A 72,089-nucleotide genomic window follows, 5' to 3' on the forward strand; every position below is an offset into this window, starting at 1 on the left:
TTGCTCTACAATCAACACACATCCTCCAAGATCCATCTTTTTTTGGCACCAAGATAACAGGGACAACACAAGGGCTAAGGCTCTCACGCACAAAGCCTTTCATCATCAATTCCTCTACTTGGCGCTGGATCTCCTTAGTCTCTTCAGGGTTAACCCTATAAGCAGGCTTGTTTGGAATAGCAGCTCCAGGCAAGAAATCTATCCTATGCTCAATTCCTCTTAAGGGAGGAAGTCCATCAGGAATTTCATCAGGGAATAGATCTCTATAATCCTGCAATAAAGAGACAACACTAGAAGGCAAAGTGGGGTCAAAAGTGTTAGTAGAAAAATAAATATTCTTGGGAATTACAATAAGGGCTTGCTCACTCATCAAAGCCTCTTGAATCTTACTTTTCCCGCACAATAATATTTTCTTTTCACTATTTTCCTTCACTCCCACCATTCTATTTTTTTCTTTTCTCACCTTCTCACCACTCTTTTTCTTCTCTTTTGATTGATTTTCAAGTAAAGTAATACTCTCTTTCTTTTCTCTCTCACTCATGCCACAATCAAGAAGATCTCTCCTTTGCTTGTAACCTTGAGTAATCTTTAGTGGATCTTCATAGGCTTGGATGGGCCTAAGAGGATTTAATACAACAGTCTTGCCTTTAAAAGGCACCTTGTAACAATTTCTAAAACCATCATGAGTAGCCTTACTATCAAACTGCCAAGGCCTACCTAATAACAAGTGTCTAGCAAGCATAGGGGCTACATCACATAGTACATCACAAGTATAAACTCTAACAGAGAAAGTAATCAACACTTGCTTAGAAACCCTAATTTCAGCAGAATCATTCAACCATTGTAATTTGTAGGGCTCAGGGTGTGGAATTAAAGGTAAAGATAATTTATCTACAAGTAAAGTGCTAGCGACGTTAGTGCAACTACCACCATCAATTACCATGGTACACACTTTCTCTTTGATGAAGCATCTAGTGTGAAAAATATGCTCGCGTTGCTCATGTTCATCATCCTCCTTTGGTTGAATATTGAGAGCTCTTCTTGCCACCAAGATAGAGTCAACTACACCATTGCATTCAAGCTCATCATTTGATTCATGGGAGGTGGAATCATCATCAACATTATCAGCATAATCTTTATCACTTTCATGCACACTATCATAGCCACCATCATCTCTCAAGATCATAACCCTTTTATTGCTACAATATCTCGCCATGTGGCCCACACCATGACATTTGAAACACTTAATAGGAGAAGTGTTAGATGAATAAGAAGAAGGTTTATGGTTAGAAGTTTTACCCTCATACTTGGTCTTTCTTTCTTCCTTAGCCTGGGATGTATCTTTGACTTTGGAATCCTTCCATTTGGAAGTTGTCTTGGAGTCTTTCCAAGAGGACTTGGAACGTTTGTTCTTATTTCTCTACTCTAACTTTATAGCCTTGTGTATGAGCTCTTCCTTGTCCACAAAAGTGTACAAGTCAAGCTTATCTCTCAACTCTAGCCTCAAGCCATCCATAATTATTAACATTGCTTCACGTTCATTTTCTTGAATGTTTGCACGAAACTTCAAGATATTCAACTCGTGCACATACTCCTCCACTGTCATAGATCCTTAAGAAAACATTCTCAATTTTCTATTCAGCTCTGTATAGTAGTAGCTGGGGACATAAGCCTTTCTCAAGTACCTTTTAAGCTTCTCCCACGTTTTAATGGGCTTTTTCCCAAGTTGGCTTCTTTTGTATTGTAAATCTTGCCACCAATAAATAGCATAGTCAGTGAAATTCAAAGAAGCAGTTTTTACCTTCCTTGACTCAGACAAATCAAGAGTCATGAAGATTTGGTCCATCTTCATTTCCCAATCAAGGTATTTTTCTGGATTGTTGCTAACCTTGAATGAAGGATACTTTACTTTTTGGTCCGATAAGTCAACACCATGCTTTGAGGATTTCTTTCCCTTAGGAGAAGGGGGTTCTTCATACTCCTTATCATTGCTGGGGATCTTATGCTTCTTTCCTTTAGAAGAGGAAGTCTCCGGCTCATCTTTATCTTCTTTATGGAACCTATGATTAAGTTCCAAGCGAAACTGCTGCAATTGTGTTTTGATAAGTTCTAAAACAGAGTTCATATCGATACTAGGGGATTCATCCTTATTACTCATGTTCACAGAAGCACTAGAAACCATATAAGATAAAAATAGGTCCTCACACACACAAACTCACGTGTTTACCCTCAAGATAAAGTCACTCGTGTTTCACAAAAAAAAATTAATGGCTTTTTTTTTTAATGATGAAAAACACACTTGCCTTTTACCACTCACTAAACTTGTGGATAGAATCCAATGGTAAAACCAACACAAATCAAGAAATTAAGGAACAATCAAGTGAATATCTTTTAAATTAAGGAAACTAGAAAACAAGCACAAGGTGAAAAGAGGATTTTTTTTTTTTTTGCAATTTTGAAACAAATAGGAAAGTAAAATTTTTAAATAAAATTAAGCTTGTTAAAGGAAAAACCACACGTGACAACAAAAATAAGAAAGAAAGAAATAAAAGTCAAAGAGTCAAATAAAAACTAAATAAAATAAGAGAGTAGCACAAATAGCAAATAAGAGAGTAGAGAATTTGAAAAGTGCTACCAAAAATTAAAAATATGAAAGTGATCAACGTATAAGACTTTCTTATCACCCAAGTTGAGTTTTCTCTTTAGGCAATCTCTTGGTGACTTGGAGTTCAAGAATAGCCTTTTTCTACAGTCATAACTCACAGCAATATATTTTTTTGTAAATTTTTTTGAATTTTCGGATTTTTTTTCTCTTTTTTTTTCCTCAACACACTAATACTTTTTTTTGCCTTTTTTTGCATGAATTTCTAGGTATTTTTTTCTCTTTTTTTTTTGAGAAGGCTAATAAAATGAAAACTCACGTAAGATAAAAAGTCACAAAGATGAAGAAGAGAAAAACCAAAAGATAGAAGTAGATAGGGTAGATAAGAGATGATCACAAAAAGAAATAACTCAAGATGAAAAAGAAGAAGGAAGGACAAGAATTTAAATCGAAACTAGCAACCAAAGCTCTGATGCCAATCTGATAGGGGACGCGGAAGCAAAATCGTGCTAGTTTAGGGACAGAACCCTGAAACAACAAAAACACAAGAACAAAAAGAAATGGACGAAATTTATAACGGAAATAAAGAAAGGTGTGAAGTAAACAGTAGGATAATGATTAAGGAGAAGATCCTCTAGAGCACCTGCCTCTAGGAACCTCAACTTTTGAAGACATCACAAGAGTTGATCACGTTCTTGATCACGTCTGTTTCTCACACGGGATGCCACCACAAAGCACTAAGGCTCACAAGAGTTATAAACTCTAAAATGAATAATTTCATTCAACTTCTGTGTTGTTTACAATAGGGAGCATGTCTAATTTATATAGGCTCATAGAAAAAAATATTTCCTAAAATTAAAACCCTAATTTCCTAATACTAAAAGGAGAAATAATATAAAATAATGATAAAATATTTTGCCACATAATTTAGGAGATGTGATCCTAAAATTATGGGATTACAAAATTTATAAATTAATACTATAATTAATTCTAACCTTTGACTAGACTCAAAATAGAAAATCAAATCAAAGGACCATTAAAATAGGAAATAATTTAGAAGACAATCAAGGGATCATAAAGGATTTAAAATCACGCCACCCTTGCCTTCTTTACTAGAGTTTCATGCCTCCTTGCTTGCAAGAGGCTCAACTTGTAGTCTTCGTTGCATTGGGCTAAGGTCTGCATCTCTTGGGCTTGACTCTTCATGAGTTTGGATCTTAAATACATTATACACATATAGATGCTCTCCTTTGGGCTTGAGAGGAGTGCCTTAATGCTCTCCAAGCTCTTGAACTTCTTGCACAAGACTGAACAAGGCTTGCTTCATGGCTTTAGTTTGGGCTCTTATCATTGGACCTCCAATATATTGTAATGGGTCTTTAGGTACGTTGGATTAGAAGTATTGGGCTCCTTCTATGTCACCATGCTTATGATTACCATCCTCAAGCTTCATTGCCATTAATGCTATGTCACCTGTGCCATGGGTCCATCAGGAGGGAAAGATACACACAGTGCAACGGTAGTAAGATCGAGGGCAACAATGATAACAGGTCAACACTAGGAATAGCAGTGACTAAAAGACAATGTCAATCATGGAGATCGAGCAATGAATAGGACATCATCAACGAGCGTGAAAGAAGGCAACTATCATCAAAGGTGTTGGCACTGTGAAGAGCGGCGACGACAACAACCCTAGATTTGGCAAGCTAAAATGTAATCATGGGGGAGAAAACCAACGTCAGAACATCAACGGCGAGAGAGGTGATGAGGTTTTAACATGAGAGAATAAGAGAAGAGAGAGACCTCTCTAGCTCACTGAAATAGTTTGATGGATATAAGGGAAAACAGAAATTCTGTTTAATATTAAAATTATCGATTCAAATCTTCTAAATTAAGCATCCCTCATTTAACATTGAGTGCACTAAAATTTGTGATTCATGAAAATTCATAAGAAAGTTTTGTATAATTTACACTGAAATTGTCAATTCAAATCCTCTAAATTAAGCATCCCTCATAAAATATTGAAAATTTACAACTTTTAATCTTAAATTATTATTTCAAAATTGTCGTTGAAAAAATGTTTTCTTTAATTAAAACCAAATCATTCAAAATAATGAGAAAGAAAGATCTAAAATATTAATGTAAACGAGGCAAATTATTCAATTCACCAATTTTAAAGGATCCCAAACCTGGAAAACAATAGTTCATGAAATCTAATAAAATAGATATATAATATATAGACCCAAATACATGAACAATAATTAATATTGGCTGGTAAAGACTAGTGCCCGAAATAGGGAGTCCATATAGTCCAGTCCACGATGGGTGTTGAATTCCCGTTGTTTCCAGATGTTAAGAGACCTGTAGTTTGCCAAATTTAAGTTGATTATGATGCTATGATTAAAAGGAATAACAGGCTGCAAATTCTATGTTGCTTTCAATGCCATAAATAATAATCACGAACCCTTGTCATTTTGCGTTGGAATTTACCATTTTTATCGATTTTCCATTGTTCCCACCTTTTTGTTCTTCTCCTCACAGTCAAACGGGTTTCAAAAACTGAGCTGTAAGCCAGTAGTAACCTCCCATGGAATTCGACCTTAAAACTCGTCTCCATTTCTATCTCAAACAGGCTTCTAATCATTCTTCTTCCTCTTCTCTTTCCTTCCTTCCCACAAAGATACGTACATGGTCAACCACGATGAGGACGAGCATTAGCAATCCATATAATCTGCCACCTCCCTCGCTCATCAATGATTGTATCTAACTTGGCATTATACAATAAATAAATATAAATAGAAACGTGGACGAGCAAGCAGTTCAGAAAGCGTGCGTACGCACGTACATGTTGATGGCGACCAATACAGAGGACGTAAAGCATGAAAGCGAGGCACTTGGGATGACCGGAGAAAATGGAGGCGATGGCGCGGTGTCATCGTCGTCGTCAGAAGTTGTTCTGAAGAAAGGGCCGTGGACGGCGGCGGAGGACACAGTGTTGATAGAGTATGTGACAAAGCATGGAGAAGGGAATTGGAATGCGGTGCAGAGAAACACAGGACTAGCTCGCTGTGGCAAGAGCTGTAGGCTGAGATGGGCGAACCATTTGCGACCCAATTTGAAAAAAGGAGCTTTCTCTCCCGAGGAAGAGAAGCTCATCCTCGAGCTTCATGCACAGTTTGGTAACAAATGGGCTCGCATGGCTGCGTTGGTACGCACTCTTTTTTACTAGTCTCTTCCATTATTCATCATTGCATTGTCAGGTGATATACGCCAAAGCTATGATGCGCGGAGCGGCTACATGGGTCAGATACAATAAATATCCCGTCTGTAGACTTTTTAATATTTTAAAATTATACGATGGTAGGATACATGCACATAGGTAGATTTGGATCCGGAAAGTAAGTCACCTTCACTGATATCTCACAATAATAATCATTTTAAATGATTATAAGAGATTTTATTATATAATATTTTAAAAATATCAAATTTTAAATTTTTATAGAAAATAATACATTTGAGGAGTGCTTTGGTAATAAGGATTATTTTAAAATTTAAAAAAAAATTTCTTAATAATTTAAGCATTGATGAAATTAAAAGACTACTCACGAATCCAAATCCATATTACTACAATAAAAATTTATAAAAAATTTATAAAACTATATATATCCATATATATATTTGAATCTAATCATTTTATTTTAAATATCAGTTTTTCATATCATATGAAATTTTTAAATAAAATAAAAAATCTACAAATTAATTTACAATTAAAATACTTAAAAGTAGACAGAAAAATGTATTAGAAAATAAAACAATATTTTTTCGGAACACAAGAAATTTATTTTCCGTGAAATTTTAAGTTTAAAAGAAAATTATAAAAATACATCAGGAAGAAAAATTAATATAAACATTTTAAATAAAATTAAATTTCTTAAAATCAACTTACAATTTAAAAATATTATATATTTATCCAAAATTAAAATTATACTTTAATCAAAAAATATTCAAAGAAATTTGAAGTGTCTTCATCACGATGCGACTGACATTTATTCCCCTTGTTTGTGGTGCAGTTACCTGGGCGTACAGACAATGAAATCAAAAATTATTGGAACACGAGAGTGAAGCGCCGTCAACGACAAGGTCTGCCTCTTTATTCCAATGAACCTGATCATCGTCCCACCAACTCACCCAAAGCCACCATTAATGCTTCTCCAGCTCTTCCTAATAACGCTACACAATTCGAGTCCATTTATCAACGCTACCATTATCCTCCTTTGTCTCTTCAACTCCACTACCTCCCCAATATTCTCCTCTTTCATCGCCATTACAGCCTAAACCCACCATTTCTGACCCAATGATTCCTCTTTCTTCTCCTTCTACTTCTTCCACGTCCCCTCATTCATTCATCTTCACCCGACCTGCCCCAATTCTCTGTAACCCACTGGGATTCAAGCGTTTCCGTACTTCCTCGGGTTGTCCTCTCCCCCACCAGTCTGTCGGGTATTCTTCTGGACTCGGGTTTACGGGTCAAGTTAATTCTGGTTTGTCTAATATTTATCAGCAGCAGCAGGCTCTTCCATTTTTAGGGTACGATAATCGTGGAGGATTAGTTCTGAACCAATTTGCAAATTCGTCCCCTGTAAAACTTGAGCTTCCTTCAAACCAATTTTCCCATCAGGTTAATGTTATTCAACAAGAGAGGAATAATGTTAACAACATGCAAATGAACAATACTTCTGATCCTCTCTTTGGAGCTGATCATCAGGCTTTAACATCTGGCCAGACGACACTGAAGAAACGAAGTTACTGCTGTAGTCCAGATGAAAGAAACGTTCTTGACGGACATCGAGGTTTTGATGATTTGCCTCTTAACTCTTCTTTCTGGTCTTCAAATAATGCAGGTTAATAGTTACTCTAAATTTATTTTCTTTGTATGTCTCAAACCCTATAATTTTGATCTCCTTTTGGTTTATCAAGAGTTTGTTTATTTGCTAGAGGCAAAACCAATTTTACTCTGTGCGTTGAATATTACAAGGCATTTTTAGTTAAATTATACTATTCAATAAGTTAGTTAATTGCTTTTTAAATTACATACTCTTTTCATATTTACTCTTATTTAATAAATCTCAATTAAAAAACTTTATTAATTATATCTCCTAATTAAGGGTATTTCTTACAAAAATTATTGATTACACTTTAAAATACCCAAAATATCTTATATATTTTAACATAGCCTTAGCAAAAAAAAAAAAATGTTTGTCTTATATCTTTTTAACAGAAGAAGTATCAGTTACCAGCAATTAATTGAAAAAAAAAAAAAACCCATCAATATCAGCTATAAAAGGATAGTTACAGTGTTCACAAGGGAGAAAATTATGGCAACTTATTCTCATAATGCTCCTCAGAAACTAAATCAGATAGCATCTTGTTTCTTCACTGTTCACACATTAGCATGAATATAATATTCTATATGAAATGCTTAGAATCGGGGGATTCTCTAAGGTTCTTAGAAATGCTTAATATTGTTTGCACTAATTAAGTTGATGTTCATATTTTCTCCAGTGACCGTGTGTTTCTACGGTTCATGTGCTGTATGATTCCATTACTTATATCATCAAATCTGCTTTCTATGGTGGCAGAACTGAAACCGAAGGATGAAGCACAACACCTGATCAGTAAATCCATGAATGAGGACCTATCTTCGATGCTTTCAGATTGGCCTACCGGCAACAACGATGCAGAAGTCTCTAATAATAATAATAATAATGTTCAGTCTTGTAGTGTCATTAATCCAGACGATAATTTTGGACTTGACACTAATAAACCCATTGCTTCTTTGTTTCCCATGTCAACCACAACAACAAATTATAATGACAATTCTGGATGTTACTCTTGGGATGACTTACCAGGATTTTGCTGATGAGGTTGGTTGGGATACAAATTGTTAACAACTGTGAAAATTATATTTTCTAATGCTATGAGTTTTACTATAACTGAAATTCTGTTTTTTATGCTATGTAATAATATCATTAACTATACTGAGCAAAAAAAAAAAATCATTAGATATATGTTTGGTATACCAAAAAAATACTTTATAAAAAGAAAATGAAAAATGTACCTCAAAGAATGGGATAGATGCATTCCTAATTTTTCTTCTAGAGAACAATTTTTTATCTGCCGAACATTACATGAGGATTTTTCAAAACCCCCCCTTTCATGGAGATGTGTTATACATACACACACTTATTGGAATATTTGTTTTTCGCGAAATGTCTCTTGCACCATCTTTAATTTATTTAGGGCTTATTTGACAGCTTGTTTTAGGATAATTTTCTATTCTCTATAACAAAAAAAAAATGTTTTCAGAAAGTGTTTTAGAAAATAAAAAATAAAATATTATTCTAAAAAATAAAAGAATGGAAACAGTTTTTTGGTGTTCTAGCATTATTGTTCTTGAAAATAAGAGAGAATACAAATTTTTTTTATTTTTTTAGTTCTCAGACCATGTTTTATAAAGCAGCAATTTAAAAAAAATTAAAACCAAAATAGTTTCAAATAAGCCCTTAATTTGCCTATTTTATAAATGGTGGTTAGTGAGCCATGTCCATATATTATTTGGTACATGCCTCCTATGAACTCTCCAAATAATAAGATATTTTAGGCCGGTCATTAGTTAGTAATAAATTTTTTTATTTTTAATTTAAATATTGTTTCTTTAATAAGTTGACACTTCTATATATAATTGAAATTATATATATTTTATTATTCTTCATTTTAAATTAGCAAAACAATAAAATTAAATGAATTCACATCTTGGTGAATTGGATGCAAACTGCACATCTTGCTAATTAAATCAACATATGATCCATTTTGCTCAAGTAATTTCACTTAGTAGCTTCGTTTGTCAGCATATTAATTGTTGTTGTTTTTCTCCAGGTGGGTGTTTCAATTTCACAATGGAACAAACCTAACCGATATGATTGTTTCAGTAACATGCATCATATTCAGAGATTGGCAGACACTGATACAATGGTTGAAATCTATGTTTTGGAAGCCGTCTTGTAGCCAAAGGGGCATGTGTTGAAGGCGAATGACACTTACGGGATCATAATTCTTGATCCTCTTGTCAACAGTTAAATGCGGGCATTAATTGTATAAATTAATCTGTGTTTATTTTGTGTTCTTAGAAGTGATTGAAGGAATTAACATTCCGATAAAAAAAAAAAAACTTATAAAAATTAGAATTACAACATCTGATGTAATTATTCAAGGATTTAAGTTTCAATATCCATGTTAAACTGCATTTACATTATAGTACAGCTATGTCCATATTAATTTCATAATGCGTAGTTCATATATAATTTTGGTTTTTCCCTGATCAAGTTTGATTTTCAATCCATTAGAATATTTAGAAACTATTGTAACAAAAATTATAGTAAGGTTTAACATTGAAACTTTATTTTTTAAAATAAAATCATCAGCTTTAACTTTAAAATTAAATGAAATAAAACTTTCTTTCTTTTTTAGATCGTTAATTTTGCATAAAGAAAAACCTCTAAGTGGTGTTTGGATACATGGATTTAAATTTGAATTTTAGATTTAAACTCCAACATTTAAAAACTTATATGTATAGTCCATTTAATTAAAATCCTTTGTTTACTATATAAAAAAATTAAAGGAATAAAATATTGAATCAAACCTAAATAATGACTAAAAGATTTGGAAAACAGAAATGAGGACCAAATATCCTTTAGTGCGTTGGTCTAAACACTCACTATACTCTTATGTAAATGTTTACTACTCTCATTCCATGATTTGCTGATTTGTAAAAGAAAAAGCTCGTCAAACATAAAATTAATATCTTCAATTATGAGAATGGTTACACGTGATATATTGGACAAGTTAAATGTGTTGTTTGTAACATCTTGAGTTTTGGGATAACCTAGAGAGCGTTTAAGAGCGTTAGAATGTGTTTTGATCATTAGAAATGAATTATAAAAGGTTTGGAAACCCTAGAAGTAAATTAGGGTTGCAGAGGAATGAAAATCAAGGTAAGCTCTTAGATCGTATATTTACTTGTTACATTAGGATTTCTTCACTTACTACCGATTGAAATTGGAGATCTTCTAATTGTTGGACCTAGGTTGGATTATATTCTAATCTAAATTGAGTTCAGGCTTAATTCTATATCATTTGTTCACTCCATTAATCTTGTTTTAAAATTTAATTGGTGGAATTGATGATACTTAGGTTGAATTAGGATGAATTTAAGAATAGATTGTGTTTAATCTAAACTAGATTAAAGTTTTAATCAGCTCAGAATTGTTGTTTGATTGATGTATCATTGGTTTTCCTCTTTGGATAGGTTGACCAGTTGAGATTGCTCTCTGTAAGAGGTCTCAAAAGTTCTTGTGTTGAATTTGAGTTGAGATAACCACTTTCTAATTTACTATATATGAATGTGGTATTGGTTTATGATGTGTATTTTGGTAGTATTTGAGAAGGCAAATGAGACTTTTATGCATTGAGAACTATGTTTTGACATGTATATTATGTTAAGATTTTGGGTTTAACCCTAGTATTATTAAGTTTATATTCATTAAAATTATTAACATTTGGTTTTGGAAAATCCGGTTAAGTGTAGTAGTGTTTTGAAAAGAGAATATTGTATGGTTTTCGAATGAGAATCCCATGTTGAGGCTTTATGAGTTATGTTTTGGAAATGGTTCTTATAATTGCAACTTATATGTCTATTGGAGAAAAATGTTTTATATCAAGAACCATATGTGGTTGTAGAAGGCAACTTTTATATATGATATTTGTATGGGAAAAAAAATTGGTTTATGGAAATTGTATGTAAGAAGAATGTTTTGAGGCTTTAATTTGTGTATGGGAAATGTATAGAGATTTGCGAATGAGAAATGTAATTGAGATTGTACAGAAGTGTTTGGGCTAAAATATGAAACATCACTCGATAGGTTATAAAGCTACTTAGGCTGAATTACTAAAGAGTCAGGCCCAATCTAAACAAAAGGGCCAGCCCTGAGTTCAATAAAAGGCCACAATATGATAAACATACAAAAATCCCACCAGTTGCAAACATTAGACTATTGGCATATAAAGACATGATCTTAAGTGATTCCAAAATCCATGAGAGCAATATCATCGTGCCTAAGAATCTCAATGAGATGGGCTGATTGCCAAAAATGGAGAATATTGAGTAAAGACCATGCCATGAGTCTTGCCAAATCCCTGATTCTTCAACAAAACATTCTAGGTCTTAAGGAAAAGGCTACCATCACTTTGACATTATAAATAGCATAAAAAAATTAAAAAGAAGGACAGTCAATACTCAACAAAAACTCACACTTTGCAATCATAACTTTCTAGATTTAGCAGTTAGTTTTTACTTTTAATTTAGAATTGTAATTTTTTTACATTTCAATAAAAATCAAAAACACTTATTCTAACAAGTCTTGTGTATCTTTTACATTCGAGTGAAATGTAGTAAGGGAGCCCGGGACCATTTTGTTATCAATTAAAACTCAGTGTCTCTAGCAAGCTTGGTATTTATTGTTCACAAATGAATAATTTTTGGCATGCCTGGTGGGACCTCTGTAACAAAGATGGCAAGGATGAGAAAGGACAAAAGGACTGATAAAATAGGTGCTGGTTCTCATAAATCAAAACAGACCTCTACACTTGCAAGGTCAGAGCAATCGATACCTAATGTTGAAGTGATTGAACATCGTGAGCACATAGTGCCAATGTTGACAGGAAGCAGTAATACAAGCCTTAGCTTAAAGCCAGGAAGTGGACAAGCAAACCTACTAATCAAATTCAACTGTCAAAATGAATGGATAAATAGCTAGAAGAAAACCAAAAGTTCTTTTCCCTATCCCTGGAAATGTTAGAACATAAGGAGAAAGAACAACAACAAATCATGATGCAAAATTTGCATGATGGCATGAAAAATTTAGCCACATCATTGAGAAGCACTCCTCTGGAAGCAATTTTAAATCTAGGGCCGCATAAAGGATAGCAGGTAGGAATTAATGCTGGTGCTTGCCATTGGGACCGCTTAGTTGTAAGGGACTACCCTAATCCTCAGATTTTGCTAACACTAATCCTTTAAATAATCCTTTATATTATTTATAAGAGCTTGACACAAGCAGCTCGAGGGGCATAGTAATAGTCCTAGACCATCAAAACAAGCCTCTTAACTGATTAATGAACATGAAGGCCCTAAGGGATGCTATCTGGGATATATACGAACCGAGGCTGAGGCCAATCAATCACCCCACTTTCTCAAAGCCATATCCAGAGTACATAGACAAGGACAAACCATACCCTCGAGAATATAGGATCCCAGAATTCACTTTATTCCCAGGAGATAAAACGTAATCCACCCTAGAGCACACTGAGAGGTTCACAATCTAATGTAGGGATATTGCTAACTATGAGAACTTAACCAACTTAAAGCTAAGATTGTTCTCGAATTCTCTCACAGGCTTGGTGTTCACATGGTATACTTCACTACCCCATAACTTAATCATTAGTTAGATAAAGATGGAGTAAAAGTTTCATGTATAGTTCTATAAGGTAGAATCAGGGGTCAGCATAGCAATACTCTGTAAGCTCACCTAACAAACTGGGGAGACGGCAAACCAATACTTGGTGAGGTTCAAACGACTGAGGAGCAGGTGCCACCTGTCGCCTCCAGAAACTAAATTCATTAAGTTGGATCAAGCAGGACTGGATGTAGAACTCCAAAAGAAGTTACTGGGGATGAATTTTTAGGATTTTTATGAGCTTGCAGCCAAGGTATGGCGATACGAGGAGTTATTAAAAGAAGAGGACCATCACTGGCAAACTATGTTAAAAACCTACTTTAGGGACCTTGATGTAGCAGTGGCAAAACTAAAAAATATAGGCAACTACATGTGCCTGGCCCTAATAAAGGTGGCCGGGGAGACTCCTAAAATGTTGAATGCAGTACAATACCCCTTTAGCACCACTAAAATAGAGGAGATCTTCAATTTATTTCTTAAATAGAACTTTATCTTACTTCCTGCTGATCACAAATTCCCTGAAAAGAGGAGAAGAGAGGGAAAAAGTACTGTAAGTACCATCATTCATGAAGTCACAACACCAAGTCCTGTTAGAGCTTTAAGAACATTATCTAGGACTGAATCAATAAGGGAGTTCTCAAGTTCTGAAAGGAGGAATCCATAATCATGGATGAAGATTCATTTCCACTATTTGCCATATGTTGGTGAAAATAAAGTTCAACAAATAATGGACTAGGAGAAATGATAGTAGGTAGAGTGATAGAAGGCCTTGAAATGTCTGGAACAAGGAAGATGTAGCTTAAGAGAGCTCAAGAATAGTATGGGACCGCTTAAAAGGACTTACAGGCCAATCCAACAAGAACAAATATTTAAGGTTGGACATTGGCCCGAAAGGGCAAAACATAAAAAGCTTGGATAGCTCTAAGGTAGTTTGGTACCACCTAGGAGAAACCACGTGCAGCTCAGAGATTGATAGCCAGTAGATTGTGAAAAAGGACAACAAACAACCCTCAAAATGAGACATTAGTCTGGGGGATTAATCATGATAGAATCAGATGGGTTTAAAGTGGTCTAGGATAGCCTGAGTGAGCTATTTGGAAAATTTGACTACTTTATTAAGTACTCAGTACTGTTAGGAGCAGGTGAATGCTTCACAGGGACACCGATAGGTTAGGACATAGGCCTTGATGGATTGCCATTTATACTATTAACACCATTAAAGAGCACAACAAAGCTTCCTTTAAAATTAAAGGTTGCTAAGAGCTCGGGCAAGTTCGTTACACTACCTATTAACGTGCCGCCTCTAAAATGAAGAGTTGTAAGGCACAAAAGAATTCCTAGCTACCTTAACCAAAACTAGAAAAATGACATCTTCAGTTAAAGCAAGCTTCACAAAGATACCTTGAGCAGCATAATACTGAGACATAGGAAGGCCTTGATGTGTAGGAAGCTAACAAATTTAAAAGGAAGTCTACTAAAGATCAAAACGAGGGGAGCTCAATGATAAATATACTGCCAGCTCATTTGATGCTCAAGATGGGGTGAAAGGAGCAAGACTTGATGCCAACAGAGGTGTCCAAAGTAGGATTTATTGGGATTTCTTCCAAGGTCCTTGGTGTATTACCATTATAGGTTGATGTTGGGACTAAATCCTCTCTCACAGCCTTCTTCGCGATCAGCACAACAGCACAATGTTAGGCCCTTTTAGGCTAAGACTGGATCCATGCCAATGAGTGTGTTCCTTCCTTGCTGTACTAAATACTTCTCATATGGAAAGGAGAAGAGGTAGATGTGGTCTAGGCTAAAGATAAACCCTTCATGATGGTCACTGACTTTATGGATGTGAGGTATCACAATGTTGATGTAGGCCTATTAACATTTTAAAGGGTATAAGAGAATCCAAATAGAGCCTTTTTGTGCAAAACAATAACGCATACTATAGTGTCTCTAGCATCACAGAGGTGCGAACCCATCATAGAATTGATAGATGATTGAGTCAGATAATTAAAGGGTTGTAGCAGCCATAGCCATCTAAAAATTATGGTTGTACAACATACAAGAAAGTTGGAAGGCTAAAGACCTGAATCTTGTGGGACCGAGGTTGTGTATGAAGACGAAACCTAAAGAGTAATGCAACTGCACGAGCTAGACCCTATACCTCTAAAATTCAAAGACATAGCCCTAAAGGTTTAGGATCCACTGGAAGAAGTAAACCTCAGATCTCTAGAGGAGCCAAGGATCACCTTTGTTAACTTGCTACTAGATGAAGAACAAAAGAATGCCTTTAAGCAAGTATTGCAAGAGTTTAAGGATTGCTTCACGTGGAACTATGATGAAATGCTAGGGCTAGTAAGACAGTTGGTTAGACACAGGCTTCTTATAAAGCCAAACTATAAACCACTTCAACAGCCTGTTAGGAGAATGTCAATTAAATGCCTCCTATGGGCCAAATTTATATAGCCTTACGGGTATGCTCAGTAACTCTCAAATATAGTCCTAATAATTAAGATAAATGGAAAGCTACGAGTGTGTGTAGATTTTCAGAACATAAATTCGACCATGCCTAAAGACATATATGTAATGCCTATTGCGAATAGGTTAATAGACGTTGGGGTTAGAAATACATTATTATCATTTATGGACTATTTTTCAAGATATAATCAAATATTTATCATGAAAGAAGACATTCACAAAACTGCTTTTTGGTACCCGAGCTCCATCAGAATAATCAAATGGGTAGTCATGCCATTCGGGCTGAAAAATGTCAGGGCTACTTATTAATGGGCTATGAATGCCATCATTCACAATATGATAGAAAAACATCTGAAGATGTAAATAGATGATATAATGATTAAATTAAAAAAGCACATGATCATATCGAGCATTTGAGGACGAGTTTTCTCTGAATGATGGAAGTGGGCCTTAAATTAAATCCACTTAAGTGTGTATTTGGTGTAATTACAAGTAATTTCCTTGGATTCTTAGTTTATAGTAGGGGAATTGAAAGAGACCAAAATAAAGCATGGGCTATTCTGAAAGTAAAGGTGCCAAGTAATAAGAAAGAGCTTCAAAGGTTTGTGGGCTAAGTCAATTATCTCGGGCATTTCATTCCGAACCTAGCAAGGAAGACAAAAAAGTTTTTTGAGGTTTTAAAACTTAAAGACACCGAGAGATTCACATGGACCAGACAACATTAGGCGACCTTTGACAAAATCAAGGAACACTTAATAAGGCCGCCAATCTTAGCAGCCTTGAGGGAGAACACCCCATTTTTGTTGTATTTAACTTCCATCATTATGTCCATAGGATATATGTTAGCCCAAAATATTGATAAGGAATGTAAGTAGGTGGTCTATTATTTAAATTAGTGTTTGACTCCCACAAAGATCAGATACTCAACTATGGAGATAGTGTGTTTAGCATTATATTATACTTGTACCAAATTAAGACATTATATAATAAATGTAGTTGTATATGTGGTTTTGTATATGTGGTTTTGCATTCTGATTAAATATATGCTTAATCGGCCAATCATGTTGGGCTATATAGGAAAATGGAGCTTGGCCTTAGCATAATTCTCATTAATATTCTTGCCCTAAAAATCAGTAAAGAGCTAAGCATTAGCAGATTTCCTAGTTGATCACCTCTCAGCTAGGCTCCCTGAAAGCAAAAGAGAACTACTCGTGTTCTCAATAGATCTAGGGCCTTAGGTGCTTAAGTTCGATGTGTCTAGCACTAAACAAGCATCTGGGACTGGAATAGTAATAACTTCTCTTATAGGAGTAAAAACCATCTCATCTCTACAGTTAGATTTTGAATGCACTAGTAACTAGGTTGAATATGAAGCACTACTCACAAGGCTCGAAATGCTTCAAGAAACAAAGGCACGTAATGTAGTCATAGAAGTGGATTCTTAGTTACTCATCAAATAATTAACTGGTGAGTATAAATGTATGAGCCTAGCTCTAGTAATGTATTATGCTAGAGCTTCTCAGATCTTGGAAGAGTTCAACATTGTAATGTTAACACACGTTCCTTAAGCTCAAAATTAGGAGGCTAATGAACTGGCTCAAATAGCATCAAGGATAAGGTTGTCACTCGAACTCACTAGAAAGATAATTATGGTGGAATGAAAAGAAGATCCTTTAGTTTCTCAACATGGTTTGACAGTACAGTGTGATGTAGTCTCACAAGAGTTAACTCAGGATTGAAGGAATGATTTGTCATCTACAAAGTCCTAGCTAACAATATCCTTACAGAATAAGGATATGTGCCTAACACTTCATTTTAATTGGAGACGAGTTGTATAAAAAGGGCCCCAATTGGTTATTACTTAGGTGCTTAATCTTCGATAAGTACATGGAGGTCTTAAGACAAGTGCATAAAGAAGTATGTAGGGCCCATCAGTTAGAGCAAAAAATGCAATGGCTAGTGCAAAGGCACAGATACTATTGACCATCAATGGCAAAAGACTATATCAAATATGCTAAAATATGCAAGAAATGGCAAACTCACAGGCTAACAAAATAGTTACTAGTATCAGACATGCATCCGATCATCAAGCCATGGCCCTTTCAAGGATGGACTATGGACATAATAGGGAAAATTTACTTAGCCTTATCCAAGGGTCACTCATTCATCTTAGTAGCCACAGACTATTTCACAAAATAGGTAGAGACGATCCCTATAAAAAAAAAGTGAAACAGGATGACATCATTAACTTTGTACATGAGCAAATTGTGTTTCAATTTAGAATTCCTCAAACGATTACAACAGACCAAAGGACTATGTTCACTAGAAGTGAATTCAAAGCCTTTGTTGAGGAAAGTAGGATCAAATTGTTAATATCCTCACCATATTACCCTCAAGCGAATGGGCAGGTTAAAGCTTCTAATAAAATAATCCTTAAAATTCTAAAAAAGACAATTGAGGAAAAACCTAGGGAATGGCACGTATGACTCCATGAGAAATTATGGGCATATCGGATATCAAAAATAGAGGCCACAGGCACAAGCCTATAGGTGTTGACATACGGGCACGAGGCCATATTACTTATGAAAATAGCATTCCCTTCTTTATGTGTTGTGAATAGTTTAGAAAGGTCTTCTTAAGAATATAATGAAGTTATGGTGAACGAGTTAATTCAGTTGGATGAAATATATTTACAAGTGTTGGATCATATGATCACTCAGAAGAAAAAGGTTTCAAGAGTATTTAACAAAAGAATAAAAAAGAAACAATTTCAGATAAGCGAGCTTGTATGGAAACTTGTGTTGCCACGTAGTTTTAAGGACCAAACACTTGGTGAGTTTTTGCCTAATTAGGAAGGATTGTTTAAAGTTAATGAAGTACTTAAAGGGAACACGTATTAGTTATCTAGCCTTAATAGGACTCCATATAGACAAGCTATAAATGGAAAATACTTAAAGAAATATTGGTCATCACAATAACAAACTATCAAGGTCCGAAGTGCAAAGAAGTAAAAGACCCAAAGCCTAGAATGGCCTTAGGATGAAATAAAATAGACAGTAAGAAAAAAATGTTTTCTTTTTATTCACAAAGAATTATAATACAAGGGATAAATGATACAAATCAAATAATAAAGAATAAAATAATATGTTTGTTATTTATAATAGGCCTGAAGGACCTCCCACATTGCTAAAGCTGCGTCCAGGTCAACAAATAAGGACTGATGTTGTCTAAGGACCATCTCAAATTCTAGCATCAAATAAAGCTTCTCATCTGAGATGGCCCGTGCATCATCCAAGGTCTTATTGGCTACCTCTAACTTAAACTCTGTAATACCCTCTTCAGCTCGTGCTAGCTCTTTATTGGTAGCTACTAATTGACACCTTAAGTTAGCTAACTTAGCCTGCAGGGCATGGAAATGATCTACACCTGGAGCGATCTCCTAGACCTAATCGTTGGTAGCAATCATTTAGGTCTTAACATTAAGGTACTTATCCTTAATAGACTAGTTATTTATCTAATAGTCTGAAAGGAGTGAGAGCTTCATGCGACAGTGATTGATGATGCCATAACATGTTGGGACTTAGGCATAAAGGAACGATAGCTCAGGCATAGGAATCACTTTCTCCATAGCTTTAATGGCTTAAATCATTTCCTTGTAGTTTTGCTCGGTAATCAAGAGTAGATCCCGACTGAGTTAAAACTGAATGACCCTCTAGGCATCAAACACCACATCTATTTTAGCAACATGGATGCAAGCTAGAAGGGTATTAGTAGGGACTGCTTCCATCAAAGCAAGCTAAAGAGAGGAAAAATTAAGTTAGTGATAGTAATGAAAGGAAAATGGACAGGAGAAAAGAGCATAATAGATTGATACCTAACTCGGGTCCACAAGTACTTTGTCCTTGCCTGTAGATTAAAGGGTATGGGCAGACCACACAGTTGATTGCAAGGCCTTCTTCAAATGCTTGTAGGAGTAGTATGCTCAGGTTGGCCTCGCTCTAAGGTGCCCTGAGTGGAGGCTAAGGCAACTATCGCATTCTCTAGAATTAAAGTACGAGTAGTCTCAGGATTAGTGACAGTCACTGCTTGAGGTTCCTCCAAGGGCCTTTTAGATCCTCAAGTCTTGATGGTTCTTGCTGAGCTGATAAGGGGAATTACCTCTGAGACCTTAGTAAAGGTAGTCTCTCAAACTTCATTAGCCCCTAGCCTCGAGTAACTATCTGAGGCTGCAATGAAAACACCCTCTTGGTTAATAGTAGCCCCGAGACCTTTTAGGTCACTAGCACCATCTATGGCAGTGGCAGGCATGGCTTCAACAACAACTACAAGATCTCCTATATTCCCCACCACCTCATGGGCTACCTCGCAAGCAATCTCTATAAGGTCCTTGAGGGTTGCCTCAGGAATTGCAACAGAGGCAACTCCTTGAGAATCCAGAGTTGCCACAAGAGTAGCAACATATTTTACCACTTGAGGATTCGATATTGGCTCAGGTGTGGTAGTAGTAGCAACCATCTGAGGGTCTAGAGTCTGAGCTTTAACCCATAGTGAAGGGAACTCATCCTACCATCATCAAAGTCAACCGACAGGATCATGGTCCGTTGGTGCTTATACGTTTGCTTTCCCTTTTAGGGAGTGGGTCCGGCAGGAGAAGGTATGGAGGAAGGTTGATCAATAAAAGGAGGTGTTATCTTCTTTCTCCTCTTGAAATCCGGTGAACGATACAGAAGCTGCTTTCTCTTATCAGGTCTATCTCTTTTGTCCGAGCAGCTTGAGGGGTGACTCTTCTTAGCTCTGGGCTTCTTTGAGACTAAGACATGAGAAGATGTGTTATCCCTCTCAATCTCTTAAACTATAGTCCTCAATAAAGGGGCTGTCTGGGTCTCTAAAGCAGCAGGAACATTAATGTTCCCCCTCAAGAAATTCAGTAGTATATGCGATTGCATCCAATTATAGCCTATTAAAAAAAATCAAAATAGGTTAGATTATGTAAAAAAGAAAAAAAAACAAACAATAAAAAAACAACACTAGTTGGTATGACTCTTTATTACATGCCTAAAGCATTGAGGCCATTATTTGTTGGAATGGAGGTAAGCATTATGGTCTACCAATTCCACCTTGCACTTTTATTGGGTAGTGTGTGGAATGGCTATTTGGTTAATGGCCTCTTGATCCAGCAACTCTACACTAACTTGAGGGAATAGCTCCCGATACACCGACTTAACCCAAACTAGCCTGCCACCAATTAAGGGTGATATGACTCTAAATAGAACTCAAGGATTTGGAGGAAGAGCCAGTCTATGGCAGCCATATTTTTCTGGGAGTGGTGGCTGAGAGGAAAACCTCATCCCTTAGCAATAAGGCAGGCTTGTTCTTTCGGTCTACTAAATGTTTATACCAAGTAGAAAGGTGACAATCTAAAATATTAAAGGGCTTTAGGATCCTTCGTAAGGACCAGCATTGTTAACAAAAGAACTCAAAGAAGTTCTTCGACTACACCAAAGGATGACTACCTAAGAAGCATGTGAAGGGGTGGTTAGCATGGGAATTCTTTGAGAAAGGTTCTTGACAAAGCTTAGGGAAGTACGTGATCGTCCATTACATCAAGAACTAGATAGGCCTGTGGTAGTTGCTAAAAGGCTTCTTCATTAGGGACTCCCTCATACCATCATATAGATGATATAAAGACATGGTCCCTAAGGCTACTTGATTGCCATAGAGAAGGGATAGAGCGATCTGCAAGTGGGGTTGCACGGGCTTCCTTCCCTTAAGGGCCAGGATCTATTGGCTCAGCAAGATCTAGATGAAGACTAGATGCTCTGTAAGGGTGACAGGCTTGTTAGCTGATTTCTTAGATAATAGTTCTATGATCTTCGTATAAGAGCTAGCACCCCTAATTTTGCTCTTTAGGTTGGTGGAAAGGGTGATGTAGGAATCGTGCCTCTTAGGGATAGCGTTGAAGTTCTCTTCCTCGATGATCAATAGCCCTAAAAATATAAAGATGTACTATAATATGATAGACATGGGACTCAACTTGAGAATGAAGGCATTGTAGCCTAGCGTATAGAAACTTAAAAGGGCTATTAACAAGTTGACCAGAATGTCGATGTTAGCAAAAGAAAGTTGGATGAGGTCATATAGACCCATCTCTTTCCACTGTTGCTCATGGGTCTCTTTCACCTAGTTGGTCCAAGTGCAAGGAGAATGAGGCCAATTATAAAGCTTTTGACAAGATGACTTAGGGAAGGGTAAAGTTGTTCAGGCTAGAATTAGGTTGCGGACTGAGGTCAGTAGCCATAGATTTGAATGGGTAAGAGCAATCACCTTAGATAGGTTAGGAGAAATGGTCAAATACCTGATATCACTTTTATTGGAGATTTGGAAACTCCAAGAGGAAGTACTAAAAAGATAATGAATAGTCAGTATTTTTATCCCGGATAAAACAAAAGGACTAAAGACCAAACAAAAGTGAGAAGTTTACCAAAAAGTGACAGAATCATAGAATGAGGGATCCTCTTGTAATGAAAATAGAGAGATATCAGAATGAGAACCTAATCCAGTGGAGATATAAGTCTTAGCAATCAGACATGTATCATCATCAATCCTCCCAGTGAGGCTACAAGATTCTGATAGTGGCTAGGGAATTAGGCAAACTTTCAATAGAAGTAGTAGATGGAGCAATAGTAGAGATGGTGGCAGCAATAGAGGAAGCCTTTTTTGAGCAAAGGGAAGATTGGAGCAAGGGATGCAAAAGCTTAAACGATAAGAAACAAAAAAAGGGCAAGAAAAGTGATAAAAAAAGCTTATATTAATAAGGGTGCTCAAAGATGAAGTGACATTTTAGTTTTTTTCAAACGTGCCACGTGGCTTATATTATCAGCTACTGGCATGCTGGGGGCATTATTTGTGCTAAAATATAAAACGTCACTCAATAGGTTATAAAGCTATTTGGGCTGAGTTAATGAAGAGTCAAGCCTAATTTGAACAAAGGGGCTAGCCCCGAGCTTAATAGAAGGCCACGATAGGATGAACATGCCGAAATCTTGTTAGTTGCAAACATTAGACCGTTGGCACATAAAGACATGATCCCAAATGATTCCAAAATCAATGAGAGTAGTATCATCGTGCCTAAGAATATTGGTAAGATGGGCTAGTGAGATAGGCTGGTTGTCAAAAATGAAGAACACTGAGTAAAGACCATGCCATAAGTCTCACGGGATTCTTAATTCTTCACAAAATGTTCTAGGTCTTAAGGGAGAGGCTACCATCACTCTGACACTATAAATAAGATATGAAAATACAGAAGAAGTATAGTCAACACTTAATAAAGACTTGCATTTTGCACTCATAGCTTTTTAGATTTAAAAGTTAGTTTTTACCTTCCATTTAAAATTGTAATCTTTTCACAATCCAATAAAAATAAAAAACACTTGTTCTACCAAATCTTACATATCTTTTATATCTGAGTGAACTGTGGTATGGGAGTTCGGTACCCTTTTGTTATTAATTAAGACTCAACGTTTCTGGCATGCCTGGTATTTGTTGTTCACACACAAACAAGAAGATTGTACAAGTAAGGGCTTTGCTGAGAGCCTAAAACAAAAGTATATATAACAAGGAAAATGACAATAAAATTTCACTAAAATTCTTACAAATCTCTGTATCAATAAATTTTAAAATGAAAAAATTATTTTATCCTTATTGACAAGTTGTGCTTTTTTGTTCAATTATTGCGATTCTTTAAATAAAAATTGTTATTTTCAAACAAAAGTTATGAATGTGGTTTATTATTTTAAGAATTTGTTTTTCAATAATAGAAATTACACTTCATAAGTTGTGATTTCTTATTCAACTCTTACTATTTATAGAACAAAAGTTATTATTCCTTAAGCAAAAGTTATGATTAGGGCTTATTTTTTAATAACAAAAATTACATTTGACAGGTTATAATTTATTATTCAACTATTACGATTCATAGAACAAAAGTTGTTATTTCCTAAATACAAGTTATAATTGAAGCTTATTATTTTCAATAAGGGTAAGATGATCTTTTTACTTTAAAACTTATTGACACATAAGTTTTTAGGGACTTCAGTGAAATTATGATATGTTAAAAAAATTAAATTATCATTTATATAATTTAAATAAATTTTATTATCATTTTTCCTATATAATACCTATTTTGTTCAAACCAACAGTGGGCCACGTGTTCACAGTTGGTTTCAACATTATTTTAATTTCTTTTTTTCCTTATTTTATTAAATATTTTTATTACTTTTTTCTTTTGATTTATTTATTTTCTTATTTTTCTTATCTTATTTTTTTCCTTCTTATTTTTCACACAACTTATATACATATATATATATATATATTACTTTCTCTCCATGTTTTTTAGATATTTTAAATTTTCTAGTAAAATGCATTTACTATTTTTTTAAACCCAAACTGTCCTACCTTATCCAAAACTAATTCTAAGAACTTTTTAGAGATCTATGACACTTCTTGAAGATGCTTGCCGAATCATGCAATTTTTTTATCCCTACCATATTGTGATCACTGCTTGGAGGATTTGGAGGAGATCGGTTGTTATGATCTTCATCTAGCTAACAAAAAAGATACAAATTGGGAACAAGTGGAAGGACTGAGAAAAAACCAATAGAAGAAGCTAGTTCAAAGGAAACTTTGTTTAACAGCCAAGTTTGAATTTAAAGATTTGAAAATAATTGATATGGAAATTGATCTACCTTTCGCTGTGGCTTCCTTGAAACGATGTCAGTTGGAGGATGATGTTGAGGTAAAACAAAGTCTTGTCTTCAAAAAATTTAAAGGCAGAGGGTGTTGGGGATGGAGTATGGGAACGCCATTTGCTTTTCTTACATAGTCCAATGTTGAAGAACGACTATATTAAGAGACTAATGCTGAAGCAAAATTTTAGCCTTGGTACTTTACCCTTATGGCATGCATATAGAGAGGAAACCACTTTTGAAACCAATGTTGGAAATGAGGGCCTTCCATTAAATTGTTGAACTCTGACCAGAAAACATAATTTGTGTTTTTAGCCAATCTTGATAAGGTGTTTCAATTGTTTGAACATTTAGCACACCAAAAAAATTTTGTGCTTTTAAAGTCTCGTGGGGTGTTGTGTGCTTGCTATTACCTAATAAGGGTGGCTTCATATGGATTGGGCATTAGAGGGATATTGCATGTAGCTTTTGATTAGGCATGTGTTATCTTTGGAGTGCTTTAGCAACAGTTGCAGTGCTCTATTTCAATATAGTCGTTGTTCAGTAGATGTTGATTATTGCCCTCTTTAGAGTCAGCCCTTGCAGTATATCTCTTTGCCTTTGTTTTCATCCATGGTTTTATTCAGGCCATTAGAAGTTGGATGTTGTATCCTTCCATTCCTCAATCTAGTGTTAGCTTTGGTTTGGTATTTTGTTTAGGTAGTTGTAATAGTTATGTTTGATATTTTTGTGTATTTTTGGGTGAACTTTTCTATAGAAGAATGACAATTTGGCCCTAAAACACTTAATTAGTACCAGTTCTCTACAATATTTTTTACAAAATGAATTACAAATATCAATCTAAATAATTACAAACAAACTTTTTACTACAATTTAAAAATTATAGTTGATATTTAAATATTTATTTATAATTCAAACTCTTGAATTTTTAATAATTTCAATTGATATTTTCAATTCATTTTTCAAAAAATTTGTCAAAAACTTAATTGGTATTAATTCAATATATTAAAATCTAATTGTCATTCTCTCCTTTTCTATCAGCCGGTGTCACGTGCATGATAATGTCGTGTATAACACCTCTTCCCAAAATAAGGCAAATTATCAAAGATTTTTGGTAATACATACATTAACTAGGAACCTACCCAGAGTAGTCCAGCAGAAGCACACTAAAGAAGCCCAATTGAGGGGGGTTTCCCTCAACAGCCCAACAATCATCAATGAATATAGCCCAATTGAGTTAAGGAAATAAAAATGAAGGCAAACTAGGCATTCAAAACAGCTATATAGCATCCACTACAATGGTCCACACCTCATAAGCTTTTTTTTTTTAAAAAAAAGGGATATTACAAGTTTATAAATCAAAAGTCATAAACATTACTAACACTTGGCATTTGTATTAGAACTCTCTATGTCAGTACATATACCAATTATATGATACAACAAAGTTATCTGTCAGGAGAGAATTACAATTCCAACACCTTACCGACATCAATAGAGCTATCACCTGAATATGGTAAAATGAAAAGTGAGAAACATTTCAGTAACTAGTAGCAAAACTTCAAATTACCTTAACCTTCCTCAAGCATAGTTCAATTATATCTTATTTATAAATTGTCACCTTCTGGGACAACATCCCAGTTTAGTGACTGTCCTCAACATTTCCCTTTCCCTTCTACTACTAGTAGTTTAGGATTTAAACAATACTAGTGTACACCTTTTAAAGGTTATGGGCTTCAATTTAGTATCGCATCACCCTAACACCTTCCATTACTAGGCTACATGCATGGTTTAGTGAAATAGACTACAACAAAAGGTCACATGCTCCTTCTACCACCTGACTTAGGTGTAATAGTTTATAATCATGCATCACTACCACGTGGTAAAAAAATAATAATCCGACTCAGCCAGGATACATACATACATACAGACATACATATAATCAATAGTCAACACCTCATGTATATATGTATATATGAATGTATATATGTACATATATATATATATACATATAATCAACCATCATCTATACATTTATCCATATCTAATCATCATCCCAATCCTAGGGTCAAATTGTCATATAAATTGGCGATTAAGAATAAAAAGAATAAAATCTTTAGTTACTTCTACCCTCCATATTAGAAGGGAAAATTCAACTAAAGCACACACAAAGATCCTAGAACAATACCAACAACCACCCAAGTATATTCTCAGTTGACAAATCCAAACATCACCTTTAAATCTCCATCATAACCAAATATTATAATCTTCAGCATTTAAAACCATTTTCTAGAGTAACAATCTCAGGTTGAAAATAGAAAACCAAATCAATTCCAAATCTCATCAAACTTTAAGCACATCTTCCCTAGCATCCAAAGTTTTTAACCGAAACATTAAGTTAGTCAAAACATCATCCAATTTCCCAACACAAAATTCCTGATAAAATTCGGATTAATTAGTTCATGAATTCAAAAATCAATATATCTTCCAATCCAACCAAAATCTCAAGTTGTAACAGATGTCTCTAGTCTATATCAAGTCAAAATTTCTATTGCAACCACCAATAACATCATAAATTTATAGTTTCAACTAAACTACTAAAATCTTCAAAATCATCCTTCCAAAACTTGCAATGAAACTAGGTGAAGCTTAGACTTAGCTTTTGGAGCACCAAATCTTCTCCAATTATCAACAAAATTGAACTGAAACCTATGAATCCATAAAACTTCCATTAATCAAAATTTCCAACCAGTAGAAACAAGGAGAGAAGGAAGAAATCTATCCAATTACCTCAAATAAGCAATGGGAGCTCCAAAAATCTGGAATTTTTGACCAAACACCTCAGAACCTTCTCCTCTCTCACTGCTCCACTTCCCAAAATTTGGAGCCCTAAAATTCTGGTGTGACTTTTGAAATTTAAAATGTTGATCCCGCCTTTTGTCTATAAACGGTCATGCCTTCACAAACCAAATCCACTCACGGATGAGCTCCACATTTTGACCACTCAACACAAGGTCAACGTCCGTGTGTACTTAACCCCTTTAGAAACCTTATTTCTAACCGGATGTAGGCAAAAGCTTCACATTCTTCCAAAATTACCTTGTAACCAATTAGAGTGTTACAACTTGTGTTTGCCTATTTTTATGTACTAACTTTTTCATATAATTTAATTGACTACTTTACCCAAAAAAAATTCCTTTAAAAAGCACCATACTAGAGACCAAAAGAATACATATTATTTTTATTTAGCTATTATGTCACTACCAATCTAATTAGTTGAAAACTCAATGGCTTTTTAGTGCCTCGTCCAGCTTTAAAAAGAACATTGATTCCAACATAAGATAACTAAAATAATTGACCAAATATTACATGTGGCGGGAAATCACTAAAGAATAAAGAATACAATGAGTGCATATTGATTGTCTCTACTTGTAATGACCTGAAAATTTTAAATATATATATATATTCTCTTAATTTATATTTTATTTAAATTAGTTTTATGACAAATGAAAAGTGATAATTTAGTAAAACTTGTACTAATAGTTTATTTGAAAATCCAGAGTTTGAATTCTTTTTAGCAATAGGTTAAATTTTATTAGTTTAAAATTTTAGGAAAAATTACAAGAAGTGCCCATTTCTCTTATGTTATTAGAGAAAGTGCCGTGTCCTCTCTTATAATTTTCACAATTTTCTAATACTCAAATTTTTATTCCTCTCCCCTCTCGGTCAGATGCATGCATAAGAATGAGAAATTTCAAGATCCTTCGAGTCAAGCCTCGTCGATGCCAGCTCCCTCTGTTCCTCTTTAATTTTTTTGGTGAGCTTTCGTTGTTTTGCCTCCAACCAAGCTTTCGTTGTTTCACACGAGTTCTAGCTAGATGAAGAAAGCTAGAGATTTTTCTTGGTTTCAGTAGCTTCGAGCCTTTGATCCAGCCATTTCTGTCCTCCGCCCTCATCCCTGTTACTCATCCAATCATCGGTAACCTTGAGAACGACGGAGTCCTCACTGTGGGTAGTGCACAGTGCTTCCTCTAGCTCTCCCTTGTTCTGTATCATTTTTCAATCTTCAGCATCTTTGTAAATATGTGTAAGTGATCTAGCTCACCTCTCCTTTCATCTTTATTTTTCATCCACCACTAGTGACCATAGAAAAATCAAAATTTGTCTTCTTCGATTGTGCTGTGCTGTGGTTTTATTGGGCTCCCTCTCCCTTGTACAGCTCATGAAAATTTTCTTCTTCCTTGCTATGTTATGTGTGTGATTAAGGTTAGAAGTATTGAACTCTTCTTCCAAATGGTACTAAGTGCGTGAGTGTGTGATTTATTAGTCAAAATTGTAATTTTTTTCCCTTATGCTATTGCTGCTATAATGAACAAGTAGGGGAATGCTAAATTAAAAAAAAAATTGTATTAAGAGTAGGATGGGGATATGTATGGGATTGAGCTTTTGAGTTAAAATGATTTTCTTTTAAATGGGTTGATGTTAAAGAAATGGTTGGGATGAGATTTGGATAAAGAACCAAAATTTAGGAGTTAAATGTTAGTGCCTATAAAATGTTTGATGAAATGTTTATTAGAGAGAGTTGCTTGAGTTTGTATTTTTCAAAACTCATTAAATCCTTATGGAGACATAACTAACTTGGATGTTAGTATTTTGTGAATTAAGCTTGGTATTGTGTAGAAATTGGTTTGTGTAAGCTATTTGTAAACTATTTGAATTCTTGGGAATAGGATGGTTAGAAATAAATTGTGGACAAGAGATTGAATATTAGAAAGTGTTAATTAAGTGATTAGAAATAATGTATCCAAGACGTTGGATGCAAAGCTTGAGAGAGAATTATATCTCAAGTAAATGAATTGGCATGGTTAAAGCAACATGGAGAAAATTGGTAATATAAATGATGACAATGGGACAAAAATTTAAGATATGAATTTTAGTTTTGGAATTTTAAATAGTGGAAGTTAATTGGGATTGTGTTAGAAGTAGAAGGAAACCTTTATAATTTATAGAAAGTGTAATAAAGTCTTATATATTATATATTATAGGATGTTTGGAAGGAGGGAAGCTCAAATAGAGTCATAAGAAATGAGTTTGGAGCCTTGATGATACTACAGGTAAGTGGATAGCATCCCAATTAAATTTTTTTAATCAGAATTTCATTTACTAAAACATTATATTTTTCTATAAATTATTTCTATAGCATTAATGCGATTATTGAATATTTATTGATTAACATTACTTTATTTTAAGAAATTAGCTTTACCAAATTTGAAATGTTATTTGATCAATTAAATCAAGTTTAAACTTTGATTATGAGATTTTTATTCTATCAAATATTGGATAGATACAGAGAATGATTTATGTGAGTTTGAAGTTGAAAATTTTTTTTATTCAATAAATGCAAGCATGAGCATTCGATATGAAATTTGATTCTTGCAAGTTTTAATGCTTAAAAGTATTCATGCGAGTTTGATTTTGAGAATGAGAATTGTATCTTGAAAGTGATGATTTTGTCGCATGTTTGAAAATAGCACTAGTACAAAATATAAAATTTATGGGGTACTTTTTACATCGGTTGGAAGGCAAACGGTGTAAAAAATAAAGGCGGTGGCATTTTTATAATTATCTTGAATTATGTGACACTTTTTACACCGGGTGTCCAGGCACCCGATGTAAAAAGTTATCTTTTTACACCGGGTTCCCCTACCCAGTGTAAAAAGTATAGTTTTTACACCGGGTGCCTAGACACCCGGTGTAAAAAATGTTTTTTAAATTCATTTCTCCCTTCATTCATCAGTTTCCTCGTCTCCTTCTCGTGCCCTCCCTCTCATCTCCCCTTCGTCCGCCCACTCCCCCTCCTCCTCGTCTTCTCCCTCGCTGGCCGCCCTCTCCCCCGTCCACCCAGCCTTCCCACCCGTCCGCCGAGCCCCCTCCCCCTCCTCCCCTCGCCGCCCACTCCCCCTCCCCCTCGTCCCGCCGCCCCCTCCCCCTCCCCCTCGGTTCGCTCGGCCGCCCCCTTCCCCTCCCCCTAGGTTCGCCCAACCCCTTCCCTCTCCCCCTCGTCCCGCTGCCCCTTCCCCCTCCCACTCCCCCTTCCTCGGCCTTCCCCCTCCCCCTTGTCCCGCTGCCCACTCCCCCTCTCCCTCTCCCCTTGCCCACCCCTTCACTCTCCCGCCCCCCTGCCCCTCTCCCTCCCTCTTGCCCCCCTCCACCCCTCCTTCTCCCTCCCTCTCAGTGTTGAGCCATTGCTGCAGCTGCCACCACCCAGGTATGTGTTGAATATAAATTTTTAAATTTTATAATATTTAAATTTAGTTTTTAATGATATTGATTGTTGCTGGGAGTACTGTTAGTGGCTTCATAAAGCCTCAGGTTGTTGCATGTGATTCATTTATTTGGTTTAAAATTGTTAATTTTCCCGTGTAAAATTTTTTAAAACTTTTGGGAAGTCCAATTTTTAGGGGAGACTCTGTTGAAATTTTTTTTGAATTTATTCTTTCCTTAAATTTTTTTAAATTTAGTTTTTAATGATATTGATTGTTGCTGGGAGTACTGTTAGTGGCTTCATAAGGCCTCAGGTTGTTGTATGTGATCATTTATTTGGTTTAAAATTGTCAATTTTCTCTTGTAAAGTTTTTTTAAAAGTCTTGGGAGATCCAATTTTTAGGGGAGATTCTGCCAAAATTTTTTCAAATCTTAATTTAATTAGGAACTTAGTTTTTTAAAATAGTTTGAAGATAATAACATTATTTATATTCTTTAAGAGGTGACATATCGATCGTAGTTGGATGAATGCTAGACGAACGAGTGACGAGTATGATAATGGGGTGAAAGAATTTTTAGAATTTGCTAAGAAAAATGCTGTTGATAATAGTGAAAGGTTCTATTGTCCTTGTGTTAATTGTTTGAATGAGAGGAGACTAGGTGTTCCTGAAATAAGAGAGCACTTAGTTTGTGATAGGATTTGTAAAAATTATAAAATATGGATTTGGCATGGTGAACGATTGGAAAATTATAGTAACACACCTCAATGTGTGGGAGTTGATAATCTTGATGATGAAGTAGAAATGAATGAAGATCGATTAGAGAACATGATCCGTGATGTTGGGGAAGAGGCTTTTGAACGAGCACATGTGTATGATAACTTGTGCACTGACGCAGAGAAGCCTCTATACTCGGGGTGCACTGATTTTAGTTTGTTATCTGGGGTGTTAAATCTAGTTACCTTAAAGGTAAGAGCTGGGTGGAGTGATCAAAGTTTCACATGGTTGTTAGAGTTACTTCAAATAATGTTTTCGAAGGGCAATGTACTACCAAATCGTTATTATGATGCCAAGAAGATCTTATGTCCATTAGGTATGAAGTATAAAAAAATACACGTATGTCCTAATGATTGTGTGTTGTACAGAAAAGAGCTTGAAGGGGAGGAGAAGTGTCCGAAATGTGAGGCACCACGGTACAATGAGAAGGGGGCTCCTACAAAAGTCTTATGGTATCTTCCAATTATACCAAGGTTCAAGCGTTTGTTTGTAAATACTAATGATGCAAAGAACTTGATGTGGCATGCAAATGAGACGATATCTGATGGAAAACTTCGACATCCAGCCGATTCTCCTCAATGAAAGAAAATTGATCAATTATTTCCCGAATTTAGCAATAAGCCAAGGAACTTGAGGCTTGGACTTTCTACCGATGGAATGAATCCTTATGGTAGTCTTAGTAGTATACATAGTTCATGGCCTGTTCTTTTGGTGATTTACAATCTATCACCTAAGTTGTGCATGAAACGGAAGTACATGATGCTACCCATGTTGATTTCGGGACCAAAACAACCGAAAAATGATATTGATATTTACCTAAGACCTTTGATTGAAGATTTGAAAGTGTTGTGGGAGGTAGGTGTGGAAATGAATCAGAAAGAGAATTTTAAGTTACATGCTATGATCTTTTATACTATAAATGATTTTCTTGCATATGGAAATTTGTCTGGTTATAGCGTGAAAGGTCATAAAGCTTGTCCAATTTGTGAAGAAAGCACAAACTACCATCAACTTCAACATGGAAGGAAGACAGTCTACCTTGGCCATCGGAGGTTTCTTAGACGAGATCACCCATATCGTAGATTGAAGAAAGCTTTTCATGGTCACCAAGAACACAATGATGCTTCGGATGCTTTGACTGGGGATCAAGTATATGAACGTGTGAAAAACATTAATATTATCTTCGGTAAGACTAAAAAGAATACTGGTGCAAAAAGCATATGGAAAAAAAGGTCTATCTTTTTTGACCTCCCATATTGGCGCAATCTTGAAGGCATTGTATTGATGTTATGCATGTGGAGAAAAACATGTGTGATAGTATTATTGGAACGCTTCTGAACATACCAGGTAAGACTAAGGATGGTGTGAATGCAAGATTGGATTTGAAAGAAATGGGAATACGGGAAGACTTACACCCAAGACCAGAAGGTAAACGAACTTATTGTCCCCCAGCCTCTCATACATTGTGCAAATCTGAGAAAACAAGTTTTTGTGAGTGTTTACATAGAATCAAAGTTCCTTCGGGGTATTCTTCAAATATTATGAAGCTTGTATCTGTGAAAGAGTTGAAATTGGTAGGCTTAAAATCTCATGATTGCCATGTCTTGATGCAATAACTATTACCTTTGGCTATTCGAGGCATATTGAAAGAAGATTTAAGACTTACAATAACCAGACTTTATTTCTTTTTCAATGCTATATGCAGTAAAGTTATTGATCCCCGTAAACTAGAAGAGTTAGAACAAGAAGCTTGTACTATCTTGTGCCAACTCGAGATGCACTTTCTTCCTACATTTTTTAAAATTATGGTTCACTTAATAGTACATCTAGTAAGGGAGGTAAAATTGTGTGGCCCTGTTTATTTGTGATGGATGTACCCAGTTAAGAGATACATGAAAATACTGAAAGGGTATGTCAGAAATCCATTTCAACCCGAAGCATCAATAGTTGAGAAATATGTTGCTGAAGAAGCTATGGAGTTTTGTTCTGATTACTTGTCAAGTACAGAATCAATTGGACTTCCTAAATCTCGTCATGAGAAAAGGCAATATGGTCAAGCCACACGTGGAGTATCAGTGAAGAGCATGAATCATGATGAATTACAAGAAGCACATTTATATATCTTGAATAATATTGATGAAGTTAAAGATTACATATCTTCTCATAAATAACTTTTAAAGGCAAAAAATTATCGAATAAGAATGACAGAACAAAAGTTGTTAAAAGAGCATAATAGGACTTTTGTGAATTGGTTCAAGCAGAAAATTTTGAATGAAAGTGGTGTTTCTGAAACAGTTAAATGGTTGGCTGGAGGTCCTAACTTTGATGTTATATGTTGGAGTGCCTATGATATTAATGGGTATTCCTTTTATACAAAGTCTTTGGATGAGAAGAGTACAGTGCAAAATAGTGGAGTTATGATAATGGCTGAAGCCGTATACTTTTCTAGTTCAAAAGATATGAAACCTAAACTAGCATCCAAGACTTACTTTGGGGTTATTGAAGAGATTTGGGAGGTTGATTATACAAAATTTAGAGTTCCTGTTTTCAAATGCAAGTGGGTTGACGTCAATAGTATTTATGATGATAAGTTTGGATTTATAATGGTTGATCTTAAAAAACTAACTTTTGGAGATGAGCCATTTATTATGGCAGACCAAGCTAAACAAGTTTTCTATGTCATGGATCCAACAAATAAAAATTGGTCAATAGCACTTAAAGGAAAAAGGATGATTGATAGTAATGATGATCATGAATCAAATTTTGATATTTCTAAAACTCCTAACTTCTCAAGTGGGCTACCAATTTTGGATGTGGTAGATGAAGTAGATGATGAACATGCCATAAGAAGTGATCACTATGAAGGGATATGGGAGAATATCCCTATATGAGTTTAGTTTTGAAATTAAAGTATGTTAATTTAGTTCAATTAAATTTATGTTGTGGGATTGTTTTTCTTAATTATCTTATCTTTGATTATTTTTTTAATTAATTTCATTTATTTGAATTAATAGGAATATGGAGAATCAAGGTGATGACACTCAGAGCCAATCAATTGGTGATGTTGCTCCTAGTAGGGAGCTAAGTCAGGGCACCCCTAGTGAGGAGCCGAGTCAGAGCCAGTCTGTGAGGAAGGGGAGATGTGGCACACGATTAAGAGATCTGACATTAAGTAGGAGTGCTGGGCTAGGTTACCAATTCAATTTGACAGGAGATGGAATCCGATAGGGCCACATAAAGCCAAGTTTGTTAGTTTTCTTGGCCTCCTATCGCGTACCAAGCCTCCTATTGTGTTTGAGGACTGGCCTGATGTGCCAGAACGTGTGAAGGAACAGATTTAGGAAAGTATTCAGGTAAGTAATTAAAAATTAAAATTTTTTTATAGTTATATATTATTGGGCAATTATTGATTATTATCTTATGTCTTCATTGTAGCTCATATACGATGTTCCATCTAATCAAGATTGTCGACACAAATTAATTTCTTACTGTGGAACACATTGGAGAAATTTTAAGACTGATCTTGCTAGAAGATATATCTTTATCGAGGTGCCAGAGGGTCAGGCTCATCCCAATCCTCTTGATACATACCAGTTCCTTGATGAAGATACTTGGGAAGAATTTATTAGGATTCGGACTTCTGAAAAGGTTATGGTTTGTTAACTTTTAATTTATTTAAGTTTTATTTAGATTTACTTTAATTATAAATCTAAAATTCAATTTATTAACAGGAAAAACGAGCTAAAGGGCGAGAAATTCCTCGGCAGAATCAATGCCCCACACCCTATCTCGTGGAGGTTATGCTAGAGCTGATGATATACTGATGGTAGAGAAATAGAAGAAGAGAGAAGAAGAAGCCAAGTCTGATCCTTCCATACTCCTTTCTCCACCATCACCTATCTCTCGAGAGGAGAAATGGAGATATGGACATCAGTACAAGAAAGGAGGCTATACAAGTGAGACAGCATGGGAGATTGCCGAGAGGATTGTAAGTAAAATTATTATTTCTTGTCCCTTTAAATTTCTATACAATTGTATATATTATTAATTAATATTGTTATTTTTATATTATAGGATACTCTTAAGGAGCAACAAGCCCAAGGAAGCTTCATTTCAGAGGGCAGAAATGATATCTTAACAGTTGCTACAGGCAAGCCAGAGCATCCGGGTCGTGTGAGGGACGTTGGATATGGTGTGGGCATTAAGGACTACTTTGGAGCACCTGCACGTCCCAATTCAGGAGGTGTAGTGACTAGAGAAGAGGTTGATACATTGATATCCACTGTGAGGCAACAGACTAAGGATGAGTTTGAAGCTTCATTTGAAGCTCGGCTTCTACAAATGAAAGAGCAAATGAAGGAGGAGATAATGAGCATGATGAGCTCACGACAGGAGACAACTGCTGAACCAGTTCATACATCTCCTGCATTTTATAGTATAAAAGGGAGTAATATTCTTGAGCATGTGTCAGAGGGTCCTTCTAGTGACAACATTAGTGAACCATGTGAGATATTTCTAGAAGATCTTGATAAACGCTTGGTTGCTCTTGGTAGCATCTATAGCTTGGGGTCAACCATCCACCACAAGCAAATTTAAGAAGATCAAGTAAGAGTGGTGGTTGCAGATCCAAAAGTGCCAGATGCTTTGGTTCCATTCCCTACTGATGAGGTGAAGACTGTGGTTGAAGTTGTTGGCAATTTTATCCTATGGCTCAAGAGACTTGTGAATCTAGTTTAAGCTGTGGTACGAAATTTTATGAATTTTTATTATGTAGCAACTTCCTAATATATATTTTTTATTAACTATTTCTTGTCTTTTTATTATGTAGAAGCTTTCCTCGTCGAATCTCCCAAAGCTTCCACAACCCTCGTTGACTCCGCATCAATGAATGATTTTAATGGCGTATGATTTATCATTCGAGTTCAAGAGTTTAGAAATGGATCCGGAGGTTGTGGGCAAGAAAGACATGATAGTGACAATTGAACGGGAAGATTTGGTTCGACTTCTATCAAATAATCAGCTTACTACACCACACATTGAACTATTTATGATGTAAGTATATTTTTCTTTAATATAATTGCATTGTTGTAAGTAAACTTAATCATCAAGTTTAGTAAACTAATATAATTGCATTGTTGTAGGTATCTTCATCATTTGTGCATTACATCGGGCAAAGGTGATAAGTTTGGATTCCTTTGCCCTCATCACATGATAGAGAAAGGTAATACTCCAGAGTTAAGGGCCGCGTACCTCCAACAGAGAATATGTGAAGTCAAAAAGGACGTTTTTATGGCTCCATATGTGCACTCGTAAGGATCAATTTATAATTAATAGTTTTTTAATATGGATTTACTTTAACTTGTATCATATTTAGCAGGGACCATTGGCAGTTATTTGTTCTTTCAATGAAGAGCAACACTGTCATCTTTTTATGCTCCCTCTTTATTACAAACTTGGAAAAGAAATGAAGAAGACGATAGACTTGTAAGAATACTTTTACTAAACTATTTAATTTAATTTTTATTGAATATTTTTACTAACTTGGTAATCTTGATCATAGGGTAATGAGAACATATCAAAATATAGTCTTACAAAAGCATGGACATGAGCTCAAGGATCCCACATGGATTGAGCCAAAGGTGATGCTATACTTTATTAATATATTCAACCATTAAGATTTCTTACTAATTTTTTATGATTTGTTCTTATATAGAGTCATAGACAATCGGTGAAGACAAACTTGTGCGATCTATATGTCATGAGGCACATGTTCAATATTATTACATTAGGCATGACCAAATTTACAAAAGAGGTAAATATATATATTTTTAAAAATTTTATTTTATTATGTTATTTGAGATTGATTAATATGTCTACTTTATAAATTAAATTTTAGATGTTCGACAATTCGGATGCATTTTCTGAAGCTGAAATTGAAGACATCCGCATACATTGGGCAACCTATTTTGTGGAGAACTTGTGAGGTTTTTTGTTACTTTTAGACATGTTTTAATTTTGATAGTTGACACAATTTAGATAATTATTAGTTTTCCTAATAGTTAAATAGTTTTGTATAGTTGATAAATACTTGATAAACAATTGTAAATGAATTGAGCTGTCTGATTTGGCAATTTTTATACACAAGAATGGCAATTTTGACAATTTAGACAATTATTAGTTTTTTTAATAGTTAAATAGCTTTGTATAGTTGATAAATACTTGATAAACAATTATAAATTAATTGGGCTATCTGATTTGACAATTTCTATGCACAGGAATGGGTAAAATTGATAAAATAAATATAATATAAAAAAATAAAATACATTTTACACCGGTTATTACCACAACCGTTGTAGAATATAATACTTTTTACACCGGTTATTAATAACCGACACTTTTTACACCGGTTTCGATCCCAACCGGTGTAAAAAGTGTACCTTTTTACACCGGTTGGGATCGAAACCGGTGTAAAAAGTTAAAGTAAATTTTTTTTAATTTTCTTGTATATAACTTTCAACATCGGCTCTATAACCGATGTAAAAAATTTAATTTTTACATCGGGTTTATAACCGATATAAAAAGAGGGACTTTTTACATCCCCTGGAACAACATCATCTCGTTAACCACTGTAAAAAGTCATTTTTGTACTAGTGTGGTTTAAAAAGGGACTTTATATAAAACACTGGTTGCTAACGGCAGTTCCGTTAGCCCTTGGCGCGCCATGGTACACCTAGCTAGCAGGGTGTTTATAGGACGTGCTAGCCCCGTGCGATGGCCAATGCAATTGGAACGGAGGGATGGCTATTCGTGAGCATTGTACTCACATTTGTTTCATGGCTTCGGCTGCGTTTGGTTACATACCCTCATGGACTATGTGTCCATGTTTTGTTTTGTGGCTTCGGCTGCATTTGGTTACATACCCTTGTGGAATGTGTGTCCAAGTTTGTTTTTGTGGCATAAGCCGTGTTTGGTTATTTACCATCGTGGACTGTTTGTCCATGTTTGTTAATTGTTATAATAAGTCCCTATTATATGAATTTGATTATTTAGTAATTTTACATCTCATTAGTTTTAAATAGTAAATTATTTATAATTATTGATTTTGTTTATTTGCTTACTTGCAATCAAATGATGATAATATTTATTATGAGATTTTAATGGTTTGAGATTTTATTTAAAATTTTATGGAATCATTTTATTTAGAAGTTTATCAAATTTTTATAAAGATCATTGCCTCTTTAACTCACATAATTGTTTAAATTTTTATATATTTAATTATTTATTATTGGGATATTATTCACTGGAAAATTATTTTGGTCTCAGATACCCTAGTTGACGCTGATTCCCCTGTTGATCCATGAGAACTCATAGATGTGCTGGATAAAGAACTGATCAAAATTTTCCTTTTTATGTAACTACTAATACTTATATATTTTATTTTGGAGAGGTCTGGTTAGGTGCTCCACATATGTTACATCCAGGGCTTCTATTTTGGTATATATGTTGTTTGTTCATTGGAAGAGCTAAGTCCTTGATTGACATGGTATCCTATGAATATTTTTGTATTGTAGAGTTCTAGATGATCCTATTTACAAGCAAGGTTTTGTCGATATTTTTACAAAAAAAAAATTTAAAACTTTATTTTTAATGACAAAAAAAATGTTAAACTTTCAATATAAATTTGATTACATTTTAGAAATGAAATGAGTTTAAGGTTAGAGGCTTGCGGAGATGTGTTATATGGTTTACATCCCGTGCTGGTTACCCTCTTTTTTTTTAGGCGTAACACTACTCTGTAGTCTAACTTATATAGAACCAAAAATCTAACAACCATGGTGACTCCAAACGTACATTACTTCTATATTTCTTTAGAATTAGACTCTGTAAATTTCCTTTCAAAAACCAAGGCTAATAAACACATAAGATATAGCATCGTCCAAGAGTCCTACATTCTCATAAAATTGAGATCCCTTTCCAAGAGTGCATAAACTTGGCCCAACTTAATGGAATAAGTGAAGAATACCAAAATAAAAAAGAAAATGAATAAAGCCTACTGGCCCTTCGCACCAGCCTTCATCACAATTGCTACTTTTTTCTGCAAGAACAATAAAGAACAAGATTTCACCTCTTTATATTTCACATATTAGTATCAAGTTTCATACTTTTGAACAAGTTTAGTTTTCATAACCAAGTCAATATTTTCTAATAGACACCATAATCATTTTTATCCAAGAACGAAAACTACTAAGAATGAAAACTAGATGAAGAAACTCACTTGGACAACATATAGACGATTTGATGTACTGTCCATCTCAGCACCCAGATCATCTATAATCTTTTCCTGAAACACCAAGATTGACATTTTACCATGAGTGCATACGGAACTTGTTACAGTAACATAGTTAGCCTAAAACCATAGCAGGGGTAAGGACCAACATAACTTTTACATGTAGACTCTTGGAGCAAGAACAATGTTATATTTTTTTTAAAGCAAAATAACAAAACAATGGAACTAAAAACCTCTCAAAGCCATTACCTGTGCAAGGAGTTCTTCATGTATTATGAGCCCAACACCTCCAATTCTCTGTATGCTAGCATTAAGCTCGCCCAACTCCTCATCTTATTGCCTATAAGAACCAACAATAAAATAATAAATAAAAAATAAAGTAGCAACAGGTGGCAAATGTAATTTTCCCAGAAAAGACATGCATGCAATTTAGATCTTAAAAACTCTAGAGCAATTATTTTTTATTTCTTCCTATGTTAAGATCACCTGCCAATGTATATCCAAAGAAATCCTTTAATGTCTTCAACTCTACTTTTCTTTTCATCCACATAAAAGGAAACTTTCCAGTGGCAATAATTTAATAATCCTTGACCAGGATAAAATAATATATTGAAATAATTAAAAATAATACTAGAAATATACAAATAACAGATAGGATTATATCTAATAGGTTAGATCTACATCGATTTTGTTTTTAAATTGCACATCAGGATAATTCAATGACAATAGCTACTTAAGAATTATGAGTGAATGTAAGCAGAGTGCATAAGTTCATGCAAGTAATATATTGCTCACTAGCATCTTGGAAAGCACACAAGGGATGAAAGATCCTGAGTACATAATATAATTTATCAATTTAAGAGGAAAAGTAAGCAATGAAGATTTTATTTATGGTTTGAAATGCAAATACAAAATCAAGATGTTTTTATACTATGAACATGCATGTGTCTTTGGGGAGATGCATATGAAGTTTGTGTTGAGGGGAATATGTGTTAAAAAGAAAGAAAATGATTAGTGTGATAAGTAAGGAGAATGTGGTGAAATGTTATTGGATACTCACTTGGGTAGCGCTTGATCGTGAACACCCAACGTGATTATTATGATAATGAGTAAATGGAAATGAAAATGTGAAAATGATTAAGTATCACATAAGGCATGATCAGTGGGTGAGGGTTTGCCTAGGGATTAGGAGTAGAGGAAAAATTCATATGGTATTTATGCTGCCCTCCGGTGCATGGGAGTATAGCCTTATCCCACAGTTTGTCAAGGGACTGTCCCATTGTTTGTCAAGGGACTAAGACCTAGCTATCTCTATCAGTTCAATGTGGAGAATAGCCTAGGGTATGAGACACTCCAAAGATTCGAGAATGGGGGAAGTAGTGATTCGGGGATTGAGAGTGAGTCCTGTGATCTTTGACCAGGTCACACCTCATGATTGGTGAGCTTGGGTAGTCTAGTTATATGAACGAAACAATATTAGTATTGTAGCCCATCGTTTCAATCTGAGAAGGTAAGAAGGACATAAGGTTGATTGATTATTGCCTAAGTAAATATATGACATGTTACATGAGTTAAGTTATGGCAAGTCATGAGAATATTGAGTTATGGTCACATATATAAGAATATGATGACAATGTACCTAATATATGTGAGATAAAAAAGTTATTAAATGAATAATGACAAGTTATGATATATGTGAGCATGTTTTTCTTACTTAGTTTCTTATGTATGTACTTAGTTTATAATTGATATATAACTGCATAAGGTAGGTTTAACCTTGGTTACTGAGTGGCTAGACTCACCCTTTTCATTTAACACTTTTCAAGCTCTAGCTCTGATGTTGAGAGGGAAAAGACTTAAGATGCTAGGAATTACTAAATTCCTATTGTATGCCTCTAATTTATATTTATTTTGTGTAATATAATCTAAATGCCAATTCTAGGATGTATGACATCACAATTGCACTATTTTGTTATTGTAAATGCTAGATTTGTATTTTGGGCTCTGAGGATTTGTGTATGTAGATATATATATATATATATATATATTTATGGAGTCAAAAATACTAGTATAAGTGTAGAAATGATGATTTGAACATGTTTGGATCAAATTGGATGTGAAGTAATGACAATTTACTTCCCCCTCTGTTTTTGGTAAAATGGGGTTGAGGAGTGAATTTTTGTTATAATGTTGTTTTGTGCTTGTGACGTGTTGTATTGGTAGTCCTAGGTCTAAAGGACATGGTCTAGGTTTTAGGAAAGGCTTTTGGCATATGTTGAGGGTTTTGGATACCTATTTTGAGTGAAAATTATGAAAAGCTGTTAAAATGTGTTTGGGAGTCAAACTTTCTAGTGTGACTTATTTTAGAAGTGAAACATGTGCCATTAGCAAATTCATGTAAAGAGCTTTCCGTAGACACCTATATCATGTCATTCGGATGTCAGATGGGAAATCAGGATGCGTTGGAAATTCCCCAATTTTGCTGTCTAATGACAGCAGAATCAGTTGAATTTTCATGTAACACACCACGGCACATGGCACTTAAGCCCTGGTGTGTGGCACAGAGAGCAACACACCACAGCCTAGCATGCACAATCCATGGCACATTGCCTTGTATCACAACACATGCTTTGTTTTTCAACCGTTTTTGAATTCTTTCACTCCTCTGAGGTATACCATGCTTTTGAAACTTAGTTTTACTCTTATATATAGGATTTTGATTGATTTAAACTTATTGTTATTTAGAACACTTAGGATCCCTTGAATTTAAACTAAAGCTTGGTAATCACATTTTTGAGTTAAGTCTTTGATTAACATGAGTTATATTAGTCAATTTTATTTAGTAGAGTGAGATTTTATAGAAATTCATTCAACCATCTAAAAGATATAAAGCAAAAGAGATAAAACAAGGAAAACAAATAGAGTAACCCCAATCATCATCTACCTCCTAACATAATATTAGATGGGGAATGATCAAAGGTGCAATCATAGCTTTCCATAAAGTGAGCTTTCCTTACAAGGAAGTGAACATGATTAATAACGTCCTTAAAAACAAAATTAATGAAAACAAGCCAATCTCTTTGAAGAAAATTACAAGTATTTCGAATAATATTATGATATTGGTGTTCTTTGTGATGACCTCTCAAGATAAGATTAATTCCTTCCATATTATTACAATAGACTTCAATGTTTTTGAATCCCTTAGACTATTAAAGATCAAGCCCTTATGAAATTCTAAGGAATTTCACAATAGTGGATAGGTAGCTTCCAAGTTTGCATTTGAAACCTACTACCCAACCTCCTTGATCATTAGTAATAATACCACCACAAGTTGCAAAGCCATTTATGCAGGAACTGTAACATCTTAAGTTTCCTCATTAGTAATTATCAATATTTTTTAAGGGTAATTTGGTCAATTTAGATAAATTATTATTCAGCAAGGTTTATGTAGACTAATATGGTGTTTGGATCCTTGGACAGCCTTAGAAGATGGCTAGGTCAAGGTTTAAGTAAGCCACGGCATGGAAGGAAGTGTAAAATTTAGTGGGGCTTTCTGTACAATGTGCTGCTGCAGGCGTGACGACGCACCGCGGTGCATGTATAAAATCAGCACTTATCAGATTGCGAAAACAGACCAAAACAGAAGAGTGAAGAAGGAAAAAATGAGAGAGCAACTGAAGAGAGCTTTTGGTCTATTAGGACACGATCCCTAGGCTACTGTGAGGGCATTTGAAGCTTGAATCACCATTGGGTAAGTTGTACATTCCCTCTTCTCCCTCTTTTATGTGAAAATCTGAACATTTGGGATAATGGGGGCATTGATTTTGGTTCCTTTGGGTTTAGACTGAACCCATTGGTTTATTTAAAATCTTAGGGAGTTAAATCAAGCTTATAACCTTAAGTTTATGAGTTTTGTGGTGATTGAGAATTTTTGTTAAGGTTTGGATGAACCCTAAGTATAATTTAAGGATTTTGAGACAATGTGGGTCATTGATTAGTGATGTTGGTGTGTTGGAATGTTTAATAAGATGGTTAGAGTGTGTAGGAATGGTTGGTATTATTAGAAAAGGAATTTGAGTATTTTAAGCACTTACAACCTAGTGAATTCAGAGTTATCCGGAGTGATAATTGACGATTGTTAGTTATTGTGTAAATTGAGTATTACTCGCTCCATGTTGTGCATATAGAACGTGTGGAGCTAATGTTGAGCCACAGTAACCCTTTTTGTGTGACAGAGGGTTGAGATAACCATATAGTTTGTTGTGTTTATTAACTATTTTAACTGTGTAGAAGTAATTTTAAATGTTAAAGTTGTGGTTTTGAAGAGTTTTGTGCATAATGTGACATTGTAAATGATTTTAGCATGAAAAATTAGTTTGTAAAAGGTTATCAATTTTAGTTAATATATATATACTATGTACATAAAATTGTGATGTGAGAATGTGACGAAAAGTGATGAAATTTAGGAAAGAGCATGATCGTAGGGGGTGGGAGTTCACTCAAGATATGTGGAAACATGTGTATGTAGAGATACGTGAGTAAAAAATCCATATAGTTGGGCTGACACCATGGGACATCCAGTACAGCATTATATGGGACTATTACCATGGGACATTCGGGTAGTCTGGCAACTCTCTAGTACCCATTAGGGTGTGGTTAGGAGTCAACAATACCTCTATCACAAGTGTGTGAAGAGGGAAAAACCATTATTCATAGGCAAGTTAGATTACCTTTGGCTGGGTATTTCTACCATTGAAAGTGTGCTCGGGTCAACAAGTGGTTGAATTAGGAGAGCCTATAGTTTCATGTCGGGAAGCATTGAAGGTTTGGTGGTTAGATGATCATGCTAGTATAAAACTATGTGTTTTGTTAAGAAGAGATACATTTTTCTCATAGTTATGGTATGCTCGTTATTACTATGGTTTTTGATACTTTTTCATGGTTATTTATGGTAATAAACATTTGATAAACTATATCAGTTACTGAGATGTTAATCTCACCCTGTGGTTATATTTTACAGGTGAGGGCTCCAGTAGGGGCAAGAGGAAGGAAGGAGCATCTAAAGAGTAAAGAGTGTTGTAGTATAGCTCTTCACTTTCTCCTTTTTAGTTTTGTAACAAATATTGTCACTATATATTACCAACTTAGGAACATGGCATTATTTAGATATTACTTGTGTGAATCTTGTGATAAGTGTGTATATCTTGGTCCAAGTTTGATGTATTAGATTAAGTGTGTACTTGTCCAAGTTATATTTACAAGTGATTTATATATTTCAAGTGTTTTGAGTGTCAAAATGATTAATTGATTGATGTGTTGAATTTTATCCACCCCATTGTGTTATTGTCTAATAGGGGTTTGGTGGTTAATTTGAGCGTGATTACTCAATTATGTGTTATGATTGAACTGTTATATGGTATATGATCCATTTGAGGTGGTTAAGATATCTTCGGGGCTAATGGCATTGTGTATTGTGAGTTGGACACCATAATATATGTTTTGTTGTAAAAACGAACCATTTTGGGTACGAGTGTTCATCTTTTAAACAGATGATTGTTTGAGTGTGAGACTTGTGCCATTAGTTAGAAGGCTCAAAGAGATACATGTGGACACTTGAACTGCTCAGATCAAATGTCAAATAGTGAAATGAGTGCTCCAAAAGTTTGGAGAAAAGTAATGACAGCAATCTGATGTCATGACAGTAAGTATGTGCCATGGCGCATGATTTTTACACTGCGGCGCAAGAGGGCCCTGAGGGATTCATCCCCTTGTGCCATCCGCCATGGCAAGCACGGCTTGTACTATGGCGGACAGACCAAAAAATGTCTAAATGACTTGTTTTAGTTTGTTTTGAAGTGAATTGATTTCCATGCTTCTGTATTTACTTTTAATTAATTTTTAATCATGGTTGAGCTCAAAAAATATTTTAAAAAGGGTTTTTTCTTGGGATCCTAATGTTTTCAAACTGATTATCTTTAAATCCTTGAATTGTGGTAGCTTTGGTAAGGGGTTTTATTAAATCCTAGTTATCACAACGATGTGTGAGTGTTGTCCTAGTCATGTCAAGGTGAACATTATAGGAATCATCAACGTCTAGTCTTATGGCACCTTGTGATGGTGGGTACCATGATCCAGCATAGCTATAGGGAGGGTGGGCTACTTTGAGTTTGTCCGATCATTTAGAGTTAGCTGAAGCTTTTAGAAGACACCTGCTTGGATTAGGTTGAGTTAGATTCACTTGTTCATCAAAAATATTTTTACAACATGCAGTCCAAAGATCCTAACACATGTAAGCAAAAGCTATCAGCCATGGTTGGTGTAAATTAGAGTAGGAACCTGATGAGCTTGTTGAGTTCTATTTAATCCATTCTAAACAATCTAGCTACATGAATTCTAGCTAATGCTCAAGTTTGACTAGTCAAATCAGCAATCTCGTATAATATGCATGGTAGTCTCTACTTCTCCACATCCTATAAGGCATTCGTTTGAATTAGCCATCCCCTTATGTTCCCGTAGACTAGTTGAATGTAGTCTATTTTTACCAAGAAGCCATAGAAAAGCTTTTATCTTTTCAGGTATGCTTCACTTCCACATTTTCATCCAAATGCTATCTTTAATTGGTATTGTACCTATAAAAAGAAAATCATAAGCAGAGGATATATTAAAAGAGTCATCAGTAGATGGCTTCTACACAAATCTCTCTTTACCTCTTCTCTCTTTAAGTGGGTTAGTACTAGTGATTCTACTAATGATGGAGTAGTCAAGTTAATTCATCATTTCATGTCGATTCCATATACCATTAAGGTTAATGAAATGTTCAATTTCAGCACTAATGTTAATTGGGGCCTTGTTGCTATGTATGAGTGTGACTAGAGGTTTATTCATAATAGGCTAATTATCACACCAAAAGTTAGAAGAAAGACCAGGTATGCATTTTTTCTCCAAACCCTCAAGAAATCTATCCTAGACCTTTAATAATGCTTTTCCAAGTCATAGAGGAGTTCTTCCTTTTGTGCTTCGAAGGGAGATTTTCATTTACACACTTGTACTTTGTCTTCAAAACTCTAACCCATAAGGCTTCCTTATTACTTAGTAAATTCCAATAGAGTTTAAGGATAAAAGCTTAGTTTTGTCGCAATAAATCTTTCACTCCCAGTCCACCTTCATCTCTCTTATGTTTAACATCTTGCCAACATTCCAAATGTACTTTATAGGTACCATCAGAACTACCCCAAAGAAAAGCCTTGCTAGCTTTTTCAACATCTTCCAAGATTTTCTTAGGAAGGAGCATGGTCTGCATATGGCAGTTAAGTAAACCCGCGAGCACTAATTTGATTAGCATAAATCTTCCTGCAAAAGTTAGGTGTTTGCCTTTCTAACCTAATAGTTTTTTTTTGGCACCTTACCCAAGATAGGCTTAAAATGGCTGTAAGAGACTCTAAAATGAAGAAAGGGGATACCAAGGTATTTCCTAGGGTCACTAGTAAGCCTAATACCTATTATCTTACTCAAATTCAAGGCTTTAGAAAAATGGATAGCCTTAAACATGCACATCTTTGTTTTACTTTTATTCACTTGATGCCCTGAAGCTTTACAGAATCTTTCAAGGTAATTGTTGATAACTTCCATTGGATCTACTGTATCCTCACCAAAGAGGAATAGGTCGTCTGTAAAGAAAAGGTGGGATATTGGTGGACCCTCTTTAACAGTCTTAATGGGCTTCCAATTCCCTCTTTGATTTGATCTTCAATCATGTGACTCAATTTTTTCATACACAATGTGAAAATGTATGGGGAAATTGGGTCTCCTTTTTTTATCCTTTTGGAAGGTCTAAATTCTTTAGTTGGTTCGCCATTCTAAAGGATTCTCATAGTGGTACTCTTCATGCAAATCGAGATGGGTTCAAGGAGTTTGTTTTCTAACCCTACTTCTTGCAAGCATTGTCTCACAAAATTCCATTCAAGCCTGTCATAAGCTTTTTCAAGATTGACTTTTATGGCCACCAATCCATTCTTTGATTTCTTAGTCTTCGTAATATCACTACTACAAAAATGGGCTTTAGCGGCGTTTAAAATTTTAATTTCGTAATGTTTATAAAATGCTATAAAATTTAATGCTATCTTAGATCTTAAGTGACATTTCATTAATTAATGAAACGCCATAAGATGCTAGCAATAGCTTTTAAGAATGCCACCTCTCTACTTACTTTTTAAAAAATTAAAAGGAAGAGTGGTGGAATTTCTTTGTAAGAAATGCGACCTATCTCCTTTTATTTTTAAAAAAATAAAAAAAAATCACTTTTGAATATATATATATATATATATATGTGTGTAATTTTTTTTATATCTATCAATTTATATACATAATTTTCTCAGTAAATACACAGTTAATTTATATAATAAATTTATTCATATAATTAACAAAAATAAATAATCAATTTTATATTATCTAAAACTACAATAAATTTAGCAAGGTCATAAAAAATCAAAGATAAGAAAAAAAAACATAAATTACATATTAGTTAAGAGATATAATAAGGTTTATCAATAATTTTTGTAATATAGTTGTAAAAAAGAATACTTACAACAACAAAAAATAAACAATAAAATTAAAAAAATTATGACTAATGTATAACAAGTTTCTTTTTCAATGATTAATAGAGATTATTATCATTACATTCTTTAAAGTTTAAAACTTGACAAAATCAAACCATTTATCATTGAAAACACAAAGGTTAAAATCTCACTGTCTGTCCCCTATATCTAAATAAAGATTTATACCTAGAGAATTATTCCACCAATAGATCTGCTTGGTAGCAAATTATAAGAACAAACACTTCAATAATGGAAATAAAAATTGTCAACTGAAGATAAACAACAGTAAAACCATAAAGATCCGTGTGTATATATATATTGATAGGTAGATAAAGGGTAATAAAAATGAAAAAAGGAACATGTTATCAGTATACACATACAAGCAACCTTAGCTGGAGAAAACAATGAGAGCACTTTGAGCAATTAGAGAATAGATAAATTGTGGATTATAAGAGAGAAGAGCGAGTAGCTAGACGAAGAGAATGACTTAAATAAAAAAAATTAGGATTTTAAAATTCAAATAAGAGTTAAAAACTATCCTCAATTTTTAAAAATAATTAAAATTCACAACGATGGCATTTCTTCAAGGAAGAAACACCACCTCTCTTATTTTTTAAAAAATTAAAATAATTAAAAAAATAATTTTGAAGAGTGAGGTGGCATTTCCATCACATGAAAATGCCACCTCTCTCATTTAAGTAATTTTTTAATATTTAAAATTAAGTAAATAATATTTAATACTTACATATTTTAAAAATAAAATAATGAAAAAGGAAGAGCGGTGGCATTTCCAAGTTTGAAAATGCCACCTTCCTTTAATTATTTTTTAAATATTGTTATATATTAATTATAAATATTTAATAAGTAAATTATAATGAAATAATTATTTAATATGATAAAAAATTTTAAATTAGTATGAGAGTATCGAGAATGGCATTTTCAAGCTCAGTAAATGTTTCCTCTCTATTTTATTTATCAAATCATATGATGTACTATTTAAAATTATTTATTTAACAAATTATAATAAATAATTATTTAATCTAATAGATTAAAATAATAAATCAATAACGGAACAGAGAAGTGGCATTTTCAAGCTGAAGAAATGCCACCTCTCTGCTTTTAAATTATTAGATAATAAAACATATTAACAATTAATATTAATTAAATAAATTATAATAAAATAATATCTTATCGTATAATAAAATATTGAAAAAGGAAGAGATGTGGCATTTCCAAGTTTGAAAATGCCACCTCTCTTCAATTATTTTTTAAATATTGTTATATACTAGTTATAAATACTTAATAAGTAAATTACAATGTAATAATATTTTAGTATGATAAAACAAATTTTTAAATTAGTAATAGAGTATAGAGAATGGTATTTTCAAGCATAGCAAACGTGGCCTCTCTTATTTTATTTATGAAATGATATGATATACTATTTAAAATTATTTATTTAACAAACTATAACAAATAATTATTTAATTTGATAGAACAAAATTATAAATCAATAACAAGATAGAGAGGTGGCATTTCCAAGCTGAAGAAATGCCACTTCTTTGCTTTTAAATTATTAGATAATGATACATATTAATAATTAATATTAATTAAATAAATTATAATAAAATTGTATTTTATCTTGTAAAAATTATAAAATAGTGAAAAAGAAGAAAGGTGGCATTTCTAAGTTTGGAAAAGCCACCTCTCTTCAATTATTTTTTAAATATTGTCATGTATTAGTTATAAATACTTAATAAGTAAATTATAGTAAAATAATTACTTAATATGATAAAACAATTTTTTAAAATAGTAAGAGAGTATAGAGAATGGCATTTTGAAGTACAAAAAGGTGGCCTCTCTTATTTTATTTATTGAATGATATGATATATTATTTAAAATTATTTATTTAATAAATTATAATAAATAATTATTTAATCTGATAGAATAAAATAATAAATCAATAAGAGGGTAGAGAGGTGGCGTTTTTAAGTTGAAGAAACGCCACCTCTCTACATTCTATTTATTAGATATTAATACATATTAAAAATTAATGTTAATTAGATAAATTATAATAAAATAATATTTTATTTTCATCTGTTTCATGTGCCTAGACTGCCATTTTATTTTCATTTTCACACGTCTCAGCTTAGGAAGCTCCCATCTTCGACCTACCCAGCCAAAGCATTGTTCAGTGGCTTCTTCTTCTTCTCCAGTGTGCTGTAGCTGTAACTTCTGAACTCATTAAGGTTAGTTCTTCTCTTCTTGAACATCATCTTCATTCTGGTTTGACGCTGTATCTGCAGTTCTTTTCTTGCCATTCATTTCATTCTTGTTTCTTTAACGCTCAGCGCACCTATGTTGCCCATATTTGGGAAATTTTAATTTGATGAACAAGGGGACAAAAAGCAAGATAGAAATTCTACAGCTGATCAGTTTGAGTTCTACCTTGTCATTTTTCTATTCCATTATAGATCATTTAGTAAAATTTTCAAGAGGGAGATGCTAATTCTTTTTACTTCTCAATTTAGTCCTTTTGTCTTCTTAGGATAATATAGAAGTAATGAATGATTTTGTTGGACTAATTTCATGATACTGGATTATGTGTTGTGTTGTTCTTCATACCCGACCAGCGTGAAGTTTTTCCATGGCCCCTTTTTTTTTTGCCTAATGTGGAGATATTATATTTATATAAATCTAGCAAGAGTACCTCTTATTCATCCTTTATTTAATTAGAATGGAATGAGTGATTGATTATGAGATACCTCTTGTTCATGATTTATTTATATAAATTTGGCAAGAGTACTTCTTGTTCATGACCACAAACCCCATTTGAATTGTTGCTTAGATAAACTGATATAAAATAGCCTTATCCCACCAAGACAAACAAAAATACCTCAATCTTTTTTTCACCTTACCTTACCTTAGACTTTTTATTGAAAAAAATTATGACACAGTAAAAGGGTAACTAATAATTAGTCACGTTGGCTGCTAGGTAATGGTTAGTTTTCTTACTTCCATTCCATCTTCCCTACAGAAAGTAAAGAAGCGGAATGCTAAAGGAGACAAAAATAACAGGATAGGTTGAGCTATCACTGGGAATCATCTAGCCTACCGAATTCAAATGGTTTGGCAATCAATCCGCACTAATTTCCATCATTTGACTAATGAGTATTGCTCTAATCTTGACAATCTTTTTGAAATTGCATTGCTTGAGACATAAAGTGTAACAATCTTTTCTTCAACCTGAATGCTCAAATTACTACATTTTCATGTTTTTAAAATCTAGTTGACTCTCAACTACTTGATTATTGACACAACCAAGATGCTTTCCACCTTTAAGATCTTGCCATGTTTGTCATATTGCAGTGTCATTAATTGGCATACCCTATAATTGCACCGATAATGAGGTTTTTGACAGAATTTGTTCTGCCAGTTAGTGAGGGACAAGACACCTAGAGATTTGACTTTATAAACTGTCCAACAAAATTCCAATAAGATAAAGAAAACAAGCATAGCTCCTGATAATATCCCACATTAATTTTTCATGTCAATGTCTTGCTATTTAGGTCTGAAATTTTGAGACATGTAAGTTGTAACAACCTACAGAAGGAAAAGCTGTCTCCAAGCCTCAAGTATTTGCAAAGGAGAAAAGCAATAACATTTGTATGCAAATAACATTCATGTCAGTAGGCAAATGATTACAGTTGAAAGTCACAAATCTCTACAACATGCTATATGGTATAACTACCATATAATGTTTCCATTTTTTGCTCATAATATTTTCTATTCCTTTAAGGAGAAATAATAGATGGACATTTTAGTTGATTATTTCATTGGTTTTTCCTTTGTTGAATCACATATGAAATGGACATATCTATCCAAATTATAATAATCCCTCTGAATGGGAATGAAGCCTCTATAATTTCATGCTTTATTTAATTCTTGGCTATTTATTTATTGTATCTTTGAAGCTCATATCATAGCAACTAATTAGTTCGTAGCCACCATATTCTAAGTTACTTTTTAAATACTCATTGCAACTTTGTATCAATGTATGGTTGTGTGGTTTTGAATTGTTATATAGATGAGCAACTATAATAGTGAAGGAATGATCAAGGATATTGAGGAAGACTATATGGATTTTGAGTCTGAATTTAAAAGGTTGATTGATTTTGAAGTGGTTAATGGAAGTTCTATGGACTTGAGCCTTGTGTTAAAAGATTGGGAATGTCATAGGCGTATGTGTATTGTACAAATTGTTTGTATGATTGTACATGTAATTTATTTGTTGGGAGAGATTTCCAGGTTAGTTAATAAGCTTGTAAGTGATGGTAATGTTCAAAGAGAGAGCATGAGGAGAATATTCATGCAAAAATTACAAGACACAAAATAATGTCGTGATGTTCTTTGCATGGGACCACAAGCATTTTTACAATTGTGTGAGAAACTTCGAAACACTAGCATAATTAAGGATTCTCGAAATGCTACAGTTGAAGAGCAAGTGGCAAAATTTCTTCACATATTAGGACATAATGTAAGAAATAGAACAATGGCTTTTTTCTTTAGCCGGTTTGGGGAGACTATTAGTCATCATTTTCATAATGTATTATGAGCTATTATTTCTCTTGAGGCTGAGTATCTTGTGCAACCCTCTGGGTCAACGATTCCTCCTGAAATTTTGACTAATAAAAGATTTTACCTGTATTTTAAGGTAAGTTTTTATATTTGTGCATAATGTTAAAATTTTCTATTGTGGATATGTATAAATGACACCATTATTTTTATACTAAGATTTCATTGGAGCTATAGATAGAACTCAGGTTCGAGCAAAAGTACCTAGAGAAGAAGATGGTCGATTTCGAGGACGAAAAGAATTACCCTACTCAAAATGTATTTGCTGCATGTTCATTTGATATGAAATTTACTTACTATTAGCTGGATGGGAAGGAATAGCCTCAGATTCAAGAATCTTAAAAAATGCTTTATCAAGAGAGGATAACTTATAATTCCCCCAGGTGAATAAGTAGCTATTATATATTATAAATTATTGTTTGCTTTTATTGACTAAAAATGCTTGTGGATTAATTTATATTGTTTAGGGAACTTTTATCTTGGGGATGATGGCTTCCTACTCAAGCGTGGTCTAATAACATCTTATAGAGGAGTACGATATCTTTAAAAGCAATATTCAACAAGATCACCACAAATTGCAAGAGAAATTTTCAACCATAGACATGTATCATTGAGAAATGTTATTGAAAGAACATTTGGTGTTTTGAAAAAAAGATTTCCCATAATTGGTAGTGGCACTGAGCCACATTATGCTTTTGAGACTATGGTTGACATCGTGATAGCTTGTTGCATATTACACAATTAATTGATGGGTGTTGACCTTGATGAGAATCTAATAGCTCAAGTTGATCATGAACTATCACGCAATCATGACATGGATGAGTTGTATCCAATCAAGAGGACGATTATAGACAAGGATTAAATTTAAGAGATAATATAGCAGCTCATATGTGGCATGACTATTTAACCCATATGAATCATAGATTGTGATTCAAACTATTTGCTTGAGATGTTGCCTTGTATTACTTGAAAGTATGTGTTTCAATGTATTAGTTTGAAATGTGTGTCGGCCTTGTATTTGTTGAAGTACAATAATATTTATTTTATAAATTAAGCATTTGAATAATTGCTTACTACTTAATTATAATAATTGCTTGCTTCTTAAATAATGTATGCATATTTTTTATGTAGATTGAACAATAGCATCAAACAGGAAGGAATCAACAAAGGACAATTTGTGTTGGACTCCTAAAATGGATGAAAAATTCATTGATGCCTTATTGGAAGAGATAATGAAAGGAAATCGTTCTGATGGCACATTTTTAACATTCACATATGATAACATGGTGGAGACTCTTAATAGTTCCTTTGGGTCTCACATTACAAAACAACATTTGATGAATAGAAAGAAGACATTGTCACAAAGATTTTCAGATCTTTATGATTTATTTCATGGATTGAATGGATTCTCATGGAGTCCTATCACAAATTGTTTGAAGCAGATAATCAAATTTGGAATGATTTGATTGAGGTGAGTAATCTATTTATATTTAATCTATTTATGTTAATAGTATGAATATTTGGATGATTTGATTAAGATGAATAGTCTATTTATTAAGCCATATCTCTTTTTTTGTTTATAGAAAAAGCCAAATGCAAGAAAGTGGAAAATACACCTGTATTACATTATGACAAATTGTATGAGCTATTCAATGCAGATAGGGCAATAGGAAAATATGCTAAAAGTGCTAAGGAAAGGGTTGCCCAATGGGAGCAAGAGGGCAATCAATTAAATGACTCTATTACAGATGCAACTAATTGTAATTATCAACATGAGTCACCAAATTCACTAGTTAACTTGGAGTATAGCCCAACATATGGGGTATTGGTAGGAACTACATTAGGCAGAGGACAAAAGCATAAGGCTTCAATGGTTGAAGCTATTGAAGAAAGGTGTGAAAAAATGACAACAGGAATAATGGAACTGCTTGATGTCATGCGAGATGGGAATGGTGTTACTGAGAGGCAAGCTCAAGCTACTGAGAAGCAGGCTCAAGTTGCTGAGAAGGGTCTTTCAATACTTGAAAAGAGTAGGCCTTATCATTATAGTGAAGAGGAAGTGTGGGCTGCAATTGAGGAGATTGGAGTGCTTGAAGAGAACAAAGAAAAATGTTACTTCTTCTTATGTGATGATGAGAAATGCAAGAGAACTTTCTTTGGGGTTCCATAACATAGGCAAGTACAGACATTGCTCAATATGATGACTAGAGCTGGAGTTCACTGAAAAAAGTGTGGACATGGGGTTGGACTTTTTTTGTTTATGGATAGTAGTATTTTTACTTTGTGGTGACATGTTGGCCTTTTTTGTTTAGAAAACATATATATTATATCATGCTTTTTGGACTTGTTAGTCTTTTTTGTTTAGTGAACATATATATTTTGTCATGATGCTTATGATATATTGACAACTTGACCATAGTGTTTATAATATTTCATTATTAATGTGTTGGAGATTTTGTTTCTACAAGTATAATGTTTTATTTTATCAGTGCCCACTTTTGATTTTAAAATATGAAAATAACATATTTTTACTAAATTATTTGATTTTAAAATAGTTTAACAAATAATAATTTAATTTTATTATGTTAATTTTAATATAATTTCAGCTTTCAATTTATTTTTACAAATATAATTACATAAAACATGATATATTTTGATATAAGGGCATTATAGTCATTTTGATATCTGTTCATTTTCTTTCCTCCTTATTTTCTCCTGTCCATCCAAACCAGGAGGAGTAATAATATTTTCTTTATAGTTTTCTCTTCCTTCCATTTTCTTTCCTTCTATTTTCTTTCCTCTTAACTTTTCTCTCCATCTAAATAGAGAGTAAGATTTTTATGTTTAGTAGTATCCCCAATAGGAGTTACCTTGCTATCCACTCCCAAGAGAGAGACTTGCTTTTGTTTATTAATCATCCAGTGAAGCTCAATGGGTAATCAAGTTGTGGATCACAAACAAAAGAATACCACCATGATGAAGGTGTTCCAACTCCACCTACAAATTGGGCTTGTGATAGTTACCAAGTAATGAAGTCATTTCACAATCCCCAAGACACACGTGGAACCTAAAACCCCCCTGAACTAGGTCACTTCCACATTGCTTTCTAAGTTGAATTAAATCCTTTACCTTCATATTTTTTGGGAAAAATTGAGTTCCTTATAATGTTGTTAACTCTCAAGTGGAGACATCAAAATGCTTAAAAGCCTATTTGGGCTTTTTAGGATCTTATAGGAGATTATAATGTTCAAAACTCTTTTCTCTAAAGGGGCACCCTTCCTTTCTATAAAATAGCTTAAACTTTCAAGATATGTTTTTGCTCCACAGCAAAATTAAATTAGATTATAAATGATTAAATAGCATTTTCATCCCTAAATTATTTCTAGCATCTTAAACTTAAATGTGATACATTTTTTCTTTTTAATACTTAAAAATAGTACACTAAGCACCTTGTCATTGAGAAAATAAATTTTGACCGTTAATTGATTTGAACATTATAGAAAAAGAACTCAAAAATTGAAAAAAAAAGACACAAAAAAGACAGAAAAGTACCTTATAAAAATTAATATCAATTAAATTCTTAAGATAATGTGATAATTTACAAGTCTTCAAAAATTTATAGCTAGTGTAAAAAATGTATCTATTATAAATATAGAAAGACATATAAACTATCACACTATTTTAGGAACTTTATCAAATATTAATTTTCTTCTAACGTATTTATTTGTAATTTTGAGGTCTTTTTCTATAATTTTTAAAGTCCTTTTTATAATTTTCTTGGTCAACTAATGATTAAAATTAATTTTTTAATGGCAAGGTGCTTAGTACACCATTCTCACATGTAAGTAGTTTTTAGGACATTCTTAAGCAAATAATTTAGGGAAAAAAATGCCTTTTAACCCAATTAAGAACTAGGGCTTGGACATTACATTATTGCTTTATGTCAAAGTGATAGAAAAGAAACAATTAATTAACTTTTGCTTGAGCTAAATATGAAACATCGCTTGCCAAAGCATTTGAGTAGGCCATAAAGCCACATAGGCCAAGTGATTGAAGAGTCAAGCTTAATTAGTAACATAAACAAAAGGGCTAGCACTGAGCTTAGTGGAAAGTCCCGACCAGATAAACATGTTGAAATCTCACTAGTTGCAAACCCACGTCATGGACCATTGGCACATAAAGATATGATCTCAAATGATCCCAAATCTCACAGGAACAGCACCATCGTGCCTAACTATCTTAGTAAGACAGGCTAGTTACTAAAAATGAAAGACAGTGGGTAAAGACCATGCCATGAGTTTTGCGCGATCCATGATTCTTTGTAAGAACATTCCAAGAGAGGTTACCATCACTCTATCACTATAAATAGAGTACTAAAGTGCATAAGAGGACAACAATTAACACCCAAAAGACTCACATTTTGCACTCATAGTTCTTAGGTTTATTAATTAGTTTTATTCTTCAGCTTAGACTTGTAATCGTTTCATATTTCAATAATAATCAAACACTTATTTTACCAAATCTTACATATCTTTTACATCCAGATGGTAAGGGAGCTTAGGGACCTTTTTGTTAATTGAGATTCAGCATCTTTGGCATGCTTAGTTACTTGTTGTTCATGGCGAATAACTTTTGGCACACCCAATGGGACCTGTGCAACAAAGATGGTAAGGATAAGAAAGGACAAAAGGATTGATGAAATAAGAGCTAGTTCTCATGAACCAGAAGGGAAGTCTAACTCATAGGGTCAAAATCAGTGATCCCTGAAGCTAAGACGACTGAATGTCATGAGCACATAGTACTGATGTCAACAAGTAGCAATGGCACGAGCCTTGGGTCAAAGCAGGAAATGGACAGGTAAATTCATTGATTATATCCAACAGTCTAGTAGAAGAGGTGCTACGAGTAATTCAAGATCGAATGGATAAATAGCTAGAGGAAAACCAAAAGTTCTTTGCTATGTCCCTTAAAATATTAGAATGTAGGAAAAAGGAAAGACAACAACTTATGATGCAGGCTTTGCATGATAGAATGAGGAACTTAGCTGCGTCCTTGAGAGGAACTCCTCTAGAAGCAGGCTTAAACTTAGGGATGCATGGAGGACAACAGATAGGAGTTAATACAAACACAGGCCCTCAAGGCTGTATAGCTATAAGGGACTATCCTAATCCCCACATTTTTGCTAACATCAATCCTTTAAATAATCCCTTATGTTATTTAGAGGAGCCTGGCATGAGTAGTCTGAGGGGCATAGGATGTAATTTTGTCAACTTTGATTAAATAAATTTAAAAAAATTGAAAAATAATAACTCCATTATTTTACGGTAAAAGCTTATTTTATATTGTGTTCTTGGTCCCTAAACTTTTATTTATTTGTGTTCTAGATCCCTTTATGAGCGATGTTATAAGGGTTTAGAATAATGAAAAAAGTGCAACAACCTGTAGCAAAACTCAAGCAAAGTGTAGGGGCCCAAAATTATGTTTTTCTATATAAAAAATATATGAGCACAATCAATTTATTAATTATATATATATATGTGTGTGTGTGTGTGTGTGTGTGTAATTAATTCATATAAAAGTTATGTCATGCCATAATATTATCTACCAGTGGTATTTTATATGCATCTCTCATATATCTTTACTCTTTTATTATCATTTTTATAGCAATATATAGCAATTTGTTAAATCATTTTCATGGTTGAAGCCTTGCAATATGTTTATATCAATGTTTTTTTTTATATCCCTTATGTAATTTAGGCATTTAAGTTCTAAAAAAATCATGTTGAGTTGAACATGTTTTATTGGGAAAATTTCAATCAAGACCCTCTGACCGTACTTAATAGAAAACAAGACCCCCCAAATGTTGATATATCATTGTAAGGCAGGGGCACTAATTTGAGATTAAATTTCATGGCCAAATGATAATATTTCCCCTCGTTGAAAGAAAAAAGACGAACGAAGATCAAGAAAAATGGACGACACATGTAGTGATACTGAAGATGACAACCAACTTCATCGTCTAAGAAGAATCTCTCCAAGACATAAACTAGGGCATTTTAAAGATCAATGACACCTCCGTCAACTTCTAGGACTTAAACTAAAGGATCAACTATTATATATAATTAATTACAAGTGAAGATTATTTATCATAATTACACATCTTAAAATGCAAAAAAATACAAATAGAGATCTAAATCTCTCTAAGACTCTAACTAGGGCATTTGAAAGTGACATCTCCATCATCAGAGTTCTTGCATAAGAATCATTTTATGGAAGAAGAACTATAGGTAATGTGCAAAAAAATGACAAAGAAAACATACATGTCATGCCAGTTAGCATATCTCTAATATACTAGTATGATTTCATGTTTGGATTACTTGTTCTTTGCCTTAATACATGTGGTTAATACCTTACAATAGTTGTTCATTTTCTTACCATAATTGTTTGTTACAGATGAAAGAATTCCAAGCAAAACATATCGGTAAGTCTATGATATATCAGTAAGTCTATAATATACTGATATGTCTCTAATATATCAGTATGTGTTTGAAAGAATTCCAAGTAAAATATATCGGTAAAATATGATCATATTGGTATGAGTTCATGTTTGAATGACTTGTTTGTCATCTTAGTACATGTGGTTAATTACCCTACGATAGTTGTTAATTTCCTTATCACACTTGTTTCTTACAACATGAAAGAATTTCAAGGAAAACATACCAGTTAAGCCTATGATATACCGGTATGTTTATGATATACCCATATGTATATGATATACTAATATGTGTTTGAAAGAATTCCAAGTAAAACTTATTAGTAAAACATGATCATACTAATATGATTTCACATTTTAATGACTTGTTTGTCACCTTAGTATGTGTGGTTAATTACCTTACAATAGTTGTTAATTTCCTTACCACACTTGTTTTTTACAATATTGACTATTTTTCAAGTATTTGTTTAATGTTTAACTGAGGGAAGAACAATGCCGGCTAAAAGAAGCTACAATATTAGAGGTAGCGCCCGATTGGCTAGTGACTTAACCAAGGGAGATTCTTAGGTAGGAATTCCAATAATGGAGGTGTCACTGATCTTTAGACTTGAGAGTTTAGGAAGCTTAAGTGTGTCATTTGTGGTTACTGAATATGTGCGTGATGATGGGTGAGGTGATAATTTGCTTAAGTGAAATTTTCTCACTTGACTAAGGGAGATTATATTGGTTTAGGTCTAAAGTGTTGGTTTAGGTCTAAAATGGAAGTGTTTCTAATCTTTTATGTACGCACAACACATATGCATTATGGTTGAGCTAATGAAACTTTTTTCTTTATTCTTATAATAAGGGCAATATTATCATTTGGTTATGAAATTTAATCTCAAATCAATGCCTTTATCATGTAGTGATATATCAGTATTTTTTAGGTCATCTTTTTCATTAAGTATGGTTAGAGGGTTCTCAGTGAAATTTTCCCTTTATTTCCAAGCATTTATGTTTGTATATGCATAATGGAATAAATAGTAGACATGTTATGGATTTATATTATTTGTCATGCATATCTTTTAATAATAGAAAAATATATTTGTGATATATTATTTTTATAATAGTTATTAATATAGTTATATAAAATAATAACTTAAAACTTGCATATATATATATATATAATTTTATACATCACGTGATGCTTTAGTTCAAGTGGTTAAAGACTGCTTGAGGAAAGCTTGGTAGCTGGGTTCAAATCTCATTCTAGCAGTTGATTATAAGTATTTTATTTTTCCACTTAAAAAAAATTCTAAACCCAAGCTCAAGCATTCGAACCAACAACATGCACATAAACAATAAAGATGCTCTTTTTCCACCAAGCTACATTTATTCATTCTCATTTTATTTATAAATTAATATTAAGTTCATTTATTCTTGAAATCCCTAATTCCTTCTTTTATTTTCAGATTCCCCCTCTTTCCATTTGTCATTTTCTCTATGTTTCTTTGTCTTTGTTTCTCTCCAACACCAACTCCATCAATGTAACGTCTCACACCTCTTCATTTTGTGTTGTTAGGGCTCAAAGGAGAAAGCTTTTGAACTAAAAGTCCAGTTTTTGCCCTATCTTGCAGGTGTAGCTCCTTTACTCTCATTCTTTCTTTGCTTTTTTATACAATCACTCCTTTCTTCTTTGTAGCTACCTATTTTCCACTATTTTTTAATGCTATTAAAGCTGCCTTTTTTTTTTAGAGAAATATTGAAGCTGCCATTTTGTTATTGAAGCTTCATCAATGCTATAAATGCCTATTCTATTGCTTTATTGCATGCTATTGAAGCTTACCCTTATTTGCTATAGAAGCCACCAATAATTGGTTAGTGAGTTTTGTTGCTTTTTTTAAATTTTTTTTTACTGTTGCCACTCCTCTATTGAAAATTTTAAGAATAGAATCCTCATAAACTTAATATTTTGAATGGTATGTTGATAAATCCTCATAAACTTTCATGAATAAACCTTATATATGTTGAATTATATGTTTTGATGATTACAAAACTAAAAAAAGAGGTATTTGTTATGTGTGCAGATGTAGCAAATCATGGATAAAGACAAAACCTCAAGTGCATGAAGAATCAATAGAAAATGAAGAACTTTAGGATAAGTCATTTAAATTCTCTTAGATTCAATGTGAAAACTTTAAAAGCTTAATCACTTTTCATAGTCATTAAAATGAATGCATCATATGTTTCATTTATATGCATTAAGACTTATGTAAGTATATTAAAGCTTGCAAGTGATATTTTTCTAGCATGTTAAAAATCATTGTTAATGAATTCAATGTGAGCTGCAAAATCACAGGTGATTCTATTTGGTCACCCGTTAGAATCTAAAAGTCAGGCATACTGACTGATAAATCATGTAAGAGTTAGGAAGTGATTCACACATGATTTGTCACTTGTGTTATGTGATGCCTTAAGCCTTGCTTTTGTGTGCAAAATCATGCATGAGAAGCATTATTATCCATGCAATTTTTAAAACTTGTGTTTCATTACATTGTGTCAGAGGCTATTTCATGTAAGATCTCCTTTACCTAACCACATAATACTCCAAAATTAAGGTAATCAAGGGATTAACCTTCAAAGGATTACCAAAGTTATAAAATTTCATAAAAGAAAATTTCTCAGATCATTTATAATAGAATCCTAAATTCAACATTTCAAACTTTAAACAATATTTATAATGTTCAAATTAGTGTGGAAGCTTATAAATCAAATGGGACCCAAACAATGAGTTTTAAAACTCAAAACTAAATTTTGTGTAGAAAATGATCCATGCACCACAGCTTGTGACATATGTACTGCGGCTCATCCTTCTTTTGTGCCATGTACTGTGGTGCATTGCACGAATTTGATAGCATAGGGAATGAAATTCTGATGCATCCTAAATCTCCATCCAATGTTCGATTAAGGTGTTTTCAATGTCTACACGGAGTTTTCTCCTAGCTCTGGGTAGTGGCACTAGTTTCTTACTCAAATTCTTTTTCTATAAGAAGTTGGACACTAAAACCCATTTTTACAACTTTTTCACAAAATTTCACAAATATGGTGTCCTAATTCAACCTTACATGCCAAAAGCCTACACGGACCATCCAACCATACTCAATGGACTCTAGTGGATCTGTGCAATGCACCACACATAATCAAAAACAAATATATCATAAAATCACCACTCAACCCCATTTTTCATAAAACACAACGGGCAAGGAAATGTTGCACAATTTCATCAATTTCATTCCAAGTCTTTCAAAATACACATGTTCCTACTTGCACAAGTATTTTGGCCCTATCCACAGGTTTATAACCAAAACTCACTAACCTAGGACACAAAATACACAAGTTGTATGCTAAGCTATTGCAAGTAGTACAAAACAATAACATGTGATCCTAATTGGCAATTACACAACACTATGCCTTAAAGTGTTTTTCCCCAACTTTAATCTGATGAGCTAGACCCTAAAATATTGAGAATTGAAGGGTGAGTACAACTACTCAGTAACCAAGTTTTACCTAATCTATACAGTTGCATATCAATTGTAAACAGATGCAAATAAGCAAGCACATATATAGCACATAAGAGGTACTTGGCCACGACTCACAAAACTAATAACCATATGATTGGGCCTAAAAAAACATAAAATCATGTTATTTTGCAAAACACATCATAAGGTCACAATAATGACAACCATGTGCCCCTAACACATGTTAGACCACAAAATAATAACCACATGGTCAGACTTATATGTATGATCATATGCCAACCTTATACCCTCCTGTTACCTACAATATAAAAATGGTAAATATTACATGGCTACATCCTTCATAAACTAACCCAGCCTTCCATTTGTGAGGAGCTACTAGGCTAGGGTTAACTTACTCACTTATGTAATTTGGTTTCCCTTAATACTAATAGCTATGAGGTGTGTACCCTTGATCTAACCTTCTTATGAACCGATAGAGACTAGTTAGGTTTGAGTCTCTCGTTAAACAAGTGGGACAATCCTAAATCAACCATGGGACTATGGCTATCTCCTGGTTTCAATAATCGGTGCTAAGGCAAGTTCCTGATTCTAACGATCACTGCCAGAACCATGTGGATTTAAATCAATATACTCCTTTTCCTAGGCAAACTTTCACTAATGATCATGCTATGCACATTATCACATAATTATGTAACTTAATCACAAATCATATCATAACTCATTTCACTTTTCTCATTCACTCAATCATTACAAGTTACACATCATAGTAACACATTATTCTCTAATCTTCATCATGATTCACACACATGTACATGAGTACACATAACATTTTTCATATTATCACATCATCATCATGCCAAATTTGCATTAAGGGTTTAAAGTACAAATCATGCCTCAAATCAACCCATTTTCAATAAATAACCAATTAATATTCAACTATATAAAATTAGGTTTCCCCCAGTTACCTCAAACCTTTGAGAGGTTAAAGGTTTACCCCTCATACAAGACACTTCTAAAGCTTCTCCTAAGCTTGAATGGCGCCAAATTTAACCTACACTATAATTATAATCAAGAGTATCATCACAATTCCATCTTGTGAGGATTTACGAACACAAATATCCACACACTCTACTCTATCATTCCTTAAATTGCTACCCGTTCATACCCAATGGGTCTACTAGGTTTCATTAATGCACATTATCATTAAATACACTTCAAACCATCATTAATATACATAAACCTCTTCTAACTACCTTATTAATGTCAATTTTTGGATATTAAATACTCTCATGAACCAATCACTTCCACAATCATCAATGCGGTGTTCCAATACCTTAAACAACTCCTATTATACCTATTTTAATCAATGGAATCAGACCTATACCCTTATGGATCGAAAATAAACTTTCTAACTCAAACCCTATCGTAAACCTTGATAAATAAGGGAGATAAAGGAAGAAGAAGGCATAATAAACTTACCTTGGGTGTTTGGGGCCTTCAAACTATCACCAATAGGCTCCCAATAACAAGCCCTAGCAGAGCCAAAATCAAGCTCTTTGATTTTCTTCCTTCTCCTTTTCTCTATTTTTGAATAAACATAAAATTGATAAATCATGCGTTCTCGAACCATTTAAGGTTTCCTTTTCACAATTTAAAACTTTCTTATACTCATATATAATATTTTTCATTGCAAAACACATTCCCATGCTTATTTCAATCAAAAACCATTTCACACACAACAATCACTCAATGCTATAAATCATGATCAATTCGATATCATTTCATGCATTACATAGCATACTAACATACAGTTACAATAAACAGTCAATCAAAGGAAGTTCTTCGGTTACCTCAACCCTTCTATCACCAGAAAGGTTACCTATGAATTTTCACTATTGCACAACTTATCTTAAGATTCATTTCTCTACTCACGCATCCAATATGCTAATCTTAACACAGTTGGCACATTTTAGTCATTTCATCTATTTTGACCAAAAACTTATTTTTTACTATTTAAGGCTATGTTTATCCGTAAACTCTTTTCTATTTATCCATTCTAAGTCCTTAACTATCTAACTACTACTTTACATTACCTCAATCAATCTCATTTCACTCAAAATAGATTTTTAGCCTAACTTTCTCTCTCTAAAGGCCAAAATTGAGCCTTCGGGTTTAAAGCTCTATCGTTCAACTCTAAACTGGTCATAAAGCTTTAATTTAACTTCCGAGAACCTTTTTATTACTATTGGGCAAGAATTAAACCCCTCAAATTCTATCGATTTAATTTCCCTATAACTCATTTTCAGAGAAATTTGTGTAGAATGTAAGGTAAGAGTTATATATAGCTTACCTGGCAAGTTACCGATCCGAATCACCTTTTGTCTCTCCAAAATGACTTAACCTAGCTCCTCTACCCTTCTTCTCTCTCTATTTCATGTGTTTCTCAAATTCTCTCCTCTAAAATTTCTAAAAACTCACGACTTATGAAGGCAAATTCTATTCCATGCATCACGGCCCACACAGCACAAGCCATGGCGCGTGGTACAATAAGATTCATTCTCACTACACACAGTTGCTTTGACCTGAAACATACTCTTATCACCTATATCTTTCCATAAAACACACAAACAAGTCAAAATACTAATTAATCATCTGAATCTCTAATCCCACTTTAATTTCCTCTTTACCCTTGATTAACCTCTAACTTAAGATTAAGAAATTCAGGATGTTACAGCTCTCCCCTCCTTTTAACAATTTTGCCCTTAAAATTCATAAAAGACATAAATATATACCTATGGAAATAGGTAAGGATATTGTTGCCTCATTCTATCATCTATCTCCCAGATAGCATCACTGTGAGCCGTGCCTCGTGAGAAAATCTTGACTAATCATATAGTCTTGTTCCTTAACTACTTCTCTTTCATATCTATGAGTTGCTCTAGCTAAGCCTTGTAGGTTAAATTCTCCTGGAGTTCAATCTTCTTTAGTTTTATCATGCATGAAGGATCAGGTTAATATTTCTTGAGCTGCGACACATGAAACACCTTATGCACACCTAATAACTGTAGTGGCAAAGCAATCTTATAGGCAGCTGGTCCAAATCTCTTTAAAATCTCGAAAGGACTAATAAATCTAGGAGTCAATTTCTTAGCTCTTATCGATCTCTCAATTCTCGTCACTGGTGTAACCCTCAGAAATACATGGTCTCCCACTAGGAACTCTAACAACCTTCTATACCTATTTACATAACTCTTTTGCCTACTCTGTGCTGTTAATAGCTTTTGCCTAACCAACTCAAAATTTTGGGTTGTTTAACCACAATATCTAGTCCTAACATACTCCTTTCACTCAACTTCATCTAGTAAAGAGGCAATTTGCATTTTCTCCCATACAATACCTCATACGGGGTCATTTGTATACTGGAGTGGTAACTGTTGTTGTAAGCAAATTTGGCCAAAGGGAGATGGCTATCCCAGCTCCTTTCAACTCCAATACACAGGCTCTCAACATATCTTCTAAATTATGTATGATTTGTTATGTTTGCCCATCTATTTATGGATGATATGTTGTACTGAATCTCAACTCAGTAACCATGGCACGCTATAAAGCCCCCCAAAACTTAGAAGTAAATCTTGGATCTCTATCAAAAATTATACTTTTCGACACACTATGTAATCTTACTACTTCTCAGATATAGATCTTTACCAGCTTTTCCAGAGAATCACTAATCTGAATAGCTAAGAAATGAGCTGATTTAGTAAGTCTATCAACTATAACCCAAATGGCATCATCTCCAAATTGAGCTCTTGGTAACTTAATTATAAAATCCATAGAAATGCTCTCCCAATTCCACATAGGAATATCCAACAATTGTAACATTCCTGTTGGTCTTTGGTACTCTGTCTTAACCTTTTGAGAGGTCAAACACTGAGTCACAAATCCCGTTACATCTTTCTTCATACTAGGCCATCGCCAATGCCGCTTCATATCCTGGTACATCTTTGTAACTCCGGATGGAATGTGTATTTGCTACAATGAGCCTCATTCAAAGTAACTTTCCTCAAATCTACATCATCAAGCTCACAAATCCTATCCCAATAAAGCACAAAACCAACATCATTAAAACCAAACTCAATGGCTTGATCTGCTTCAATTTCTTCTCTAATCTTTACAAGATTTTCATCTTTTAGTTATGCCATTCTCAATTCCTTCTAGAAATCATTGCTAATCTCGGTGGAATAGGCACCAACTAATGCTTTTAATGGAGAATCTTGCTATGACTCAATGAACAACTCCATCAATCTGCATTCCTTGACCGTAAGACTTGCCATATGCAAAGTCTTTCGGCTCAAAGTGTCAGCAACCACATTAGCTTTACCCTAATGGTATTTGAATTCAAAGTTATAATCTTAAGAAGTTCCATTTACCTTCTTTGCCTCATATTTAGTTCCTTTTGATCTACCAAATATTTCAAACTCTTGTGGTCGCTAAAGACAGTGAACATTACACTATACAGGTAATGGCACAAAATCTTTAGAGCAAACACCATTACTGCAAGCTCTAAATCATGTACAAGATAATTCTCCTCATGTGGTCTCAATTATCATGAAGCATAGGCTACCACTCGATTGTCTTGCATCAGGACACAACCAAGACCTTTCAAAGATGCATCTGCGTATACCTCATAAGGTAACCTTGGATTAGGGATAATCAATACTGGTGCTTTAATTAATTTCTCTTTTAGCTTCTAAAATGCCACTTCATACATGGTCATCCCATATATAAGGCTGATCTTTTTGAGTTAGTTTAGTCAAAGAAGAAGCTATCTGGGAAAATTCTTGGATAAATCATCGATAATACCTAGCTAATCCCAAAAAACTATGTATCTCCATGATTGAACTAGGACATTCTCATTTCAACACTGCATCAACCTTATGCAAATCCACTGAAATTCCATCTGCAGACACCACGTGTCCTAAAAATCTTACTTCTCTTAACCAAAACTCACACTTATCAAGCTTGGTATACAACTTTCTATCTTTTAAAATCTACAGTATCATCCTCAAATGCCTTGCTTGTTGCTCCTCATTCTCAAAATAGATCAGGATGTCATCTTTATAGACCATTACAAACTAATCCAAGTACAGCCTAAAGATTCAGTTTATATAATCCATGAACACTGCTAGCACATTGGTCAAGCCAAAAGGTATAACCAAAAATTCATAATGGCCATACCTAGTTCTGAAAGCTATCTTGGGTACATCTACTGTACTAACTCTCAACTAATGATACCCTGACCTCAAATCAATCTTAGAAAAGGTTGAGGCACCATCTAATTGATCTAAAAGATCATTTATCCTTGGTAAAGGATACTTGTTCTTCACAGTTACCTTGTTCTGTTACCAGTATTCAATGCACAATCACAAACTGCCATCCTTCTTTCTCATAAACAATACCAATGATCCCTGAAGTGATACCTTAGTCTGATGAATCCCTTCTTTAGCAAATCTTAAAGCTACTTTTTTAGCTCAGCCAATTTAAATGGTGACATTCTATAAGGAGCCTTTGATATCAGTTCGATTCCAGGAACTAATTTAATTGAGAACTCAACTTCCCTTTCAAGAGGTAATCTAGTCATTTCTTCTGAAAATACCTTTAAGAACTCACTTACTATCCCAATCTTCTCAATTCCGCCATCATACACTATACTGGCTATAAAGAATACCATATAAGCATCACAACCTTGTCGGATTAACTTCTCAGCACTCACTACTAATAGAAATTTAGGTTGCTTTGAGGATTCCATAGCTGCGCACAACACTGGTAAGGAAACTACTCTTTTGGCACAATCAAGCATACATTATTTGCTGCTAGCCAATCCATACCAATTATCACATATATTCCTCTTATAGGAATACAAATCAGATCGATCTTGGAAACTTTATCCTCAAATTGAATCTCCACATTCTAACAAACCTGACTTGTAATACTAGAAGATCCAAAAGGTGTCATCACTTTAATTAGCATAGGTAATTCTTGTAAAGATAATTTCAACCTATCTACACATTCCATAGAAACAAAAGAATGGGTGGCACAAGTATTAAATAATGCTCATACTTTGTGACCATTTACATAAACCATATCTCCAATCAGATTCGACGACGTTCTAGCCTTTTCTTGTGTAACAATAAATACAAACAACCATTACACACATATACTTCAAGTCATAGCCCTTTTTTGTATTTCAAACAACACATATATATAATCAATCTGGCTAAACTTCACAAAAGCTGAATTCAATACATGTATGCAACCTTATAGCAACTCATAAACACTTATATATACAATCTTTCAGTTTAGTTCATTACACAATCTTAGAATACACGGCTTCAAAACTCAAGCCAGTCCAGACTCTCTTCTCTTGGCCTGATCACTTCCCGATCTTGTAACCATATAGTAACCACGGGGGTAAGATAAAAATCTCAATAATAGAATAACTTACTCTTATTGACTATCACATGTAAAAATATGAAAGTAAACATAATATATAATTAAAAGCTCATAAAGTAGTATTTACTTTACATATCATTTCTCATTTTTCATCTTTTCATCAATCCTAAAGGATTCTGTGTTATCTTAAGATATTTCATCGTATCACATAAAATACTAGCATGATCTCTACCAATCAAACCTTCAAATCACACCAATATAAAATTATAGGCTCATCTCAGACCAATGTACATTCTCATTAATCTTGAGCTCACCTACAGTGGTAGAATTACTCGGCTAAAGATATTCTAATGCACAATACAGACTATATTTTTCCCCCAATACACACAATAGGCATCTTTGACTCTAACCCATATCATAAAGATACTAAGGAGTCTCTCATATCCAACACAGTACCTTAATAGGCACTCAGAATACCTTCTCTAATACTGCACCTTTCAAGGCACTAAGGAGAATTGTTTCCAACACTGCACCCTAATAGGGTACTAAAGAAACCTTTTCATATGGTCTTTATCATCTGCTATGCTCTCGAGTAAACTCCCACTACTCAGATCATGCTTTCTCGAACCATTTAAGGTTTTCTTTTCACAATTTAACACTTTCTTATACTTATTGTATAATACTTTTCATTACAAAACACATTTCCATGCTTATTTCAATCAAAAATTGTTTCACACACAACAATCACTTAATGCTATAAATCATGCTCAATTCAAAATCATTTCATGCATTACATAGCATACTAACATACAGTTACAATAAAGAGTCAAATAAAGGAAGTTATTCGGTTACCTTAACCTTTTTGTCACTAGAAAGGTTACCTATGGATTTTCATTATCACACAAGCTTATCTTAAGCTTCCTTTCTCTAGTCACGCATCCAATATGCCAATCTTAACACAATTTTTGCATTTTAGTCATTTAGTCTATTCTAACCAAAAACTCATTTTTTACTATTTAGGGCTATGTTCATCTATAAACTCTTTTTTATTTATCCATTCTAAGTCTATAACTACCTAATTACTAGCTTACATCACTTTGATTGGTCTCATTTCACTCAAAATATATTTTTGCCCTAACTTTCTTTAAAGGCCAAAATTGAGCCTCTGGATTTAAAGCTCTATTGTTCAACTCTAAACCAGTTATAAAGCTCTAATTTAACTTTTAAGAACTTTTTTATTACTATTGGGCAAGAATCAAACCCCTTAAATTTCATCATTTCAATTTTCTTATAACTCATTTTAAGAGAAATTTGTGTAGAATGGAAGGTAAGAGTTATACGTAGCTTACTAAGAAAGTTATTGATCTGAATCACCTTTCACAGCTCCAAAATGACTTAACCTAGCTCCTCAACGCTTCTCCTCTCTTTGTTTCGTGTGTTTCTCAAATTCTCTCCTCTAAAAGTTTTGAAAATTCATGACTTATAAAGGCAAATTTTGGTCCATGCACCGCGATGGACGCAGTACAAGCCATGGCACGTGGCATAGTGAGATTCATTCTCACCATGCAGACTTAATTTAACCCAAAATGTACTCTTATCAACCATATCTATCCATAAAACACACAAACAAGTCAAAATACCAATTAATCATTTGAACCTTTAATCCCACTTTAATTTCCTCTTACCTTTGATTAACCTCTGAACTTAGGACTAAGAAATTCAGGATGTTACACATTAGGGTGTTATAATGAATTATTTAATTAGAAAATCCTTGCATATTTAAGGAACAGACTATTAATAAAAGAGATTTGTAAATTTGAGGAGAAAAAAAAGGGGGAATAAATTTTGAGCTCTTGGAAAAGGGCATTATGACCTGTGCATAGATTAGTTCCTCTTTAATTATTAAGGCTATAGATCCATAAATGCAATCTCTAAACTATGCAAGTTATTGGTAGTGATAGAAAATGTGGTGATATGGAATTTTCTATTAACTAGGAAGGAGTATTAAAACTATTTTAATATGAGGATCTATATGTCTTAATTAGATGGTGTCATGAGGGCAAGATTGATCTTATTGTGCAATAATAATAATATTCTACACGATCAACAAAGACGTATTAAGATCCAATGAATAAATCAAATGTTTGAATTGTGAGAATGATATAAGGAAGGGCATAATAATGGAATTTATCTTATGTTGATTGGTTAGGCATAAATTAAGGTTGAGCATTAGAAATCGACATGATGGGATTATATTGTAGAATCTCATAGAGTTTCACCAAAATCATTGGGATCAAGGATTTTAATTAATTTAGTTTGTTACTTGTTAAGTCTTTAAAGAAGTTTTGGGTGTTATCATATACTGATAATTTTTAGACATTGTGCCAAGAATGTATTTTGGTTCTTGGTGAAAGTTTGAACAATTACTTGGCTTTAATGTAAATTATGTACAATACTAGCTATTATGTGAACATTTAAAAATTTTTAAAGTTGTAACATGAATAATGAATATAGTACAAGTATAATGTTTAGATAATTTCTTGACAAATTTATATAGAACATATAGGTAAACTTTGGTTTAATTAAAGAAGTTCATAATAATCTGAACAAAGTTAGAACTAAAGTTGGTATAAGATGACATTATAAAAGTAAAGTTAATTAATGAATGGATGCTAAAAAGTTAAAGTTG

The 72,089-nt window shown here is 33.8% G+C and overlaps 2 protein-coding genes across 2 annotated transcripts; both read left to right on the forward strand.

The window, feature by feature from the left end:
• Positions 1-5,453: 5,453 nt before the first annotated feature.
• LOC129302692 (transcription factor MYB101-like) lies at positions 5,454-6,960 on the forward strand. Its single transcript, XM_054941590.1, has 2 exons — positions 5,454-5,810; positions 6,673-6,960. Exons 1-2 carry the CDS (start codon positions 5,454-5,456, stop codon positions 6,958-6,960), a joined length of 645 nt encoding a protein of 214 aa, XP_054797565.1.
• On the forward strand, positions 6,957-9,667 carry LOC129302693 (uncharacterized). Its single transcript, XM_054941591.1, has 4 exons — positions 6,957-7,503; positions 8,242-8,345; positions 8,512-8,526; positions 9,539-9,667. The coding sequence occupies exons 1-4, from the start codon at positions 6,957-6,959 to the stop codon at positions 9,665-9,667; spliced, it is 795 nt and encodes a 264-aa protein (XP_054797566.1).
• The last annotated feature ends 62,422 nt before the right edge of the window (positions 9,668-72,089 follow it).

Source organism: Prosopis cineraria, unplaced genomic scaffold (genome assembly GCF_029017545.1).
Source record: "Prosopis cineraria cultivar Desert tree isolate PC_DT_omini unplaced genomic scaffold, ASM2901754v1 PC2, whole genome shotgun sequence".
Classification (NCBI taxonomy): Eukaryota; Viridiplantae; Streptophyta; class Magnoliopsida; order Fabales; family Fabaceae; genus Prosopis; species Prosopis cineraria.

Coding starts and splice junctions, on each gene's coding strand:
- LOC129302692 (XM_054941590.1), top strand. CDS start 5,454: ATGGCGACCAATACAGAGGACGTAAAGCATGAAAGCGAGGCACTTGGG. Junction 5,811..6,672: donor GGGCTCGCATGGCTGCGTTG/GTACGCACTCTT, acceptor TTTGTGGTGCAG/TTACCTGGGCGTACAGACAA.
- LOC129302693 (XM_054941591.1), top strand. CDS start 6,957: ATGATTCCTCTTTCTTCTCCTTCTACTTCTTCCACGTCCCCTCATTCA. Junction 7,504..8,241: donor CTGGTCTTCAAATAATGCAG/GTTAATAGTTAC, acceptor CTATGGTGGCAG/AACTGAAACCGAAGGATGAA.